The 69,703-nt window shown below is 50.3% G+C and overlaps 3 protein-coding genes and 1 long non-coding RNA gene across 13 annotated transcripts in view; 1 reads left to right on the plus strand and 3 right to left on the minus strand.

The window, feature by feature from the left end:
• Positions 1-3,247: 3,247 nt before the first annotated feature.
• Tyk2 (tyrosine kinase 2) lies at positions 3,248-27,831 on the minus strand. 8 transcript variants are annotated; one of them, XM_027411487.2, is made up of 25 exons: positions 27,677-27,827; positions 25,388-25,494; positions 24,976-25,186; positions 22,459-22,582; positions 22,025-22,172; positions 21,529-21,692; positions 19,268-19,634; positions 18,103-18,303; positions 17,862-18,019; positions 14,693-14,801; positions 14,411-14,606; positions 14,218-14,321; positions 13,954-14,130; positions 13,768-13,855; positions 12,594-12,721; positions 10,027-10,162; positions 9,789-9,943; positions 9,198-9,348; positions 8,887-8,984; positions 8,301-8,493; positions 7,879-7,997; positions 7,155-7,327; positions 6,806-6,923; positions 4,442-4,552; positions 3,248-4,363 (listed from the first exon to the last, which is right to left on the minus strand). In XM_027411487.2, exons 3-25 carry the CDS (start codon positions 25,181-25,183, stop codon positions 4,229-4,231), a joined length of 3,561 nt encoding a protein of 1,186 aa, XP_027267288.1. In that variant the 5' UTR covers positions 25,184-25,186; positions 25,388-25,494; positions 27,677-27,827; the 3' UTR covers positions 3,248-4,228. The 8 variants fall into 8 exon arrangements, 7 of the variants coding, with proteins under 7 accessions (XP_027267288.1, XP_027267287.1, XP_027267291.1 ...); XM_027411486.2 differs by having other exon boundaries at positions 24,976-25,189; XM_027411490.2 differs by having other exon boundaries at positions 25,388-25,489; positions 27,677-27,815.
• An 11,059-nt stretch (positions 27,832-38,890) lies between these two features.
• Cdc37 (cell division cycle 37, HSP90 cochaperone) lies at positions 38,891-51,516 on the minus strand. 2 transcript variants are annotated; one of them, XM_035443502.1, is made up of 8 exons: positions 51,303-51,516; positions 43,984-44,262; positions 43,449-43,704; positions 43,250-43,365; positions 43,050-43,172; positions 42,064-42,246; positions 41,888-41,959; positions 38,891-39,470 (listed from the first exon to the last, which is right to left on the minus strand). In XM_035443502.1, the coding sequence occupies exons 1-8, from the start codon at positions 51,402-51,404 to the stop codon at positions 39,315-39,317; spliced, it is 1,287 nt and encodes a 428-aa protein (XP_035299393.1). In that variant the 5' UTR covers positions 51,405-51,516; the 3' UTR covers positions 38,891-39,314. The 2 variants fall into 2 exon arrangements, with proteins under 2 accessions (XP_035299393.1, XP_027267298.1); XM_027411497.2 differs by having other exon boundaries at positions 39,315-39,470; positions 43,449-43,557; positions 51,303-51,514.
• Positions 51,517-51,598: 82 nt separating this feature from the next.
• Pde4a (phosphodiesterase 4A) overlaps positions 51,599-69,703 on the plus strand; it is a 64,125-nt gene continuing 46,020 nt past the window's right edge. The window contains exons 1-2 of one of the 2 annotated variants that reach the window (XM_035443501.1): positions 51,599-51,695; positions 53,690-53,838. Coding sequence is in view for 1 of the 2 variants with exons in the window: in XM_027411494.2 (XP_027267295.1) it covers positions 68,580-68,884 (305 nt within the window). In the remaining variant the exon portion in view is untranslated. Of the gene's footprint in view, positions 51,696-53,689; positions 53,839-68,409; positions 68,885-69,703 lie in introns of those variants that run through there. The other variant, XM_027411494.2, reaches the window with a different exon arrangement.
• LOC113835260 lies at positions 67,256-68,363 on the minus strand. The gene is made up of 2 exons (XR_003484635.2): positions 67,918-68,363; positions 67,256-67,481 (listed from the first exon to the last, which is right to left on the minus strand). It is a non-coding gene; the product is annotated as an uncharacterized LOC113835260 (long non-coding RNA).

Here is a 69,703-nt window from a genome sequence, read left to right on the forward strand (position 1 = left end):
CAGGTCAGACAGCTCCCCGAAGCTCCCACAACCAGGACTGAGGTGGCTGATAGCAGAGCTTGTGAGTTCAAGCTTTATAGACCAGGCTGGCCTCGATCTCACCGAGATCCACCCGCCTCTGTTTCCTGAGTGCTGGGATTACAGGCGTGCGCCACCAATGCCCAGATGCAAAAATTATTTTTATTTTATATGGATTGGTGGTTTACTGCATGTATGTCTGTGTATGTGCCAGAACCCCCATAAATGGAGTTACAGACAGTTGTGAGCTGTCATGTGGGTTCTGGAAAGTGAACCTGGGTCCTCTGGAAGGGCAGCCAGTGCTCTCAACCACTGAGCCACCTCTCCAAGCCCCAGTACAAAATTTTTAAAAAAGAAAATTCAAATCCAAATCATACCCTAGCTGGATGGAGGGCTCACCCTTGTATTGCAGCATTTGGGAGGTAGCAGTGTTGAAAGTTCAAGGTCAGCACCAGGTATGGTAGCACACACCTTTAGTTTCAGTACTTTGGGAGGCAGAAGCAGGGGGATCTCTATGAGTTCAAGGCCAGCATGTACTACATAGTGAATCCCAGGCTAGCCAGGGCTTCACAGTGAGACTCTGTGAATTTAATTTTCATAAAAAGAAAATTAAGATCATCAGTCATAGATTTCCAAGCTATCCTGGGCTACATGAGACCTGTTGTGCAAAACAAAAACAAAGAGAAAACCCTGAGTCCTAGGAGGCTGCAGAAGTAGCTCAGCAGTAGAGCCTTCCCTGTCCTGTGAGGCACTCCACACAAGGGGACCCCGCTTCCCTGAGGGACCTGGACCTGCCCCTATCACTAGCAAAATCCACGAGCCAGGAGTGGTGTATACATGCAATTCCAGAATTTGGAGGGCTGAGTCTGTGAACTATAGGCTAGCCCTGGCTACAAAGAGAAAACCTGCCTCAAAAAAGAAAAGAAGAAAAAGAAAAAAAGGAAAGAAAACGAGAAATAACAGAACAAAAGAAATGTCCGGCCAGCAGGATGGCCTATCAGGTAAAGCTATTCATTTGCTTCAGAGCCTGACGGCCCGAGTTCCATCCCCAGGACCCATCTGAAGGCTGAAGGAGAGAACCTACTCCTGAAAATTATCTTCTGGAGCTGGGCATTGGTGTCCCATGCCTTTAATCCCAGCACTCTGCAAGAGCTAGTTCCAGGACAGCCTCCAAAGCCACAGAGAAACCCTGCTTCAAAAAACAAAATAAATAAATAAACAAACAAATAAATAAAAAGGAACTCTGTCCCCGGCCTCCAACAAGGCAAAAGGTTAGGTGTCCCGACCTGCAGGACATCAACCTGGGGCAAGAGAGTCAGGGATAGGGAATGGGGACAAGAGGCACAGAAAGAACAACCACAAGTCAGGATTCTGATCAAGTGGCAAACTTTACTTTTCTCAGGCTAGCTTATAGAGTCAGGATATGGGGAGGGGCAGAATGGGCTGTTTGTGTGCCAGGTGTTAGTATAGGCAGGATATTAGGAAGCCACAAAGAGGATGTTTGGCAGGGTAAGGAAGGGATTGCCTAGGAGACTGAGCCTGTGGGTGGAGGACTGGGTCAGGTTTCTTTTCTTGAGCTGAGGGTCTAAGGAGCTGCTATGAAAAGGTTAACTATGTGGCCTGCCAACCATGGCCTAGGATCTTATGCCAAGCCCTGAGATTTGGCTCCCAACAGTTAGGACTATCCAACATTGTCACTGAAGCACCGCAGCACATGCATGCACACAGCACACGGCAGCGCATATACACATCACACACACGGCACACATGCACACAGCACACATGCACACAGCACACATGCACACATCAGCGCATACACACATCACACAGCACACAGCACACGGCAGCGCATATACACATCACACATGCACACAGCACACAGGCACACAGCACACATGCACACAGCACACATGCACACAGCACACGGCAGCGCATATACACATCCAGATTAAAGAACAACCATAGAGGGCTGTAGAGCTGGCTCTGAGGTGAACAGCTCGGGCTGTTCTTCCTGAGGATGGGGTTAGAGTCTGTAACTCCATTTCCAGGGCATCTGATGCCCTCTTCTGGCCTCATCAGGAACAAGGTATTTGTGTGGTGCACTTACAATATATGCAAGCAAAACTGTCATGATAAAAATAAACAAACATGTAAAAACCTCATGGAGGTACTGTGGAAGGAAGCCTGAGCAGAAAGAAGCAAGTCAGACACATGAACGTTCCGTCACGGTTGGTGGGCAGAAGAATGAAGTTTAGCTGATGCGAAGTTGGTCTACAGTATACCTGCCACACACCCTAGTTCCAACAACATATATGTTGCAATGGGAAAAAAGAAACTCATGTAACCAAGAAACAGAAAGACTTTGAGATGGTGAAAGGGGTGGCCTGGCTCAGTGGTTCATGGCATGAGCATGTCCTAGGCCTGTGGCAACCATTCTCCATGCCCCAAACTATAGCAGATAAGTAAACTGTCTTTGAGGAAATTGCCTTGCATTGTCCAACAGTGAATTTTATTAGACAAGATCTCTCTCTCTAGTCCTGGCTGACCTGTTTTACAGATCTACCTGCCTTTGCCTTCTGAGTGCTGGGATTAAAGGTGTGTGCCACCATACCCAGCTCTCAAATTTTTAAAACAAGACGGTGTATGACTGGGCTTGGCGGCGTGAACTTGTCTTGGAGACTGGGGCACTGCGGTAGCAGGGCAGCGAGTTCAATATATTTGATAGAATCTGTACCGACACACTCGGCACAACCCCCTTCCATGGTATCAACACCCCTAAAGTCCATTAAACAAGCATTGGCATGCACCCCTGATAGCTCCAGGGTGCGTGTGCTTCCCTGCTTAGCAAGCTAAGTCACCCCTATGGCTGTATGTGGCTTAAGAACTCACCTCTGGGACTGGAGAGATGGCTCAGCAGTTAAGAGCATTGGCTGTTCTTCCAGAGGTCCTGAATTCAATTCCCAGCAACCACATGGTGGCTCACAACCACCTTGAATGAGATCTGGTGGCCTGTGCTGCCATGCAGGCACAAGACTGTATAGACTGTATACATAATAAATAAGTAAATAAATAAATAAAATCTTAAAAAAAAAAGAACTCACTTCTGATACTTTAATTCACTTGTGGGCCTTGTGCCCTTCTTACAGAAGCACTTATTTCCCTGCCTTTCACAAAGGCGTCTGATCCTACAACCCATCTGTATCTCACTTCTTCATCGAAAACACCAGAATAGTAATAAACATAAACATTTATTAAACACTTATGTGTGTCTCTCTCCTAAGCAATTTAAACACAACTCATCAGCACTCTATCTGTCCTTTGAGGTAGAAAGCCTGACCATCCCCAGAGTTGAGACATGAGACCCAGAGAAGTCAAGACATTTACCTGAGGTCACACAGGAAGAAAAGGGTAAAATTGGCAGAATCCTACCTATGTGACAAATGGCCCTCCTGTGTGTGTATGCAAATGTAAGTACAGGTGTGTGTGCAGGTGTTTGTTCAGGGGTCAGAGGATAACTTTGGGTACACTTCCTGATGTACTGTCCCACCATTTTGTTTGGAGGCAGAGACTCTCACTGGTTTGCTCACTGAATGGAGTAGCTGGACAGCGAGTCCCAGGGAGCTGCCTGTCTCCACCTCCCCAGTGACGGGATAACAAGCATGAAGCTAACATGGGTTCTGGGAATTGAACTCACATCCTCATGCTTACAAGGCAAGCACTTTTGTAAGGACTTCACTGGCTGAGCAATCTCCCTAGCATCCAACAAGCAGTTAATGAGTGCCTTCTGTATACCAGGAACTGATCTAGCTGGTCACTTAGGTTGTTAGGGAAGGAATCCAGGCTTTGCCAGTCATATCCCAGCTTGGCTGTGGCTGAGGGGTAATCAGAAGTGTTCTAGCTCCTTCTGAAGTCTCATGCTATCCGCACACTTTGTCATGCTAGCCCTCTGGCCTCCAGCAAAGCAAACAGTTTCTTCCCAGCTAGTGAAGATGATGGGTCTCCACTGTGAAAAGATGGATGGACCCCAAATGAAAGATTCAAGGATCCACTTAGCCCTTTTGTGCATCCAGGGTTCGTTCAGGTCACAGTCAGGCTCATGGTCAAGGAATGAATGTTGTTAGTTCACAGAAAGGGGTTTCTGGACAAGAGTAAGGCATAGAGCATGCAGGTGGGGGCTTCTCCGTGAGGCCCATTCCCTTGCCCTTGAACGTCAGCACACACTGAACACTGATGGCACCTGGCCTTGGTACTTCTCCTGGGCTGTCTTGAGGATGGGCACAAGATTCTGGAAGGTGGGCCGGAAGGAGGCCTCTGACTCCCAGCAGTTCTTCATGAGGAGATAGATCTGGAGGAGAAATGGGGCTGTGGGACCATTCCCCCGTGTCATGAGGGTGGGACAAGCAACAGCTGTAGGTGGACTCACCTCACAGGGACATCTGTCAGGCCTCGGCAGCCTCTCTCCACGTTCCAGCAACTCTGTGAGCCTCAACACAGTCATCTGGCCCTGGGTGACTCCGATGAGCTCAATGAATTTCTAAGGCACAATTGACAACCATTTGCACAGACCGTGAGCCAATGGCCCATGCTTCTGAGTTGTGCACCTATGAGTGTGTTCGAGTACATGTACATGGAGTGCTCACAGGCAAGAGCAGGCCAGACGACAACAAAGGTGCCCCAGTCTATCCCTGTCTTAGACTTTGAGACGGGGTTTCCCTCTGAATTTGAAGTTAGTCCAGTGTCCAGCAAGCCCGAGAACTCTGTCTCTGCCTTCTATGGCCTTGGGGTTATACGTTACATACTCAAACAGCCATGCCCAGATCTCTATTTTATGTGGGTGCATTCATATCTGCATGTGTGTGACACATGTGGGTGAGGTATGTGCCCTAGCATATACGTTAATATGGAGACAGGAGGTTGAAGTCAGGGGTCATCATGATGGAACCTATCTTCCACCTTAGCCACTGAGGCAGGGTCTCTAAACAAACCTAGAGCTCCCTGATATGACTAGCCTGACTACACACTGTGCTCTAGGGATCCCATCTCTGCCTTCCCAGGCTGGGTTTAAAGCCGGGCCACCATGCCCACCTGACATTCAAGTGAGTGCTGGGGACCCAAACTTCTGTCCTCATACTTGCAAGGCAAGTGCTTAACTACTGAGCCTTGTCCCCAGCTCCTATACTCTTTCAAGACAGGGTCTTAGGTATCCCAGGCTAGTCCTGAACTCTTGATCTTCCTAGTTCCACGTCCCGTGTGGGATGGCAGGCATGCCTCACCATGCCCATTTTATGCTGGCCTAGGGGAACCCAGGGCTTCACACATGCCAGCCCAGTGCTCCAACAACTGGGTCACAGATCCAGCCCCTTAAAATCTATTCCTTGTGACAATGATCTTGCTATGTTGTACAGGCTGGTCTTCACCTCTGCCCTGACCTGAGTAGCTGAGGAGAAATGCTATCTTTGGGGCTAATCTGATATTCTCTTGGCTTCTCCCCCTAGCCAATTGGGTCCACAGTGGACCCAATCACTGTGGTCCACAGCTCTTCAGTGATTATACAGACACATGAACAAGTTGGGCCCATCAGAAAAAGTCACAGGAATTTAGAGCAGAAAGAGAAGATCCCTTGGTCTGAGTGGCTGATGGGTGTCAAGTGACAGCAGGACAAGGGTCACTATGTACAGAGCAGAGAGCCTGAGGCACCACCACAGCGAGCACGGGACGAAGCTGGAGACACCAGCTTCTGACAACACTTGAGGCCTCATTCATGTAGAGTCTGCAAATAACACAATAAATACCAGGACTCTGCCTATGTGCATTTTGAGTATTTCAGTTTAAAACTCCCCTGCAAGGGGAGATGGCTCAGTGGTTAAGAACATTTGTTGCTCTTGCAGAGAACCGGAGTTTAATTCCTAGCACCCACATGGCAGCTCACAACAGGCTGGAACTGCAGTTCCAGATGATCTGATGCCCTTTTCTGGCCTCCCTGGCATTGCATAGACTTAAAAGTATGCAAAACACCCCTGCACATAAAATAAAAAGAACCAATTCTCCTGCAGGACCAGCACTGAGGCTGGGGCCCGAAGGTTGAGAGTTCTAGGGCAGTCTGAATTCCATAAGGTGCCCCTGTGTAAAGAAGACAGCTCAGTGGGTGAAGGGAGTTTCCACCAGGCCTGCTGACCCGAGTTCCACATGACAGGATTTAGCAAGAGCCACCTACAAGCCGTCCTTTGACCTCCACACACGTGGTGAAACACAGTGTGCTCCTCCCCTATAAGTAAGTAAAACGTGATTTATGAAGTCTTTAAAACAAGGGAAAAAAAATCAGTGAATCTTTGTGGCAATAAATAATAGTCCCTGTTTGCTGGGTTGTGGTGGCGCACACCTTTAATCCCAGCATTCAGGAGGCAGAGGCAGGCGGATCTCTGTGAGTTTGAGGCCAACCTGGTCTACAGAGTGAGTTCCAGAAGAGGCTCCAGAAAAACCCTGTCTGGGGGGGAGGGGAGACACGACTCAGGACAGAGGGCCATGGTGTCTACCAGCATACCAAAATGCATGCTGTCTTCCAGGCTTTCTGGGGGCTTGGGGGGTGGGGTGGCACATGCCACAACACACAATAAATAGATGGGAAAGAACCATTCAAACTCTGCGCAAACAAAACAGCTCCTCCACACTGCAAGGCAACACCTTTGCAGATCAGTAGTGAAGAGCCTGCCAGTGTTGAAGGGCTGAACTTTAAAGGCCTGCTTTTCTGGAAAAGGCAAACACAGGGTAGAGTGGAATAGTCGCTCACCGTCGGGGGACTCTGACCAGAGTCACAGTACGTCAACAGCTCATACAAGGTCACCCCGAAGGACCAGACATCTGATGCATAGTAAAATTTGCACTCCTTCAGGCATTCCGGAGCATACCTGGAGACAGAGGCGGTTTAGCACTTGGCTGGACTTGGACTTGCAGTTCACATCCAGTCCAAGGACCCCCGAGATTCCAGTTGGGACCTCATCCTTCAGGGCACAGCCTGAGGGGTTTCAGATTTACTAAACCAGACCAAACTGGACTATGGGTATTTAATCCTGCCCGTAGGCCCCTAGGCCCCTCCCAGCTTCCCTGTGCCTCCCCAGGCTGTGTCCACTCCTGGTCACCAGAACACTGGGCTGTCCCCGTCCTCGCGCACGCGGTAGTACTCGTGGCCTTCAGGCACTGCCTTGGCCAGGCCAAAGTCTCCAATCTTGACCAGTCTGTCGTTGTCCAGAAACACGTTGCGCGCGGCGAGGTCTCGGTGGATGTAGCGCTGCCCGTGCAGGTAGGCCATGCCCTGGGGAAGGGCAGGGTGCCTCAGGCTCAGCCCAGGCATGAGCAAGCAAGAGGAGGAGCCAGAACTAGGCGTGGGCCAGGCCAGCAAAGCTAGGCAGAAGGGTGCTGTGAGGGGCGGGGCCAAGCAAAAGTGGGTGGGTCTAGGAATGAACCAACCTCTGCAAGGAGTGGGGTCTTCAGGGGGCAAACTAGGCTGGAGGGCGACTAAAAAAAGGCGGCCAAGTGGCCTGGCCGGTCTAGGAATATTCAAAGCTCTACCGGGTTTGGGATAGGAAATGCAACACTAGGTCAAGCAAGGTAGACTAAGTAGGGGAGGGGTGAGCTGTGGGGAGGGAGGCGGGGTTGGTGGGTGGAGCCAAGGACAGGTGGGTGGGTCCAGCCATAAGAAATTAGGGATTGGGGTTGAGGCTTATGGGAGTGTGGCCAGGTGACCTGGACGCAACAAAGGAAAGGAGTCGGTCCAAGGACAAGAGCATGGGCAGGGACAGACCCCTTCAGGATCGGCAGAAGCAGAGGCGTTCAGCTCTGGAAGGAGGGGCGAGGCCGTCACACCTCGCAGATCTGCTGGGCGAATAACAGGAGCTGCGCCAGCCCAACGCTGTGCCGCGGCAGGTAGTCCCGGAGGCTGCCGAGGGGAACGTACTCCATGACCAGCTGTACAGACTTCTCTCCTGTAAGGAAGAGACCATGGGGGACAGGCGGTGAAGGAGAGTTGGAGTCCCTGTATCCTGGAGCTCTGAGAACTGCACAGAGCGATTCCAGGGAGGAGAGAAGACCAAGGCCCGTGTACACTAAGACAGGTCATGGACGAGATGGACCCATGTAGAACCCTGGAAAAGCTACCGTTCATCCTGGCCCCAGTAGGCAATAACCCCTACTGAGAAGGCTGCCCAGCCACACCCCCACGGAGGCTATTCTAATTAGTCAGGCCAGAAGGGTTAGGCCCCGAACCCACACACAACGGTCTGGCTCACCTTGGTCCTCACAGCAGCCTTTGTACTTGACAATGTGTTCATGGTACAGGGTCCGTAGGATTTCGATCTCCCGCTGCCAGCCTGAGCGGAGCTGGGGACCACATCCCTCCTTAAGGGCTTTCACAGCCACCATCTCGCCAGTGCCATCATTGGTTGGATCATAGCAGTACAGGCTGACCTTGCCAAAGTGACCCTGGCAGAAGTGGGCAGGAGAGTCAGAACTAGGCAGAAGACGCCCTTCTCCCTAAGCTGAGGAATCTCCCCATCTCATCTCTCAAAACTATACGTGTGTGTGTGTGTGTGTGTGTGTGTGTGTGTGTGTTTTAAAAGAATCACACTATGGAGCACAGGATGTTCTGGAACTTGATATACAGACCAGGCTGGCCTCAAACTCAGAGATCTCTGCCTCCTGACAGTATTAAAGACGTGCCTATCATGACTCACCCTCAAAACTATTCATAAACAAGACTTCCTCAAATGCCTCCCAGCCCTCCAGGCTCCATCCCAAATCTCCAAACTCCACCCCTGCATCTCTAACCTACACCAGCCATCCACTCCCACCTCAGCTCTTCAGTCAAGCCCTCACCTCGCCCAATTCCCGGATCTTTTTCAAATAACGCTTGTGGAAAACAGTGGGATCTGATGCTGTAGAGTCTGTGTTCACAGCTGAGATACCCACTAGATCTGGAAGAGCAGAGGTCTTTGGTTAGATGACTGGTCTTTTCCCAAACAGTATCACATGACTGGTCCCTGCTCCCAGCATCCCTCTCATCTGAACATCCTTAGGTGAATCAGAAACTACCATGTACCAGGCCCCAGTGCAGAGACTTTAGATGTACATTGCCTGCATTGGCAGGAACCCCGGCTATGTCCCCAACCCCCAGGGCCCTGGCTCACTCTGTGGCTGCAGCCTAGTGAGGTCCCGCAAAATGGTGCGGAATGATGGCCGCTGTGCTGGTTCGTAGGTCAGGCACTGGCGGGTGAGTGTGGCCAGCTCCGGGCATGAGGGCTGAGGCAGCTGGTGCTGCTTTGTGTAGAATCGTTCTTTCTGTGGGGGTGATGACTCCAGAGAGTGAGCCCCCATTCTACCCACATCTTCCCCAAAAGGCACAGTCAAGGAGCATGGCTGGCTCAGACCAATACCTGGTCTTTTTATGCCCATTTTACAGAGAAGGTAGCTGAAGCCCGGTAAAGACTAGAGAGTAGGGGTTTAGAACCAAGTTCAGCAGGCTCTGCAAAATTGGAGCAGATCTACCAAGCCGTTCCCAGTACCCTGGCTGTCTTCTGTTGCCCTTTCCTCCCTGCCCTTAGCTCAGTTTCTTCAATGCTCCTGGGCCTTTGCAAAAGCTGTGTTTGGAATCCAGGCTGCTTTTCTAGCCTGGCTCATGAGCAAAACTTCATTTAATTAAACATTCTTTAGGAAACCCTTTTGGCCGCTCAGATGGACCAGTGAACCCTTCAGAGTCCCTAGAAATCCTTAGGACATACCTCAGAGGGTCGACGACCTTGCAGGGGTGCCTCCCCATCAAAGCAGATCTCAAGGAGGGTGGCACCGAAGCCCCACATGTCCGTAGCAGTACCCATGCTACTGGCCTCTCCAGACAGGCACTCAGGAGCTGTCCAAGGGATGCGCTCCACCCGCTCTGGGGAGAGCAGGTCACAGATCAGCGAGGGTGGAAAGGGCAGGGGAAGGCCATCCTGTGCCCAGGCCCACTGCAGAACTCACCTTCCCTGGACAGGGCACTTTGGCCCACACCAGGATCACTTAGCTTGATGAAGGGGCTGGTACCCTCCTCTAGCCCCAGCCGGGCCAGCAGGATGTTCCGGCCACATACGTTCCCATGAACCAGATTCTTATCTTCCTGGGTGGCAGAGGAGGAAAAAGTCCATGACTCCTAGAGGTGGCCCAGTTCCACCCACCACCCAGTCCCAGGAGGCTCCTCCCCAAAGTGATAACGTGAAAATAATAACTGTCAAACTACGGGAGAATAACACCATGTTATCAGGACCAGGGTAACACTGGGAGTTGAGTAGGCAGCCAAGGTTCTTGGCCAGGAACAAAAAGATAGAAAGACACCACTGAGTCCCCAAACACCCTGCCCCAAGGCCTTCGCACAGACTGTCCCCCCCACATACACACACCCAAAAACAATCTCCCCAAGATTTCCTCACAGCAGTTTTCCTCTCCTCTGTCAGATGAGGCCAGCCCCAGTCCATCTGTTTCCAATTCTGCCTTATCCCCAAGTTCTAACTGTGCCTTACCTCCACCTCACCTCATCTGGCCCTCAACTCTTTCTGTATTGTATGTGTGCTATGTACTCCTGTGGACACAAGCCTGTGGAGGTCAGAGACAGATGCCAGGTGACATCTTCAATTGCCCCTCACCTTATTCTTTGAGACAGGGTCTCACCAAATCTGGAGCTCACAGATTGGATAACCCAGCAGGCAGTGAGATCTAGGGACTCTCCTGTCTTTGCCTCCTCAGTGCTAGGGTTAGACATCGGGCTTTTTATGTGGGTGCTAGTCTTCATGGCTATACAACAAGCATTTACCACTATCTCCCCAGAGTCCCCTGCTCAGTTCTCACTGCCCCCTAATATATTATGTTACTAGTTTAAGTACAGTTAGTCTCTCTAAACACAGGTCATCTTCAGACTTAGCCATGATCAAAACTGAAGTTATTGGCCAGGTGGTGATGGTATACAACTTTAATCCCAGAACTCTGGAGGCAGAGGCAAGTGGGTCTCTGTGAGTTGGGAGGCCAGCCTCTACAGAGAGAGTTTCAGGAAGGCAGGACTACACAGAGAAACTCTATCTTGAAAAAAAAAAAAAAATGAAGTTGTATGTCAGGTACTGTAATGTAAGCCTGTCACCTCAAGAGGCGGAAGATTGGAGTTCAAAGCCAGTCTTGGGCCTGGCCATGGTGGTATACAACTTTAATCCCCGCACTGGGGAGGCAGAGGCAGGCAGATCTCCGTGAGTTCCAGACCAGTCTAGTCTACAAGAGCTAGTCCCAGGACAGCCTCCAAAGCCACAGAGAAACCCTGTCTCAAAACACCACCCCCCAAAAAAAAAAAACCAAAAACAAAGCCAGTCTTGGTTACACAATGCATTTGAGACCAAACTGTGCTCCCTGAGACCAACTTGGCAGCCTGTGTTTGGAATCACGGTGCTGTAGAGGTGGAGACAGGAGCACACTGGGGCTCACTGACTAGACAGTCTAGTTCTATGGGCAAGTTCTGGGTTTGGTGAGAGTCCCTGCCTCAAGAAATAAGGACAGCAACTGGGAAGATATCTTGGCTCTGGCCCAGGCACGCGCGAGCATGAGCGTGTCCACCTACCCCCCCCCCACTTATTCCTTAGCAGGGATGGTCCTGACTCCAGGTCTGCCTGTCTCCACCTCCCCAGTGCTGAGACTGCACACATATATCACACCCTGTTTCTACAGAGCTAGGTCTGGAACCCAGGGCTTTGTCCATGTCAGACAAGTGCTCTACCAACAGAGCTACAGCCTCAGCCCCCTTTTTCTTTTTCTTACTATTTATTCTTACTTTATGTACATTGGTATTTTGCCTGCATGTTTGTCTGATCTTGGAGTTACAGATAGTTGTGAGCTGTCATGTGAGTGCTGGGAATTGAACCTTGGTCCTCTGGAAGAACAATCAGTGCTTTTAACCACTGAGCTATCTCTCCAACCCTTTTTCTTTTCTTTTCTTTTTTCTTTTTCTTTTTTTTTTTTTTTTTTTTTTAGACAGGGTTTCTCTGTGTAGCTTTGGAGCCTCTCCTGGCACTGGCTCTGTAGGCCAGGCTGGCCTTGAACTCATAGAGATCTGCCTGCCTCTGCCTCCCAAGTGCTGGGATTAAGGTATGTGCCACCACTGCCCAGCCCAGCCCCCTTTTCAATGCTTCCGACAGGGTGTTGTATAGCCCAGGGGAGCCTTAAACTCAAGCTATAGCTGACAATAACTACTTTCCAGATCCTCCTGCCTCAGCTCCTGCATGCTATGATGGCAGGTGTGCGTGGCCATTCCTGGCTTCACTGTATCCCATTTTCTACTGGAGACTTGACACCCACAGATACGGGATCTTGACTGATCTTTCAAGGTACCAAGGCAATGATTAAACAAATGATGGAGCAGACCTTCTGAAAATGGTATGATCAGAATAGCAATGGCTGGGGCTATCCGAGGCCAAGCATGTAGACAATGCTCCAGGAATCACAGTTCAGAGCTACAGCTCAGTGTGGCCTCCCACTCTGATGCCCACGCTGCACACCCTTAGGTGTGCACATACCAGGTAGCTGAGAGCGCTGGCTAGCTGCTGAGCCACAACCATCTTCCAGGTCATGGACACTCGCCCCCTCTGTCTCCGTAACCACACATCCAGGGGACCGTGTTCTACGAACTCTGTCACAATGATATCTGCAAAAATATAGCTGCTAGAGGGGCAGTCACCTGCCTCTGCCTCCAGGGACGGGGACAGATGGCAGGGCTGAGTGGAGTTTGGATGCGGGTAGTACCTTAAGGACAGAGAAGCGAGCAGGGGCAGAGGTAGAATGGGAAACTGGGTATGGGGCAAGCGTGCAAGCAAGCAGAGGACAAGATGGAGTGCAGGAGGTGGGGGGGACGACTAGCTGAGAAGTGCCACAGAGGTGACATCAAAATAGGGCAGTGGGCCAGGCACAAGCTGGAAAGCAGAATCAGGGACACACAGGAGCACCATAGAGTCACCACGGGGGACACATACAGGAGCACTGCAGAGTCACCACAGGGACACACACACAGGAGCATCGCAGAGTCACCACAGGGACACACACACAGGAGCACCGCAGAGTCACCACGGGGGACACACAGGAGCACCACACAGTCACTAAGCGGGGGGGGGGGGGGGGTTCAGCCTGTACAAGAAGCTTGGAGGCACAGGCAGGGAAGGAACAGAGGTGTCTAAGCAGGGCAGAAACACAGGGTAACTGAGGTCACAACAGGGCTGGCATCTGCCTGGGGCCACTGTGCTGAAGGGCTTTGAGTATGTATGATGGCTGCAATAGGGATTATGGGAAGAATGAGACAGAGCCAGACATCAGAGTCTGGGTCAAAGAGACAGGTCAGAGCAGGCATAGCAAAGGGTCACGGGAGGGGGGAGGGTCAAAGTACAGTACAACATTCAGGGGGCTGCTATGTGCTGAGCAGTGGGCACGTGCCAAAGGCACTGTGTGATCTCAGGACTACAGGAGAGATCCATGGGCAAGTGGTTTGGGTTCTGAGGCAGAGCCCCTGCCTAGAATCCCCCATTGAAGACCTGGAGGTATGCCTCAACGATAGAGGCCCTGCCCAGAATACTATAGTGAGGGGCTGGGGGCGTCACTCAGGGGTAGCGTTAACCCACATGCTGGCAGTCAGGACACACACCAGGGAGAGGGTACACAAGGGCGGCATGCAAACCCCGGTGGGTGTTGGGGTGAACTCACTCTCTGAGCCGCGCACGCAGACACCATGCAGGAAAGCCAGGTGCATGTGTGACACCTGGCTCATGAGGCTAGCTGTTTCATAGAAGGCCTGTGGGGGTGGGGACAGGGCAGGTCAGGCTCCTGCAAAACCCACCCAGTCCCTCCTAGTCCTCTCCAGACACCCCGGTGCCAGCCTTGCGCACTTACCAAGGCGATGTCATGGTGACTGGGGTCCAGGATTTTAAGCACCACTCGAAGCTGCTGCCCAGTGCCCCCACCAGGTTCAGGGGGACATCCACTGTCCACTCTGCCTTCGTCAGGGCCTCCCACTCTTAGAAGGCCCTCATACACATTGGTCCTTGTGCCTTGACCCAAGTGGGACAGCTGTAAGGAGTGGTACTGAATGCAGCAATGCTGGCTGCCAGGTGCCACCCCTCCCCTGATCCACGTGCCTTGCCACAGAATACCCACCTGTGTGATTTCATCCTGGTGAACCCTGTGGAAGCTGAGCTGGCTGAGGTTAGGAGGCCGGGTGTGGGCACTAGACCCCCTCATGATCACGAGGTTGGAGATTTCTAGGCACAGTAGTAGATATTGCCCTCGTGGGCTGGCTTCAGGGCACATGGTGCCTTCCCTACCTAGTGCTTCTCACTATTCTACTCACCTCTTGGCCGGGGCAGGCAACAGTGGTGCAAGGAGAAACAGTCTTCCCCAGCCCGTAGTGAGCAGCCCTGCAAGGCGACCCGAAGGTCCCCCACACTGTCAAAGGAGCGACCCCAGCCTTCCAGCACAAAGGATCCAGGTTGCTGGGTGATGGGGAACTTTCGGAGGCGCAGGCCCTTAGGGCCACTGGTGGGAGCCTGGGGAGGTGGAAGGAGAGGTAAAAGCAGGGGTTGGGCTATGAAGGGTGCACCTCCTTACCCACCCACCCTGGCTCCAGACCCACTGGTTTTCGATGAGCCACAGTGAGGATCAGGCGGTAAAGGTGGCTGGTGCTCCACTGAATCAGGTAGAGGCCGTCCTCCGGCCACAGCTTGGCTTGCACAAATGGATCCCTGGGAGAGAAGAGAATGGGGGAACACCATCAGCCTCCTGTAGTCACTGTGGGATCCATGCCAGGCAATGACCACAGGAGACCTGCCCAGAGATACACATACCAACCAGACACAAGTCAGAAAAAGGAGGTGTGGTGGTAGTATACACCTATAATTCCAGTTCTCAGAGGCTGAGGTCACAGGATCCCTGAAAGTCCAAGTCCAGCCTGGGCTACATAGTATGACTATGTCGCAAGAAAAAGTAGAAGGAATGGGAACCTTAGAATACCAGGGTGCAGATCTCTAGTACCCATGTGGGAATCTGGGAGTGGTAGCATGCACCTACCTAGTGGTAATCCTAGCCCTGAGGCTATAGCTCAGCTACTCTGGCCAATCAGTGAACTCCAGTCTCAGTGAGAGACCCTGACTCAAAAAATAAGGTGGAGGGGCTATAGAGATGGCTCAGAAGTGGTAAACAGTGCTTGCTGTTCCTGTAGAGGTCAATTCTTAGTCCCCATACCTCACACCACCTATAACTCCACCTCCAGGGAGTACCATGCTTCATCTGGACTCCATGGGCGCCCACATACATGTGGCATACACTCACATAGACACATACATACATATGAAAAGTAAAAAAAAAAAAAAAAAAAACCATGGAGAGCAAGTGAGGAAGACACTCAAGGTGAACCTCTGGCTGCCTTGCGTGCACGTACATGCATATAAAACCTTCAGAGAGAGCTGGGCATTGGTGGTGCACACCTTTATTCCCAGCACTTGTGAGACAGAGACAGGTGGATTTCTGTGAATTGGAGGCCAGCCTGATCTACAGAGTGAGTTCCAGGACAAGCTACAGAGAAACCCTGTTATCAAAAAACAAAACAAAACAAAACAAAACAAACAAAAAAACCTTCAGAGAGCCTGTAAGACAGCTCAGTGGATAAAGGAACTTGCTATAAGTCTGATGACCTGAGTTCAACATCCAGGACCACATGGTTAAAGGAGAGAACTGACTCCGGCAGGCTGCCCTCTGACCTCCCTACATACACTATGGCACATCCTCCCTGCAAATAAATGAATGTGTAAAAAATCTCAGAACTACTTACAATATGTCCACATAAACATATGACAACTGACAGAGATACATGTAACAATAGTCACAAGTGCCTAACATCAAACAGTCACTGACAAAGCAACAGATGCTGAGGCAGGGAAACAGCTGTCTTATGTCACATGGGTCACACCCACAAAGGGGCAGAATTACTTCAAGTAGAGAGACATGCCCCCGAAACACAGACCATGGATGCAGTTCATCACCCTGAGTCACAGGGCCATGTGTGGACACCATTTCCCTGTGTTCTGTCCCCTACGAGGCATCAGACATGACGGGCTGGAAAGATTGCTCAGAGTACCTGCTGCTCTTGCAGAGGACCCAGGTTCGATTCCCAGCACCCAGAAGGGGCTCACAACCATTCTATAACTCCCAGCCATCGTGGGCACCAGATATGCATGTGGTGCCGACATACATGCAGGCAGAAAAACAAACCAAACAAACAAAAAACATACACAGAAAATTAAATTAAAAAAAACCTTTTTTTTTAAAAAAAAGGTAGACATAAACAAGTGTGGCAACACATGCCTCTAGATCAGCACTAGGAGGTAGAGGCAGGAAGATAGGGAGTTCAAGGTCACCCTCAGCTACACAGATTTCAAACCTAGTCTGCACTAACTGAAAACAATCTCAAAAAACAAAGCAAAGGGCCAGCGAGATGACTTGGGGTACAGGCGCTAGCTGCCCGGTCTGATAAACTGAATTTGATCCCCAACACCAAGATGGCAGGAGAGAACTGACTTTGTTGTTCTGTGCCCACTACCCATGCGCAGGAGTACTGGTGAGCACCACCACACCCAGTTCAAGCAGTGCTGGGGACTGAGCCGAGGGCTTCACACACTAGCAAGTATCACAGCTTGCTGCAGCTGAGCTATGGCCACAGACTAGATTTTTTTTTTTTTTTTTTTTACTGTGTCTGTGTCTGTGCATGTGTGAGTATGGCTGTGCTTGCCACTGAACGCATGTCAGAGGACATCAGTCCCCTGCTTCTGCCTTGTCAGATGCAGGGATCTGATGCTGGCCACATGTATGCCAGGCAGCATGAATCTTCAGAGACGCCATCTCTTCCTACCATGTCACTGTAGCAATGCTGGGACTCCACACACAAGCTACTGCACCTCGAGTCTTCTAGGGCACAAGCTCAGATCCTCACAACAGAAGGCAGACACTTTATCCATTGAGTCATTTCCCCAGTCCCCTAAACATTTTTTTAACAATTTAATTTTGAAGGCTGGAGAGATGGCTCAGATGTTAAAGGGGCTTGCAGCTCTTCAGGAGGATCCAAGTTCAGTTCTCAGCACCCACATGGGTGGCTCACAACCATCTGTAATACCAGCTCTGGGAGAATCCAATGCCCCTAGTCTCTGGGGGCATCTGCACTCAAGGACACAGACATACACACACACACATAATTTAAAATAATAAAAAAATAAATCTTTAAGCCAGGTGGTGGTGGCACATGCCTTTACTCTCAGCACTTGGGAGGCAGAGGCAGGCAGATCTCTGTGAGTTTGAGGCCAGCCTGGTCTACAGAGCGAGTTCCAGGACAGCCAGGGCTGTTGCACAGAGAGAAACCCTGTCTCAAACAACAAAGAAACAAACACATCAACAAATAATATTTAATGTTGAGATAGGGTCTCACTATGTAGCCTAAGATGACCTGCTTTGATTAAGTTGTGCATCACCCCAGCTAACCTCTTCTTAAGTATCCAGACTAAGGTATTTCGTTATAGTAATAAAAAGTGAACTAGTATAAAGGCCTTGACATCCTAGAAGTGGAAACAGCAACAACAAAAAACGAGGACTAAAAGGAGTCATACACAGAGGCCAGACAGTTAGACACGGTGGCACACTGATACAGCCCACAGCTAACTGAGCTGGGGGCAGCAGCACCCAGGTGTAACGGTAGGTGCGTGAACTGAGCTTCCGGCAACGCCAGCCCCTGCCACCCTCCGGCCTCCATCACTCACATCAGGGGCCCGTGGATGCCGTTCTGGATGCTGGTCAACAGCCTCGGGGGTGCCACCTCATGGCACAGGTAGTGGCTGGAGTCAGCAGTCAGGCGGAAATAGCCATCCACCAGGGCCACAAAGGACAGGGCCTCAGCGCGGGAACAGAGGCGCAGCAGCTGTGGGTGAGGGGAGCGTGGTCAGGGAGGCTGGCAGGACAGGCCCACGCCTCCTCTGCCAGCCCCCTGCACGGGGGCCCCACCAAGCACTTGTTGTCCTGGAGGTGGATGCGCACACAGCGTTCCTCTAGCACCACGTGGGAAATGTCCTGGAAGTCACAGAAGTAGGTCCAGGGTGGCTCCCCAGGGCTCTTTGCCAGCTGCTCTCCAGTCTCAGGGGCCTTCACTGTCTTCCCAGACCGGTTGCCTTGGAGATTCCCTCTGCTGCTACCTCTCTCAGATTCCTAAAACCCAAGCCAAGGGATGAGGTTGGGGGGCAGGGGGTGGCGCAGGACAAGGATGGTTTCATGTTCCCCCAAAGGACAGAAGGAAACCGGGCTCAAGCTTCTAACTCCAAAAGTCAGAAAACTGGAGGAAGATCAACATGAGTTCAAGTCCAGCCTGGGCTACACGGTTGCATTCTGGTCAGCTGGGATTACAGTACAGAATAAGATCCTAACTCAAAAATAAAAATAAGCTGAGCAGTGGTGGCACACACCTTTACTTCCAGCTCGCAGGAGGTAGAGGCAGGCCAATTTCTATGAGTTTGAGGCCAGCCTGGTCTACAGAGTTAGTTCTAGGACAGCCAGGGCTACACAGAGAAACCCTGTCTCAAAAAACCCAAATAAATAAAAATAAAAAACCGTCAGCCAGGTGGTGGTGGCCCATCTTTAATCCCAGCACTTGGAAGGCAGAGGCAGGCAGATCTCTGTGAATTTGAGGTCAGCCTGGTCTACAGAGTGAGTTCCAGGACAGCCAGTATTACACAGAGAACCTTCTCCCCAAAACAAAACACACACACACACACCAAAAACCGTCAAGGGCCAGGAGATGGCTCAGCAGGTAAAGGTATCTGAAACACACACACACACACACACACACACACACACACACACACACACACACACACACACACACACACGTACGTCAAGGGCCAGGAGATGGCTCAGCAGGTAAAGGTATCTGTATTTGCCTCCAAAGTCCGACAAGCTGATACCCAGAGACCTCAAGGAGGAAGGAGAGAAACCAGCTTCCCAAGTTGTTGTCTGACATCAACATGCATACCATAGCACACTCCTGCCCATCCCCCCAAACAAATGGAGGGGAAACAAAACAAAGGAAGGACAGATGGACAAGCCTCCAAAGCCAGGGGAGGACAGGGCTCACTTGAGCCACCCTGAGGAGCTCACAGCTAAGGTGAGTGCTCACCTGGATCTCAAGTGGATGCCACTGGATACCTCCGGTGCCTGTCACCAGTACCTCGTGGGTGGGAACCCTGCTGGCCAGCTCTGGGTCCGGGTCCCCAGTAGTCTGCCCACTGTTCTGGACATAGCAGGGATCTCCCTCAGGCTGGTCCAGTACCTCCAGATGACACACTGGTATATGCTCTGAGCCAAATCGAGGAGCCAGCCGCTCCAGTGTAGCCAAGTACTTAACCATCACAACCTGCTGGGAGAGGTGACCAGGCTGAAAGGCCCGCAAGAATCGCCGGAAGACTCTGCGGAGACGCAGGCGCGTGAGCGCATTGTGCTGGCGGATGTGCTGGCGGAATGAACGAGGGATGCATTTCTTAAAGCTGTAAAAGACACAGGGGACATGTCAGAGCCTGTGTAAGCCAGACAGACTAGGTGACATAGGGTTAGTGGCTTAACCTCTCTCCTGCCTGATGTAGATAAGACCTATGTCATGAACTCAGAAATAAAGAACTCAATCCAGGATGACCTCCAAAGCCACAAAAAACCCTGTCTCGAACCCCCCTCCCCCCAAAAAAAGAACCCAATCCATAGTACTGTGGCTTCTGGCCTTAATCCTAGCACAATACAGTGAAATTCTGTCTCTAAAAAATGTTTTATTTCATTTTTATTCTCATGTGTGTGTCTGTATGTGTGTCTGTGTGTGCGTGTGTGTTCCCACAATGGTCAGAAGAGGGTGTCAGATCCCTTGGAACTAGAGTTACAGTGGGTGCTGGGAACTGAAGTCAAGTCCTGTAAGAGCAGCCAGTGCTCATGAGCACTCTGCCATCTTTCCAACCTCATACCTTAGTTTTTCTGTTACATAATTTATCCCAGGTTGACCTCACACTTGAAGTAACCTTCCTGGATCTACCTCCTGGTAGATGTGGCCCTGATTTTTTGTCTTATGTTTTGGGGCAGGGTCTCATGTAGCCCAGACTTGCCTTGAACTCTATGTAGCTGACACTGACCTTGAACTCCTAATCTCCCTGCCTCTACCTCCCATGTGTTCGTCAGGCCAGACCAACTACTATTAGCTAATTTGTATTAGCTAATTACACTGTAGCCGAGGCTAGCCCAGAACTTGTAATTCTCCTATCTTGTAACACTGGTTGCTGTGACTACAGATCTGGCCAGAGACAGAGCCTTCTGAGCTTCTGGAAACTGGCAAAGACTCAATATTTGAGCCCCATAGAGCCTTCCAGAAGTCTGTATCCTGTACTCACAGGGAACCTCACTTCTGTAGGCTGGGCTTTTATAGGATTCCTTCTTTTTGAGACAAGAGTCTCTACATAGCCCTGGCTATTGTAGAACTCATTTTGTAGACTGGCCTCAAACTCACAGAGATCCCCTGGCTCTGCTTCCAAATGTGTGCGCCACTACACTCAGCTTGAAATAATGTTTTTAAAAAGCAGAGTAGCCAGTCATTGGTGATGCATGCCTTTAATCCCAGCACTTGGGAGGCAGAGACAGGTGGATCTCTGTGAGTTCAAGATCAGCCTGGTCTGTAGCTCAAGTTCCAGGACAGGCTCCAAAGCAATACAGAGAAACCCTGTCTGGAAACCCACCTATCCCCCAATAAAAAACAAAAACAAACAAAAACAGAGTAGGCTGGGCAGTAGTGGCACCATGCTATGCAGAGAAACCCGGTCTCAGGGGAAAAAAGTAAATAAACAAGCAAATAATTAATTAATGTAAGCTCTGACTTTATCTTTCCTACTACATTTCACGTTTGTGTTCTTTTTTTTTTTTTTTTTTTTTTTTTTTTTTTGTAGACCAGGCTGGTCTCGAACTCACAGAGATCCACCTGCTTCTGCCTCCTGAGAGCTGGGATTAAAGGCGTGTACCACTGCCGCCAAGCTCTATATTATTTTTTTATGCGCATATTGTGTGTGGGTGTGTGACAGTGAAAGCCAAAAAGGGTTTTGGAGTCCTTTGGGCTGGAGTTATGGACAGTTGTGAGTTGCCCAACAGAAGTGCTGACAACTGAACTCAGGTTCTCTGCAGAGTGGTGGCAGCCCCAGTGTTTGCATTTCCTTTATACCTCATCTGCTTTACAAGATGTCAGCTCCCAGAGGTGGTATTGTCTTTCCAACACTTAGAGCTAGTGTGAGTACACAGTAGGCGATCAATGAGTGTTTGCTGATGGATGAAGGCAACATGAAAGGCTCACCCTGGTACCCTGGGTATGGGGAATTTTACCCACTTACTCCTGGTTCCCACTCCATTTCCAGTCACCTGATCTCTCTGGCCATCTCCTCCAGGGGGACACCACGGCAGAGAGCAAGGTGGCAGAGGTGCAGAAAGGCCATGCCTAAGCTCTCATTCTTAAAGTGGTGGATCTCTTCCTCACTAGACAGGTCCCGAAGAGACACCACATCATTCATGAACTCATATTTTCCCTGAGGGGTAGAGGGATGGATAGAAAAGTGTGTGGGAGGTTTTTGCTTTATTGCCAACAAATTGTAATCCCCTACTTCTAAGTACCTTATGGGCAAGGGAGAGATAAGTATTTTCCCAGAAAGACTAAATACACATCACACACACTACCTCCTCATGATCTTGAGACCATGGCAGACATTACTAATCAAACATAACACTCATTCACCCCAACTTCTTTTGGCAAGACAGCTAAAAAATCCCAGGTAGTGTGAGCTGAGCTGAACTGAAAGGGAGTCTGTAACTGTCCCTATGTTCCCCCCAAATAATCTAGACTCTCAATCCCTGACCATACCTGCTCAAAGAGGTATTCAAATGAAGCAGAGTCCAAGAGATGCACACCCTGCTCTGACCGTTCTGAGGACGTCTCTGTCCCTGGGGAACCATATCGGTATACAGCTGGCTCCTGGGGATTCATGCCGTGCCAGTTCCGGAAGTAAAACCTGCAAGAAGGGGGAGGAGAAGCAGAGCCAGAGAGGACGCTCAGTGGGTGAAGGTGCTTGCCAAGCCCAAGGACCTGTGTTTGATCTGGGAGACCATGGCATAGTGCATATACTGAATTTCCCTCCACACCTGTGCCGTGGCACATGGATACATAGGCGCTGATGGACACACACACACACACACACACACACACACACACACGTATACACACACATACACACACACACACACACACATACATGCATACACACATACTCATACTCCTTCCAAGAGGCCTTCACTTACCTCATTCGGAAATACAGCCTTAGGTTCACATCTCGGGATGTGTCAAGGATGTGGTTTGGGGGCAGCCAGACCTTGGCCTGTGCATCATAGAGGGCAAAGAGATTCAAGCAGGGTGGAGTGATACCTGGAACACGGGAGGGATGAAGTCAGAAGCCGTATCATCTACAGACCTTAGCTAGGAGGACCCTGCAACCCCTGACTGCTTTCACATACCCTTCCCAGAGCACCTCCCCACCCGTCCATGGGTTGTCAAATACCAATAAACACACACAGCACTGCAGTATTTTCACCATGCCAAGGTGTCCCAGAACTATATTTCCCAGATTCCTTTGCAGCTAAGACAGGGACATTTAACTAAGTGGTGTCTGATCCCAGAACTCTTGAGGCTAAGGCAGAACAAGGTCATTATCTGCTACATATAAATTGGAGGCCAGCTTGAGTTACATGAAACCCTGTCTCAAAAACAAAACAAAAGAAAACAGGCATGATGGCACATCCCAGCACTTGGGAGGCAGAGGCAGGTGGATCTCTGTGAGTTCTAGACCAGCCTGGTCTACAGAGGGAGGTCCAGGACAGCCAGGGATACATAGAGAGACGCTGTCTCAACATATAAAAAATAAACAAGAACAAAGGTTTCAACCTGTCAGATAAACACAAATTGCTCTTCAAAGTTATAAGTAACTTCACTACAGGCTTGATAAACAGCTATTTTTATTTTTTTTATCTATTTATTTTGGTTTTTAGAGACAGTGTTTCTCTGTGTAGCTTTGGAGGCTGTCCTGGAACTCACTCTGTAGACCAGGCTGGTCTCGAACTCACAGAGATCTGCCGGCCTCTGCCTCCCGAGTGCTGGGATTAAAGTGTGCACCACCACAGCCTCGCTGTGGAACGGCTTTCTAATACGCCAACTGCTTTACTCTCTAGCTTAAGCCTTCCATGGCTCCCTATTATTGTCCATGAGAAATGCTAAAGCCTTGGGTACTGAGTCACCAGTTCCTCGCTTCTGTCTCTGATGTTTGATTTTAATTCCTCTGACTGGAGGCAGGCCTCACAGAGCCCAAGCTGGTCTTAAAGACCGTATGTAGCTGAGGTTTACCTTGTATTTCTCTCTGTGCTTTCCCTTCCAGAGTGCTGTGACCACAGATCTGCACCACTGAGCCTGCCTCAGTGTGCTGGGGACGGAAGCTGGGTTCTGTATGTGCTGGGTAAGCATTCTACCAGCTGAGTGACAGCCTCAGCCAGCTGCATTCAATGTTTACTTCCTTTTCCCAGTTCTGTTTTTTTTTTTTTTTTTTTTGAGACAGGTTTTCTCTGTGTAACAGCACTGGTTGTCCTAGAACTCACTCTGTAGACCAGGCTGGCCTGAACTCACAGAGATCTTCCTGCTTCTGCCTCCCGAGTGCTGAGATTAAAGGCACGCACCACCACCTGGCTCCTTTTCCCAGTTCTTAGAATCTGTACCCCAGTCAGCCTGCAAATCTTTTGGTTCCTCAAACAGGGCAACACCCTGGACCTGTATGGAGGCCATTTTCTCTATAGGGTTATGGTCTTACTGTTCTGTTTGCATCAACACAACAGAAAGTAAGGTAGTGAGAGACGCCCCAGGCTGACCACCAGCACACACCCCATGATGGTTTGAATATCTCTAACATTGAACATGTCCTAACATTCGCAAGTTGAAATCTTCACCACCAAAGTCACATGCTAATGGAATTTAAGGCAGGCCTTTTGACACGGGATTAGGACTAAAAGAGGTTATGGGGGGCAATGATGGCATTAATGACTTTATTTTGGGGGTACAGAGGATGGACATTAGAACTCTGCACAAACTTGGCAGGTTCCACTGATATACACCCTAACGTCTCACTGGGGGATTCTGGGAAGGGGCTGTAACACTGGGTCACATGCCAGTCCCTCTCCGGGGATTCTTTTTTTTGGGGGGGGGGTTGAGACAGGGTTTCTCTGTGGCTTTGGCGCCTATCCTGGCACTCGCTCTGGAGACCACGCTGGTCTCAAACTCACAAAGATCCCCCTGCCTCTGCCTCCCGAGTGCTGGGATTAAAGGCGTGCACCACCAACGCCTGGCTAGATTTATTTACTTTTATGCAGGTGTTTTGCCTGCATATATGTCTGTGTGAGGGTGTCAGATCCCCTGGAACTGGGGCTACAGACAGTGTGAACTGCCACATGGGTGGTGGGATTTGAACCCAGGTTCTCCAGGAGAGCAGTTAATGCTCTTAACCACTGAGCTGGGGATTTCTAGGCAAGAGCTCTCCTACTGAGCCTCAGATTTATTTTATGAGACAGAGTCTTCTTTTGTAGTTAGTTTGGCCTGGAACTTGAGATCCTCCTGCATCAGCTTCCCAAGTCCTGGGATCACAGATACCCTGGCTCAGCAGGGATCCCTTCCCTGCCCCTCTAAAATGATAGCCCCCATTGGCCCCAACTTGAGCTACCTTTGTCCAGTGACTTTACAACACACCACCAGCCACTCCCACCCGGGGGCTCTCCGCTTACCAACTTTGTGTGCAATGTGGATGCAGATGTCCTCCGCAGTCAGAGATGCCTGGCTAAAGGTGACCCAGGGCTCCCCGCCCTCTGGCCCAGCCCAGTGCAGCAGCACCATCAATCTTTCTGTGGGCACCAGGGGCTGAGCTTCTGTGCCATGGGCCCTGCTGTCTCCCGAGATGGCTCTCCGCCGACACAGAGGCATGTTGGTCACCATTCACTGCTGGTTAAGGACAGGCTGTCAGCTCCAGACCACAACCCAGAGTCCTCTTAGCTCCTCAGCCTTCCACTCACCCAGACATGGGTCTTGCCTTCCCTCAACCTCAGTTTATATACTGTTTGACAGTTGCTTGCCCTCCTGAGACCTCTGTTTTTAGTGATAGTAAAGCACTGGCTCTGGAGACCAGGAAATGCACTTAACCTCTGTGGTCCTCCATTTCCCTGGGTGAATCAGCGACACAGAAACCGTTGCTATGGAAAGATGTTCCAACCTTGTTCTGCATGGTACTGGGTCAACAGGAACCTGAACTAGGCAGGAAAAACAACAACAACCAAATGTGTCCCAAAGAGAATCCACTGTGGCGGGGGAGTTGAGAGCAGAGCAGTCCTGTGTGCCCCGGGCTTCCTCCTCAGGACCACCACAGCAGTACTTCACTATGGGGCCAGTGAGATGGCTCCGCAGGTAAAGGTATCTGTGGCCAAACTTGACAACCTAGGTCCAATCCCTTTACCTCACACAGTGGAAGAAAAGAATCAACTGCTCTGAGTTGTCCTCTGATCTCCAATTGTGCTCCATGGCATATATGCACACACAGGCACAAATAAAGACGAGTGACTTAACTAAATCATAATGAGCTTCACCATCAGGGTTTTTCTTTCTGTGCCCTAGATCCACCCTAATAGGTGACAGAGCTGCTTTGACTCCCCTGGAAGGGATGCTCACCTGGGTTGCTACATTTCAGGGAGGTGGTGGTGGTGGTGGTGGTGTTGGTGTACACCTTTGATCCCAGCACTTAGGAGACAAAGGCAGGCAGATCTCTATAAGTTCAAGACCAGCCTGGTCTACAGAGTGAGTTCCAGGACAGCCAGAGCTGTTACACAGAGAAACCCTGTCTCGGGGAAAAAAAAAACAAAAAATTCCGGGAGCATGGTGCATATGTGTGCATGTGTGTACAGGCATATATGTACATTTTATGTGTGGTGTATACATGGGCGTGTGACAGTGTGTAAGGCACATGCATGTACATATATACGCCTGTATGTACATGAATTGTTAAGTGTGCACTGATAGCACATGGGTACATGCAGGTATATGAGAGTGTGTAGGCATGTATGTGCATGGTATATGCATGTAAGTGCACCTAAGTGTGAAAGTCTGCTCCCTGTGTGCACATATGAAGGCTAGATGTGTACATCAGGTCCCTCCTCCATTCAGTTCCACCTTATTTTTTTTAATGCATGTGAACGGTTTGCATGTATGTCTGTGCAGTACCTCATATGTGCCTGGCACTGATGGAGGCCAGAAGAGGGTGTCAGATCCCCTGGAACAGGAGTTACATAAATGGTTGTGAGCTGCCATGTGGGTTCTGGGAACAAGATCTGGGTTTTCTGGAAGATCAGCCGGTGCCCTTAACCTGAGCCATCTCTCTCACCTTTTCACCTTGTTTTTTGAGACAGGGTCTTACTAAACCTAGGGTCACTGTTTTGGCTGGGCTTCCTTGGGAGACCCTAGGACAGTCCTGTCTCCATCCCTTAGTACTGGGATGGCAGGTGACTACTGCCACACTCCACTTTATGTGAGTGCTGGGATTCAAACTCGGGTCCTTACGCTTTAGGATCTTTACCAACTGAGGGACGTCCACTCATCCTTTATTTTATTTTATATTGGTTTAACTGTTGTAGCCCAGGCTATCTTGGAACTCACACTGCACTGTCCTCCAACTCATGGTGGTCCTTCTGCCTCAGTCACCTAAATACTGGGATGCTGCACTGTAGTCAACAACAGATGTGTGTGAGCATATATATGCATATACATATACATATACATATACATATACATATATATATATATACACACACATATATGTATTATATACACATAGTTTTTCTTTTGAGGCAGCAGTTTACTATATAGCCTAGGGTAGCCTAGAGCTCACAGAAATCCCCCTGCCTCTGCCTTCCTAAACCGGTATTGGGGCCACTAGTCTCAATGATTTATGTTACTGTAAGAGCACTGAAAGTCAGATCTGCTGACACTTGTGTATCCTCTCTGGGCCAGTCTTTTCATGTAGTAAGTGAGCAGGTACCGGTGGCCACTTCAAAGGCTCAATGGGAAAGTGTCCCGCACGCAATAAGCCTTTAATAGATGTTGACCATAAACTATTCATGTTCAAGACGCCATCCTGGGGGCATGGGGCCTTTAGGAGAACTCACTTCCTCCTTCCCAGTTCCCAAAGATCCTTAGCTAGCTTTGAAGACGAAATCTGTGGTCCGTACTTGCAGAAGTTACATCTCTCCCCACTCAGCCACCCACCCACCCACCGACCCACCGCCCAAAACCCTGCCGACCCATCTGGCCCGGGCAATAACTGCACTGTGCACTCTGCAAGCGACCGACCAGTCCGGCGGGAGCTCCCGGTCCGGGGAAGTGCCGCTGCTGGCAAGTCCCCGCCTCCTGCTGCCGGCGTCCCGGGGGGCCCCTGGCACTCACCGCTCGCTCGCTCGCTGGGTATTCGGGCTCGGACCCTGGAGCCCTCCCCAGTGCCGGGGGAGCAGCGGCAAGGCCTCCGGGAACGCGCCGCGGGCGGGCCATTGGCCGCCTAAATGCGCTTGCCCTGGGCCGAAGTCCGCTCCGCCCCGCCCCGCCCGGCCTACGGCCCTCCGTTCCCATTGGTGACCTTACAAGAAGGGCGCCACTCTGGGTGGCCGTGGTGGCGGTGGAGGAGGGACCTCTCAGCCAGGACTCGTTGGAGAGCAAGCGGAGCCCGCCGAGGCCTCTGCGATTGGACGGGCGAGATGAGGGCGGAAGCGCGGAGCAGGGCTGAAGAGCCGGGCGGAAGAGTGAGGTCTGCGGGCGGGCGCAGGGCCTGGGGCCGGCCTTGCCCAAGCTTCTGCAGGCACCCGGCTGGGCTTGGAGGCTGCATTCGCCAGACTTGAGGCGCCCGGTATTGTCCCTTCCTGTCCAACCTCTCCCACCACCTTCCGTTTTTAAACACTACTTGGTCTCCAGTAGCCCAAGCAACCACCCACCCAGGCCCTTTCTTGAATGGTACTTGGTGGCAAGACTTAGGCTGTAGCTCAGTTGGTGAGTGTTTGCCAGCGAAGTTCTGGGCTCCATCCCCACCTTCAGGTCTCAGCATTGGAGTGGTAGAGGAAGGCTCAGAAATCTAAAATCATGTTGGGGGTGGGGGTGTGTGTAGGTTGAGAACAATTGAGGCAATAAGAAACCCAGTTTTGTTTTGTCGGGCAGGGTTTCTCTATGTAGCCCTGGCTGTCCTCGAACTCAGGTTTGCCTGCCTCTGCCTCTGGAATGCTGGTATTAAAGGCCAGTGCCACCACCACCATCCAACCCAAGACCCAGTTTTAAAATAAAAGTGACAAAAGTTAGTCCTCAGCACACTTCTCCATGAGACCCCCAACTTTGACGCTGTTCCTGTCCTTGGTCTGTCCAGCCCCATATTAGCCAAGAGTTCTACTAAATCACATCCCAACCCTTGACCTCTGAACAAGTCCCCTCATATCTAAGGTATGTCTTTGTCCTTCCCTCTAGCAAGAAGGTCTGGAAAGATGGCTCAGCAGCTAAGAGAACTTGTGGCTTTTCCAGGTGGCATATGTTCAGCATTCACCATCCTCATAACAGCTCTCAACCATCCATAATTCCAGTTCCATAGGATCTGACACCCTCTTCTGACCTCTGCAGGCACCAAGAACACAAGCAGTGCACAGAGATATATGCAGAAAACACACATGCACATAACATTTATTTACAAAAACAACACCAAAAACTGGCATGGTAGGTAGCTCATGCCTTTAATCCTAGCACCTGGGAAGCAGAAATATGTGGGTTTCTTTGAGTTCAAGGCCAGTTTGGGCTACCAAGTGAGACCCTGTCTTGAAAGAAAGAAAGCAAGGGGGTGAGGAGGGAGGGAGAGAGGGAGGGAGGGAGGGAGGGAGGGAGAGAGACAGAAACAGAGACAGACACAGAGACAGAGACAGAGAGAGAGAGCTCTTTCTCTGTAGCAGGTAAAGGCATTTGCTGCCAAGCCTGAAGACCTGAGTTAAAGCCCCAGGTTTCACATGGGGGAAGGAGAGAACTGACTGGCTCTTGCAAGTTGTCAACTAATACCACTTTCTGCCTTCACACTCACACACACACACACACACACACACACACACACACACACACACGTGTGCACACACATAAAGTACATAAATAAATAAGAGAGAATATCCAGGACATCCAGGAATATCATGTAGACCAGACTACATGAGACTTTTTTTTTTAAATGGCCGAGTGTTTTTTATCTGCATGTATTTAAATGCACTGTGTGACCTCAGAGGCTAGAAGAAGACTTCCGATCTTTTGGAACTGGAGTAACAGATGGTTGTGATCCACTGTCTTAGGGTTTCTATAGTTGTGAAAGGACACCATGACCATGGCAACTCTTGTATAAAGAAAAACATTTAATTGGGGTGGCTTACATTTTTAAAGGTTTAGTCCATTGTCATCATGGAGGGACCTGGAGGCAGGCAGACGTGGTGCTGGAGAAGGAGCTGAGAGTTCTGCATCTTGACCAGTAGGCAACAGAAAGTAAACTGTGTCCCACATGGGGCATAGCCTGAGCATAAAAGACCTCAAAGCCCACTCCCACAGTGACACACTTCCTGCGACAAGGCCACACCTAGTCCAACAAGGTCATACCTCCTAAGAGTGCCACTGCCTATGGGCATTCAAACACATGAGTCTGTGGGATCCTTACCCATTCAAACCACCTCAATCACCATGTGGGTGCTGGGAATCTAACCCTGGTCCTCTCTGAGAGCAGCCAGTGCTGTTAATTACTGGGCCATCACTACAGCCTATTTCTTTCTCTTTCTTCCTTCCTATTTTCTTTTTCTTTCTTTCTTTTTTGTTTTTGTTTTTGAGACAGGATTGCTCTGTGTAGTCCTGGTTGTTCTGGAACTCACTCTGTAGACCAGGGTAGTATCAAAACCAGAGATCCACCCCAAGTGCTGGGACTAAAAAGGTAAATGTTGCCACCACCTAAATGAGATGTATATCTTTCTTTTCTTTTTTGTTTTTTTGAGACAGGGTTTCTCTGTGGCTTTGGAGGCTGTCCTGGAACTAGCTCTTGTAGACCAGGCTGGTCTCGAACTCACAGAGATCTGCCTGCCTCTGCCTCCAGAGTGCTGGGATTAAAGGTGCGTGCCACCACTGCCTAGCTTAAGGATGCTTCTTTTTAAAAAAAAAAAAAAAGATTTTATTTATTTATTATGTATACAACATTCTGTTTCCATGTTTATCTGCACACCAGAAGAGGGCACCAGATCTCATAATGGATGGGTGTGAGCCACCATGTGGTTGCTGGGAATTGAACTCAGGACCTGTGGAAGAACAGGTGCTCTTAGCTTCTGAGCCATCTCTCCAGCCCAAGGATGCTTCTTATCCTGCTAAAAACATCTCTCTTCAATCTATACAATCCATAGCTTTTGCTCTTATTCAAAGGCATGATTATATTGCAGCTATTTTACAGATACCTGTTGGCTGCTTTTTCTAAAATATAGATTTCAATACATATTATAAGCAATAATATAAGCTTCAGAGAGTCAAAAAAGTCTTAGGACTCGGATCCACCTCTCACAGAGCAAATGGACTCCAGATAAATACTCCTGTCAATCAACAGCCTAAGCTTCCATGTCTATTGTCTATTCCTGAAGGGAAGTTCTACATGTAAGTTTCTTTTAAGTTCTTTAGCTTTTGTCCCTAGTCTGCATCTGTCTTGGCAGTGTGCCACTTGGCTGGTTGACACCATCCAGAAATTAGCTGCAGACTGCAGACTGCAAACTGCTCCAGAGATGAGCCCTGGACTTGCTGAAAGTTGATGTGAACTGGACCAGCCAATGTGACTGATCCCTGTCTCTTCAACTGGGTCAGCAAACCAGATGGTTCTGATGAATGCCCTATTGCCCTAATCCCTTTCTGCTTTTGGCTAACATTCCAGCCTTTCTAGATACTAATTTCAGCAGGAAGTAGTAGTTACAGAGGAGAGGAGAGTACATCATCCCTTCTCAACAAAGGGCTGGGATGTTAGATCCAAAGAAAAATCTCTGGTAACAGGTACAAAATGGCTACCTATAATTGGCATGCCAACATTACATGGCCTTAAAAAATTGCTCTGTTTATAAATGGTCCATGCATCTTTTGATGCATTAGAAATTTTGTCACCCCTCCAAGACTGCTAAGACCCTATCAAAGATTTGGTGGGGACACATAAGACAAGGGGGGAATGATGAACCAGTCTGCCTCCATCTTAATAAAGCCATCTTATAGTAAAGGCAAACTAGGTTCATTCCTGCTTATGATTAAACCTCTGTTTTTCACAGATTGGGCTATGCCCCACCTGTAGCCTTAACTACAAATGGTTCCATACTGCCTGTTCCAGGAATGGAAATCATGTATTTCTTGCAAAAAGTTATAACCATCTTGGGACCCTACCTTTGTTTCAAAAGGTTGTTATGACTACCTTGTAATGACGACCTGTTGCTAAGATGTTTCAGGAGGTCATTACACTAACTTGTCATGTTTATGTTCTGCTCCTGTAATCCCACCTATTTTGCCTGCCAGATCCTCCATTTGGAAACACCTTACCCCTAGCTAAAGCCTTGTCCCCATTATGTCCAAGGCTGACCTGTCAAGCTCTGCCTTAGAAGGAGGCAGCCCATGTACACGAATAAAAAACTTGGTTTAGCTGGCGTTGGTGGTGCACGCCTTTAATCCCAGCACTTGGGAGGCAGAGGCAGGCGGATCTCTGTGAGTTCGAGACCAGCCTGGTCTATAAGAGCTAGTTCCAGGACAGCCTCCAAAGCCACAGAGAAACCCTGTCTCAAAAACAAACAAACAAACAAAAACAACAACAAAAAAAAAAACACTTGGTTTAATTAATTGCTTGCTTTAATTAATTTGGCAATGATGATTTGGGCCAATAGTTTTTCTTCTCTTGTCTTTTGGATTAACATTTTTAGTCACTTTATTTTGGTCTGTCTTTCTCTCTCTCTCTCTCTCTCTCTCTCTCTCTCTCTCTCTCTCTCTCTCTCTCTGAGACAGGGTTTCTCTGTGTAGCCCCAGCTGTCCTGGAACTCAATCTGTAAACCAGCCTGGCCTTGAACTCAAGAGATCTGCCTGTCTTTGCCTCCCAGGTGCTGGGATTAAACACACCCTACTTTAGTGACTTTCCCATTGCTGTGATGAACACCACAACTGAGGCAGCTTATAGAAGGAAAGGGTGATTTGGGACTTAGGGTTTCAGAGGGTTAAGAATTCATCACCATGAAGGTATGTTGGCCAGAAGAGCTGAGAGTAGCATCTCCAATCACAAGCAGGAAACAGCAAACCAGGATGGCACAATTTTTTTTATTGAATTTTTTGTTTAGTTTTATGAGACAGGGTTTCTCTGTATTGCTTTGGAGCCAGTCCTGGAAGTTGCTCTGTAGACCAGGCTGGCCTCAAACTCACAGAGATCTGTCTGCCTCAGTCTCCTGAGTACTGGGATTAAAGGCGTGCACCATAAATGCCTGGCTGGGATCTGAACTCTCTTGCTCCCTTTTTTTTTTTTTTGCTTTTGTTTTTCAAGACAGGGTTTCTCTGTGTAATAGCCCTGGCCATCCTGGAACTCACTCTGTAGACCAGGCTGGCCTCGAACTCCCAGAGATCTGCCTGCCTCTGGCTCTAGTGCTAGTATTAAAGGTGAGCACCACCAATGCCCAGCTGGAATCTGAACTCTTAAACTCCACCCTTAGTGATGTAATTCTTCCAGCAAGGCCACACCTCCTAAGCCTCCCTGAACAGCTATACCAACTGGGGACCGAGTATTCAAATGCTCAAGGTTGTAGGAGACTTATCATTCAAAAACCCATACATGACAACCAGACTTCAGACAAGACATACATACTTAGAGCTTTCTGTCAGCTTGGGGTTGGAACCTTGTTTTTTTTTCTACTGAGCGAGCCCTTATCATAAAGGAAAGGAGGCTTCTTCCTCTGGTGATACTAGACAGTGAACCTTGAACCCAGAGCCTTGGACTTGCCAACCATGTGTCTAGTGTATACTGACATAATAAGCTCACTGGAATTTTCTCTTACCTCCTCTTTCCCCCTCTTCTCTTTATTTTCTTGCCTTTTTTTTTTTTTAAACCACACATACAGTGTGACCCTGGGAGGAGCTTTGGAATATTTATTTATTTATTTATTTATTTATTTATTTATTTATTTATCTATTATGTATACAGTCTTGTGCCTGCATGCCTGCAGAGGGCACCATATCTCACTGAAGGTGGTTGTGAGCCACCATGTGGTTGCTGGGAATTGAACTCAGGACCTCTGGAAGAACAGTCAGTGTGCTCTTAACCACTGAGACATCTCCCTAGCCCCATTTTCTTGCTTTTGAAATTTTTCTTTTTCTTTCTTTCTTTTTTCTTTCTTTTTTTTTTTTTTTAGATTTATGTGTGTGGTTATTTTGCCTGCTGTGTATCTGTACAACCACATGTATGCCTGGTGCCTATGAAGGCCAGGAGAAGGCAACTGATGCCCTGAAACTAGAGTTATGGATGGTTTTATACCATGTATATGCTGAGAACCAAATCCAGGTCCACTGCAAGAGCAGTCAGTATTCCTAATGGCTAAACCATCTCTCCTGCCCCATAGTTACCTCTTCTTTTCCAACATTGTCCTATACAATTCAGTTTGGCCACAAAGTCCCTATGTAGTTGAGGATGGCTTTGAACTCCTTATCTTCCTGCCTCCACTCCTGCTGAAATGATAAGTGTGTGTGTGTGTGTGTGTGTGTGTGTGTGTGTGTGTGTACATGTGTGAGGATGGGAGTTGACAAGTGGACAGTGGTGACACCAGGTTCATAAGAGCTGGGGATGGAACCTGGAGTTTTGTATACAATAAGTAGGTGCTTCACACATTGAGCTATGGCCACCACAAGTTTCTTTGAGTACCTGTACTAATATCCCTTTCATATTCTGGAATATCAGACCGCCAGGGAGGGCACGCGCCAAGTGGGCAGACACTGAGTAGTTTGAGCTGGAAGCCCAGGCTGCTGTCCTTTCCTGCTTCTGCAGGCCTGGATGTCTTCTCCTTTTGTGACCCTCTGTGATGGTTTGAATGAGAATGCCCCCCATAGACTCATATATTTGAATCTTGGTCCCCAGTTGCTGAATCTGTTTGGGAAGGATTAGGAGATGAGGCCTTGTTGGAAGAGGTCAAGAGGGTGGGCTTCAAGATTTCCAAAGGCCATGCCATTCCCAGTTAACTCTTCACTGCCTCATGCTTGTATGTCAGGGTGTGGTTCTCAGCTATGCTCAGCAGCATCCTATTGCCATGTGCCCCCCGCCCCGTGATAGCCATGGAGGACTGTAGCCCTTTGGAACTATGACCCCTCATATAAATTGCCCAGGTCATGGTGTCTCTTCACAGCAATAAAAAAAAGTAACTAAGACAATCTCTTCTGCCACTGCCCAGGCCATTAAGAGCTCAGTAGCAGGAAGCAGTGTGCCAAATTGAAGAGCCTGTTCGGACGGGCATAGCCCCCTCTGGAGTTCTGAAGCTGAACTAAGGCGCCTGGGATCTTGTATCCCACCCTTCAGATTGAGTGGCTCATACAATAATGGTCACAACAAGCACTGTAATAAATAATAGCTCATGCCTTCCCAGGGGATGCTGAGTCGTGGGCCAGGGTTTGGCACTCTCCAGTGGTCCTGAGGTTTGTCTTCTCTGTTGGTATTTGTATGAGTTCCTGTGCATTTTTGTGTGGTATTCATGTGTGTATGTACTTGAGGAGGGCAAGGGAAACCTCAACTGTCATTCCCTAATTGCCATCCATCTTGTTTTTCTGAGACAAGGTCTCATTGCCCTGGAACGTCCCAGTTTGGGTAGGAAAGCTGGCCAACATGCTCTAATGGCCAGTCTGTGTCTACCCCGCCCCCAACACTGGGAACTGAGCATGAAGCATGCCACCTGGCTCTCTGTGTGTGTTCTGAACTTCCTTCACAGTTCATTTTGTAGACTGAGCTGCCTTTGGGCTAAGTGACTTGTTTCCTTCCTTCCTTCCTGCTCCTGTTTGTTTTGTTTTTGAGGGCACAGGGTCTCGAGTTCACTTTCATAAGCTGACAGACCTCAGACTTAGCCCCCCTGCTGTCTCAGCTTCCCAAATGGGAGTGCCAGCCCAAGTCTGAAGTTCATTCAAAGAAGGACAAACACCCACTGAACAGTGGGGAAAAGAAGGTACCCTCGGCTACTAGAATGACCTGTTTGTTCCTTAGGCCCAGAGCTCTTGTAGAACTTCTGCACTATAAACCTGGCCAAAGCCAGGGATGCCCAAGGGGTTTCCCCAACAGGGACTTTCCATACTATTAGGGACAAACCCAGGTCAGTTAGACAGTTTTCAGAAATGGGGGGTTCCCCTGACCAGGGCAGGCTTTCAGGGAGGGGCTTCCCTAAAGTTACCACCAAGCCTGGGAAAAGCCAAGTTTTAAGAAATTTAAAACAAAGCCCTTTGTCTTCTGAATAGGAGAGGTCAGGGAACACCCAGGCCTCTCTCATGGGAGCTGTAAGGTGATTTTCTGGGAGACTTTCAAAGATGGTTCTATGTTGGACATGTGTGTGAAACCACTCTCTCCAGAAATTGCATAGCAGGCACAACAGAGAAAAGGACAAGCTACAGGCAGCAGGACCTGCAACAGACAGCTCAAGTTCAAGACACCATTCTGCTGCTGTGTGATCCCTACAGTGTCTTGACCTTGCTGTGTTTTACTTTAAGTTTTTGCAAACTCAGATATGTGTAGAGCCTCAACTAAGTTAGTAAAAAATGAAAACCCTGGGATTGGGGGAGATGGCTTTGTCAGAAAAGGGCCTGCTTTGCCCTGCAATCGAAGAGATCCAGTTCAATCCCAGCATTATGCAAAGAGCCAACTGTAGCAACACGTCTACAACCTCAGTGCTAGGGAGGCAGGGACAGGAGGCCAGCGGAGGCTTGCTGAGAAGCCAAAGTAACTGATGGGTGGGCCTCTATTAAGTGGTATTGAGATGGCTCAGCAGGTAAAAGCACTTGCTACCAATACTGACATCCGAGTCCTTGTTCCAGTTCCCACGTGGTGGAAGCAGAGAAACAACTCCACACATGTGCTATGGTGTGCCCCTCACAGGCACACACGAATAAGTCAATAAAAAAAATAGGCCTATTTGTGGAACTCTTGTTGTGAAAAAAATAAATGGTCGAGGAGATACCTAGCCCAGGCTGGCCTTGAACTCTTTTCCACATTCTTTCCTCAGCCTCCCAAGTGCTGGGATTATAGGTATGACCCCCTTCACCAGTTATTATGGGATAGCTCAAACTCCTAGGATGGTGACACAATAAAACACCACCCAACCTTGTCAAAGTAACTCACAGTCCATACTCATCACCCACCGCATTTGGGAGAATGAGACAGGATGACTGTCACAAGTTTGAGACTAGCCTGTGCTACTATGAGTTAGTCTCAAAAAAAAAAAGCCACAAGAGCTTGAGGGAGTGCTCAGTGTCTCAGAGCACTGATTGCTCTTATCCTGGTTTAATTCCCAGCACCAACATGATGGCTTAGTCTTTTACTTTTAATTATCTATAAAATTACAAACACGTTTTAATTATCTATATAATTAGAAACACACGCTCGCGCACACACAACACACTCTATTGTCTGCATGTGTCTCTACATGTGTTTGGATCCCCTGCAACTGCAGTTTGAAAACACTGGGGCTGCAGTGCTTTGTGGCTCACTGCTACCCCCTGGTGGATATTCACTTGAACAACAGCATTCCAGGCTCTGCGCTGTGGGTATCACTGGGGAGGAAAGACTAAGCGCTAGTTGCCTATAGTCCACAGGACACAATGCCCCGTTGGTGAGGCAGTCTGTGTGGCTACGTGTTGACAGGCTCACAGAGGTCCCAACATTTCTGGAAGGTGGTGGCACTGAGCTGCAGCCAAATCTAAATGTTTAGGATTTTTATTTATTTTTGAGACTGGCTGGCCTGTAACTCACTATGTAGACCAGGTTCACCTCAAACCCAGACATCAGCCAGCTGCTGACACCCCAGTGCTGGGATTTAAGGTGTATGCTGCTGCCTGGTGCTAAACTGGGTTCTGAGTATCAAGCAGCCCAGAGGACAGCTTTTTTTCCCCGTTTTTCGAGACAGGGTTTCTCTGTGTAGCTTTAGAGCCTATCCTGGCACTTGCTCGGTGGACCAGGCTGGCCTCGAACTCACAGAGATCCGCCTGCTTCTGCCTCCCGAGTGCTGGGACTAAAGGCGAGTGCCACCAACGCCCGGCCCAGAGGGCAACTTAAGAGAGCTGGTTCTTTCTTAGCACCGTGTAAGCTTTGGGAAGTGGAATTGTGCTGAGCTCGGTGGCAAGTGCCTTTAGTGGCCAACCCATCCTACCAGCTCATAATAATTTCCCAATTCACTTTCTCGTACACCTATGTATTTTCAGAGTCCAAAGGATGCTGAATGTTCTGCTCTATCATGCTCCATTTTAGCCCCTTAGACAGGGTCTCTCACTAAATCCCAGGTGACACTAGTAGCCAGCAAGCCCTGTCTCAATTCCCAACAGCACTAAGGCTACATAGGTGTGCATGGTCCTGTTCAGCCATTGCCAGGGGTGCTAGTATTTGAACTCAGGTCCTCTCAGGCCTCGAAGCAAGAGATTTCACCAAGAGTCACTGACCCAGCTGGCTACCTCAGGTTCTGGGAGTACAGGTATGTGCTACCACACCCAGTTTATGCAAGCTGAGGCTGGAAGCCAGAGCTTCCCGAATGCAAGGCTAGCACTCTACCAACTAGGCCAGTTTCAAATCACTTAATTCTGAGACAGGGTCTCACTGGTCAACCCAGCCTGGCCTTGAACTCATGATCCTTCTGTTTCTTTCTTCTACCTGTTGGATAACAGGTGTGCAGTGTTTGTTTTTATTTTTTCACAATGCTAGCATGGAAACCACATGTGAAAACAAGCTCTGCCACAGAACTCCAGCCTGAGCCCCATTATGCTCTTTCCAATAGCAGCAACGCTTCCCAGATCCTTTAAGATGCTCCTTCTGTGGATAGGCAGAAGGTCTGGGGTGCAGAGGACATGACACTGGTTCCACTGCAGGAAGCCATGTGGTGGGCTTCCAACCACTTGTAATTGCAGTTCCAGGAGACACTACATGCGCACACACAAAACACTCACACGCATAAAACAAAATATCAAAATTTAAGCTGGGAGTGTCTTGTGCTTTTGACCCTACTACTTGGGATGCAGAGGCAGGCAAATCTCTGAGTTTCAGTCCACCCTGGTCTGTATCCTGGATAACCAAAGATACACAGAAACCCTGTCTCAAACACACACACACACTCATTAAAATTTAGGTTAAGATACTCCCCTAGCAGAGGCAAAGGCCAGTGTGAAATGTATTTCTCATGTAGCCCAGGCTGCCTTAAACTTGTGTCCTTTTGCTTGCTAGGCAAAGAGGGGAGGGAGAGAGAGGGGAAAAGAGGAAGGACAGGCTGAGAAAGACAACGATTTTGAGAGACACTGTAGGCTTAGGACTTTTAACAGTGAGGTCAAAGCATGGCTGTCGGGACTCTGGTTCTCCCTCACCTAGGTTCACTCTCTGCCTCAAACAGCATTGAGTCATTGTCTTCCAGCACCTGGAACTGTTTATTAGACATTGTTGCCAGTTGCAGGACAGAAAGCTAGACAGAAGAAAAACAGTGATCACAGACCCATAGGGACAGGCCCTGCCCATTTGGGAACATGTGTATCCCCAACCCAGTGGACCAACCTGGCAACTGCTGCCCCTCCCCAGACCCCCAGGACTTTGGCATAATGCTGATTGGGGGCCAGGGGCTGCAGACAGCAGAGCCCCTCAACCCGAAGCAGAAAGTCTGAGTGCTAGGGACAGGCTGGAAGAGAGGGGACACGGGGCAAGCCATGGGCTGGGACGTGAGGGCAGCAGAAGTGAAGGAGTCAGGAGCTAGGAACATGGTGTCTAGGTTTCCTTTTCTGGAGAAGGGCCCACAGAAGCCTGCAGGCTGGTGGCAGTGGCTGGGGCAGGTCACGCACTGACGTCTTTCTCGTTGCCCGCTTTGGGGACGGCTTCCAGCAATGGGTCCCCGGGGCCCGCCTCCTCCCCCTCCTTGGCCTCACCAGACTTGGAGTTGGGGACCCAGAGCCCAGAATCGATGCAACGCTGCATGTGAAACTTGGCATCCTGTGGAGGGAGAGAACACAAGCACAGGAGGCGGTGTCAGCACAGCACCGCGGGCCGCTGTCGCCACACTGTCTTCAAAGCCGCTCGCACCTACTCTACCCACAACTGTCCAGAAGAACAAAGGAAAAGCCTAGTACTGTGGCTCAGCTGGTAAAGAGCACTTGACTGGTGTTCATGAGGCTCTGGGTTCCATTCCAGCACCACACGAAACCAGGTATGATGGTAAATACTGAGATCCCACCACTTAGAAAGTAGAGGCAGGAAGATCAGGGGATCAAGGTCATCCAGCTACACAGCATATTTGAGGTCAGCTTGGGCTATACCAGATCCTGTTTCAAAAAATAAACACACAGACCCACACAGACATACACAAAGGAGTGAGGTGGTGATAGACATGGCTCAGCAGTTAAAGAGTGCCCCCCACCCTGCTCCCAGCTGGGCAGTGGTGGTACACACCTCTAATCCTAGCACTTGGGAGGCAGAGTCAGGTGGATCTCTGTCAGTTCGAGGCCATTCAAGACCAGCCTGGTCTACAAAACTAGTTCCAGGACAGGCTCCAAAGCTACACATAGAAACCCTGCCTTGAAAAACCAAAAGAGTGCTTTCCCCCAAATCAGTAGAACTAGAGATCAGATCCCAGCACCAAAGTAACAAGCAAGGTATCCTGAGCACACAGAAAACAGAGGCAGAAAGATCTGTTGAGTTCAAGGCTAGCCTGGTCTACATAGTGAGACTCTCCCACACCTAAAAACAAACAAACAAATAAATGAGCAGGCAAACAAGGCCTCCCCCTTTTTTTTTCACTAAACGTGACAAATTAGGGTGGGCTGAAATCTTACGGGCAGCACCACCAAACTGCCTTTTAAGTGCAGACTCCCTAAGCTGACCAATGCTACAACCCATTTGCCACGAAGAGTGACTGCAAACAGAAAGGCATCCAGAAGCTGAGAATAGGCAAGATGGCATCAAGTCTAGAGTAAAGCTCAGCAGACGTTTGTCTGTCTGTGGTGCTGGGCGTGGAGCCCAGGGCTGCACAGAATCTCAGTAAGTATCTACCACTGAGCCACAGCCACAAACTTGTCAAAAAATTACTTTTATGTTTACTTGTCTGTGCATGCACGTGGGATCAGAGACAGCGTGCGGGAGCCAGTTCTCTCCTCCCACACAGGTCCCAAGGACAGGATGCAGGCTGGTCATGCTGGGGGTAGCACCTACTACCGGGCATCTTATGACCTTTTTGAGGCAGGGACTCAGAATGGAGCCCACATTGGTCTCAGCTCACAAGCTTCCTTCCGAAGCTTTAAGAGTATGCCAGAACATCTATTTTCTTTTTTTTTTTTTTGAGATAGGGTTTCTCTGTGTAGCCCTGGCTGATCTGATCTGGAACTCACTCAGTAGATCAGGATGGCATTAAAGGTGTGTGCTGCCGCCACCACCACCACCCAGGGACCACCCGTTTTCTAATGAACTATGCTTTTCTCCCTAACATTTTTTATTTTTTTTTTAACATGCATGGGTGTTTTGCCTACATATGTCTGTCTATGTACCAGCTGTGTGTCTGGTGCCCAAAGAGGACCAGAAGAGGGCACAGGATGCCCTGGGACTGGAGATACAGATTGTTATGAGCTACCATGCGGGTGCTGGGAATTGAACCTGGCTCTTCTAGAAGAGCAGCCAATACTCTTAGCTACTGAGCCATCTCTGTAGCCTCTCCTTTGGTCTTAAAGACTGGCCCTAATGTATCCCAGCTCACTAAGTTAGCAGACAATGACCATGACCTCATTCCTGATGCTCCTCCTGAGTGTGGTGACTGTAGGTATGTACCTGCCACTACTGGCTTTATGAGTGCTAGGGCTTGAACCAAGGGCATCCTGAATGCCAGGCAAATGTTTTTGTAGCCCCAGTCCTGACCAGCAAACTTTTTTTTTTTTTTTTTTTTTTTTTTTTAGACAGGGTTTCTCTGTGTAACAACCTTGGCTGTCCTGGAACTCACTTTGAAGACCAGATATCCACCTGCTTCTGCCTCCTCAGTGCTGGGATCAAAGCTGTGGGCCACCACCGCCTGGCACACCTCTCCTTTCTTAGAGAAGCCCAAGAGGGACACTAGTTTTGTTTTGTTATTTTGTGCTGCTGGGATGGAACCAGAGTCCCACACATACCAGGCAAGGACTCAACCACTGAGCTACACCCCATCTTCTTATTGCTATTTTGAGACAGGGTTTCACTGAGCTGCTCTGGCTCATCTTGAACTCATCCTGTCTAAGCTTGGCCTTGAACTTACAACACACTGCTCTTAGCCTCTTGAGATGACAGGTTAGCACCACCAGGCCCACCCAGAGGCCATTCCTTCCCGTCTGTTGCAGAACCTTGGGGACCATGTCTAGACACAGGCACCAGGGCCACATATGGGAACTCACAGTGGGATCCATCTTGCTGATGGCATCTTGCAGCATTTGCACGTCCTTCACATCAAAGCACTTCTGCAGTTCCTGGGGTACAGAGGGGTAGGGTGAGGACCTGGGCTAGTGGGTGTGGGGAGGTTGACAACATTCACAGATCACCCTCCTCCCTCCTGGGCTCTGGGGAGTCACACCTCAGGCAGGGACTCATAGACCTCCACGGGGTCCAGGCCACCAGGGCCCAGCCTCTTCTTGCGCTCCTCCTCCTCGTACTCCTTCATGGCCTTCTCTATGCGCAGCTTGGCACGGCCCCGCACACGCTCCTTAAAGGCCTCCAGTTCGTATTTGAAGCCCTCCATGTACTGTTGGTCGGCGGTCTGCAGAAGACGGTGGGCGCTATTCACTGGGCAGTTGACACCCAGGTCTTTAGGTGGTAAGGTCCCTGTCTGCAGCTTTTGGAAGCCTTCTGGGGCTCCCCAAGGCTTTTCCTGAACTTCCCACAGGCACCTCAAGGCTTGGCCTTGCTCTCTGTACTCAGTGCCCCTTGCTACTGTCTTGTGGGCCCATCTACTAATGGCCAACTGCCAGGCCCAGCTAAACAGCACAGGCCTGGTACTACACCTTCAGGTGTCTTCCAGCAAGGCCTTACAGGCACCTCAGTTCTGGATTGTTCCTGCCTGCCCCACTCTCAGGATCCCCGGCCTTTCAGAGGATCATATACCAGGAGCTCCAGCTCCAGGGATCTAACAGCCTCTTCTAGCCTCTGGAGACACTTGCTTGCACACAGACTCAGGCACACACACACCAACAATAAATAAATATGTAAAGTAAATTAAAAAAAAATCTTAAATAGTGTCAGCAAGGTGGTTCAGTGAGTGAAGTGTTTGCCACGCAAGGCCAACAGCATGTTTGATCACTAGAGCCCACACAAAGGTGGAAGGAGAGAATCAATTCCAAAGTTGTCCCCTGACCATGAGTCCACATACACACAAACCATACAAACATATATAACATACATACATGCATGCACACAATTTTAAAGATTAAAAAGAAATAAATAAGGCCATATTTGGCCACTGTAATCTCCGCACCACTCTGCGCCCTCCCAATAAAAGATCTAACCACAGGCCCCTAGTCTGTGTGTACACTGTGAGCTTTCTGGTGGTACAGGAGTCCATACCTTGATCTTGGTGAAGAACTGCCTGAAGCAGGCACGGGGATCGACCTTCAGACTCTTGGCCAGCTCCAGAATGAACTGCATCACCATGGTCTGGTGAGCTACCTGCTCCATCAGTGCACATTTCTGCCAGGACAAAGGTGGGGTGTCACCGAGAGGCAGTGTCTGGGAGTCTTTCTGAAGCTGGGCCAGGCTATACTCACCTCCTCCACTTCCAGGTCAATGCACCAGATAACCAGGTAGTTGGCGGTCTCCTCGCACACCAGGTGGACATTGTCTGACAGGTACTTCTGGCTGTCATCCCAGCGGTGGAGCATGCCTGCAGGGAAGGGTGTTGCAGAGGCTGTGGGAAGCCCTTTCCTGGCCTTGACTCCCAACTGCAGGCCCCGTGCAGGCACTTACCGAAATGCTTGATCTGTTTCTCGTACTTTTCAACGAAGGTCTTGTGTTTCTGCTCTCTTGCCTCCTCTGAGTCTTCCTCTGCCTTCTCAGGCTTGATATTGACTATGCTCTGTGACAGGGCGAGAGGGCAAGTGGGCTGGGGCAAGGCAGGGTTGCGCCTGGGGTGCGGGGGCCTTGGCCGCCGCGCCCATCCTGTCCACATCGGAGGCGGAGGCGTCGCTAAGTGCATCAAGGTGGCAGAGGCGTGGCCGCGGGCCTTCGGGCAGATCAGAGGGTATGGGTGGGCTTCATTGGTCTCTACCGGCCAATCCCACGATCAACCTGTCCCCCCCATAACTCTGCCGGCCTCTCCTTGTCAGAATGAGGAGACAGGTATGGACCCAGGGCCTTCATAGTTCACCGTCAGGTCCAGCCTCCACCACCAAAGCATGCGCATCCCACATCTGACCCTGCTCTGCAGCGCTCTCACCCACCCGCACCCCTGCAGTGCTCTGCTCTGCTCTGCTCTGCAGTGCTCCCGCCCGCCTGCGCCCACCTTGCTGAAGCCGTCCTTGCTGAGGGTGTCCACGTTCCAGGGCATGCTCTTCTCCTTCTTGCGCATGTCCTCCAGCTTCTGCTCCCAGCTTCGCTCCTCCTTGCGCAGCTGCTGTGCCTCAGCTCGCAGCCGCTCAAGCTCCACCTGGCCACCGCCTTCAGCCACTTCCAGCTCCCTCAGCTTGCGTTGGCATTCGGCTACCTTTCGCTTGCATTCACGGCAGCCCCGGTCCAGTTCGTCCTTCTCCTTCTGAAACTGCTCCATGCGCTCCACTCGGGCCTGTGGGCAAGGACAGCCAGCAGCTGGTCACTTGGTCCCTTGGGAGCCCGGCATGGTGGCACTCCCCTTTAGTCTCAGCACTTGGGAGGCACAGGCAGGTGGATCTTTGAGTTTGAGGCCAACCTGGTCTACAAAGAGTTCCAGGGTAGCCTAGGCTACACAGAGAAACCCCATCTCAAAATAAATAACAACAACAAAAGAAACAAGCCAGGCAGTGGTGGCGCACGCCTTTAGTCCCAGCACTGGGAGGCAGAGGCAGGCGGATCTCTGTGAGTTTGAGACCAGCCTGGTCTACAAGAGTTAGTTCCAGGACAGCCTCTAAAGCCACAGAGAAACCCTGTCTCGAAAAACAAAAACAACAAAAAACAAACAAACAAACAAACAAAAGAACAACTTAGTTCCTTGATCCCTGCCCAGCCACAGCCTTGGGGTTTCAATCCCTGCAACGGACATGACCCCAAGAGATGTGTACACCAAAGTCTAAGTCCTGCCCTCCCAACTTCCACCCTGCCTACCATGGAGGACTAGACATACTCTGGTTGGACAAACCCTGGGTCCTTGCTACAGTCCACATAGCTACGAGCTACTTGTTGGTGCCCCAATGCCACATTTTTACAGTTTTTCGTCTTACTAGCAACTGCTTCTCTGTGTAGCTGAGAACGAACCTGGGCCCCTGGTCCTCTACCTCCCCAGGACAGGAGCAAGGTAGAGCAACAGCAACTGGCCATGTGAGGGGAGTAGCTCAGCAGCAGTGGCCTTGTTCAGAATTTTAATTTTGAAAAAATAGGTTTAATCAATTTATTTATTTTTGTGTATATGCATGCTCACATGTATCGCAACAACACACAAAGAGGAAATGTGGGAGCCCACTGTGTGGGTGCCAGGGATGGAACTCAAGTTGTCGGGCTTGGTGGCAAGTGCCTTTACCCACTGAGCCACCTTGCTAGCCCTTGCTTACCATCTGAAGACATCTTAGGTTGCACCAGCACCATTAACAGAACCAAAGAAAAACCCAAATGCCCATGGTGGAGCACTCTTGTGACCAAGCACTCAGGGAGGTTGAGGCAGAAGACTGAGTATATACCAGGCTAGCCTAGGCAACTCAGCAAGTCCTGTCTTGAAATAAAATTTACAGCCAGGCATGGTAGCAAATGCCTTTAATCCCGTCAATGGGCAGACGGAGGCAGGTAGATCTCTATGAGCTCAAGTAAATACAATAAATTTTAGGGCCAGTGAGATGGTTCAGAGAGTAAAAATGCTTGCTGCCAAGTCTGATGATCCAAGTTCCAGCCCTGAGACTCACATGGTGGAAAGAGCAGGGATTCCCAAGTTGTTCTCTGACTTCCCCACATAGCACTAGTGCATATTCCTAGACACACACACACACACACACACACACACACACACACACACACACTCACACACACCACACTCACATGCATGCACACAGTCACACACACACTCACACACACCACACTCACATGCATGCATACAGTCACACACACACACACACTCACATTAAACAGATAAACAGATTAAATGCGCCAAAGATTCTTCACTTACCAAGAATTTGACCCGTAGAAAGCCATTTATTTATTTAGGTTTTTTGAGACAGGGTTTCTCTGTATAGCCCTGACTGTCCTGGAACTCACTCTGTAGACCAGGATGGCCTTAAACTCAAAAGATACACCTGCCTTTGCCACCTGCTGAGATTAAAGGTGTGCACAACCGAGCCCAACCCAACCCAACCCAACCCAACCCATTACAAAGTTGTCATAAAAGTGTGGATATGGGCTGGAGAGATGGCTCAGAGGTTAAGAACACTGACTGTTCTTCCAGAGGTCCTGAGTTCAATTCCTAGCAACCACATGGTGGCTCACAACCATCCATTATGAGATCTGGTGCCCTCTTCTGGTGTGCAGATATACATAGAAGCAGAATAATGTATACACAATAAATAAATAAAGTCTAAAAAAAAAATTGTGGATATAGTCGGGCATTGGTGGCTCACACCTTTAATTCCAGCACTCGGGAGGCAGAGGCAGGCGGATCTATGTGAGTTTGAGGCCAGCCTGGTCTCCGGAGCTAGTGTCAGGATAGGCTCCAAAGCTATACAGAGAAACCCTGTCTCGAAAAAGCAAAAAAAAAAAAAAAAAAAAAACCCAAAAAAGTGTGGCTATATAGATGTGTGTGAGTGCAGTACTAGAGGCTGAACTTAGGGTCAAGTACACATCCCCAGCCATTTTATTAACGTTTTGAGAGACAGGTTTTCTCTGCATAGCCTCCGGAGTGCTGGGATTAAAGGCGTGTGCCACTATAACCCAGCTTAATTTATTTTGTTTTGAGAGTGTTTCTATGTGACCTTGAATCTGTGGTAAGACTCCTGCTTCTTTGTCCCTAGGGCTAGAGTGACAGGTGTGCGGCACCATGGCTGGCTTTTCACTTTCAGACACACAGAAAGAGAGACAGAAACACAGAGAGCCGGGCAGCACTCAGGAGGCAGAGGCAGAGGCAGGAGGATCTCAGTGAGTTTGAGGCCAGTCTGGTCTATAGAGTGACTTTCAGGACAGCCAGGACCATCCCACAGAGAAACCCTGTCCAGAAAAAAACAAAACAAAACATACACAGACAAGAAAATACAGACACACCCAAAGCACTAAAGTAAGGACCATAGGAGGTTGGAGACTGTATAGGTGACTACAGTGAGATAGCTCCCAGGGAAGAGCACTGTGCAAGGATAAGCCGAGTTCATATCCCCAGTATTCAACAAAGAATTGTGCTGCCTGCAACCCCAGCACTGTAGGGATCAGACAGGAGGAAGGCTGGGGCTTATTGGCCCCAGCCTAGCTCCAGGTTCAGTGAGACCTGTCAAGGGAACAGGGCAGAGAGAGATGAAGCAGGACCCGACATTCTTCTCTGTCCTCTGCATATGAATCCACACTCATGTGCACACATGACAACAAAAGTCCCCTTCTATGGCAGCCCTGGCCTGTGTCATGTTCTCCCAAGGGCTCTAAGGTCAGCACCTTGCTGGCCCCAGACAGCGACAGGAAGTTGACAGGCTGCTGGCATTCTGGAGGATGGCCACCATCTGAGCAGCTGCCAGGAAGGCTGAAGCTAACAAAAGAAAGGGGGGGGGGCATGGTGCTGAAGATAGATAGTGGCCACCTGCCCGGCCTGGCTTACACCTTTCACATGGAAGGGGCAGCAGCAGGCTGACCCAGGCACAAGTAACAGGACGGTGTAGGGGTTCCTTACAGAAGGGACCCTGAGGTTCTCAGAATTTTGACATTGGAAGGAGCCAGAAGAAATCCCACATAGCACATGTCTGGCCACAGAGCCTAGGAGATAGGGGACTGAGCTTAGTGCCCCACATCTGCTCCACAAGTGGCCTGCTACTGAGCTGCACGGTGTCTCCTTACATTACTGAGGCCACCCTGACCTCACCTACACTGTCTAGGCTGGCCCTGACCTCACCTACACTGTCTAGGCTGGCCCTGACCTCACCTACACTGTCTAGGCTGGCCCTGACCTCACCTACACTGTCTAGGCTGGCCCTGGCCTCACTATAGTGTCTAAGCTGGCCCTGACCTCACTCTACATTGTTGAGAATGGCTCTGAATTTGTGATCTCCTGCCTCAGCTTCCCCAGTAGCTGGAAAAATAGGCCTGCACACTGGGCCAAATTGGGATTTGTGCCACAGTGTGTGTGTGTGTGAGGTGTGGAGGTCACAGAACAACTTGTGTCAGTTTTCTCTGTCATGTGAATAACAGGGATTAAACTTCGGTCATCAGGCTTGGTGACCAGTGCCTTTACCAGCTGAGCTACCTTATAGGGCCCTTGCTGTTTATTTCTAGACAGGGGCTCAAGTAGCTCAGGCTGGCCTCCATTTGCTATGTGGCCAAGGATAGCCTTGAATGACAGCCATGCACTATGGCATCTGGCTTTGAATTTGTTTGGAAACCACAGGCACACTTATAAAGCACTGACAGGAAGTATTACCCCAAGGGAATCAGTTATTAAATATCAGGAAACTTGTACCAACCCTATGGGTCACAGAGATCCTACTCATTCTCAGGAAGACTGAGGCACAGAGCAGCCAACCAGAGCCCTGCAAGCCATAGCACATCAGGGAATGTGACCTATCAATCAGGCCTCTCTGTTCAGAGCTTATGAGTCCAGCCCAATCACAGATGGATGCACAAGAGGCAAGGTTGGAATGTCCACCAGAGCCTGCCTATCCTCCCACATGCTGGGGCAGAAGGCCCCACTTCCCTCCTCAGTATTACAGCCACAGCAGCAAGACAGGAAGCAGGCTCTGTACTAGTAGAGGGGAGGCCTTCCTCCCACCCAGCAGGCCCCAACTGTTTTCCACAAAGTAGGAAGATGAACCTCTTCATAAAACTATTCCTGAGAAGAGTTCACCAACCACAAGGGGGTCTTCAGTGCTGGCAGCTTGCCTGGCAGGCAGTCATCCTAGGAAACTGGAAGGAATGGGTGTGTGAATTGGGTGGAGGACAGACACTAATTTGGGGGAGACAGGGAGGACCTTCTAGGAGCTTCCAGATAAATGAGCAGGAGCTGCCCTCAGGAAGATGGGGTGCAAAATTCCTAACCAGAAAGTACCTGCCCTAAGCTTGAGAGTATAACAAACTCAGGGTCCAATGAGAGGGCTCGGTGGGTAAAGGTCTGCCACCAAGCCTGAAAACCTGAGTTTGATCCCCAGAACCCACATGGCAGGAGAAAACAGATTCCACCAAGTTATCCTCCGTGGACTACACATGTACATTTACACATACAGGAGTGTATACACAAATGAATAAAATACAATTTAAGCACAGGGTATAGCACACAGGTAGGTGGATATAGATGCTGTGATTTGGGAGAGCAGGTTAGACCCTTGTCTCTTTACTGTTGTGCTATGGATGGAGCCCAGGACCTCCTGCATGCCACACAAGAGCTCTATCACTAAACCACATCTCCAGACCACCCTTAGATCTTGGTAGTACACTACTGTCCCGTGGTCAATGCCGGGCAGAAGAGGGGTGGAAAACCATGGCTCAAACACACGGGATTCTAAGGTCTGAATCTGGGGGACTCTGTTCTGGACAGATGTAAAAAAATGTGTAGGATTTTATTTTATTTGCTTGGGTGTTGACAGGATCCCATGTGGTCCATGCCAGCCTCAAGCTTACTATGTGGCTGAAGGCTTTGAACTTCTGACTTTCCTGTTCCCATCTCCACAGTGCTGGGACTACAGGCCTGTCCCACCATGGCTAGCTTTTAAGCACTGCTGGAGACACAGTGCAAGGCAATGACACACAACTGAGCACCAGCCTATTTGGTTTTTGAGACAGTGTTTCATGTAGTTCAAGCTGGCCTAGAATTTAACATGTAGCAAGGATTGACTGAATTTCTCATCCTCCTACTTCTACCTCCCAAGACCTGAGTTTAAAGGTATGTGGCATCATGCTCAGGAAGTAAGGTGATGTTGGGATAAGATCCAGGAGATTCCCCCAGTTAAGTAGGATGATTTGAACACTGCAGAGAAGCCAAGGAGGCTGCAGGGGAAAGGGTGGGAAGGATAGAATAGGTTTGGGGTTCTGAGCTCAGGTTTGGTGAGTTTCTTTCTTTCTGTTTTTTGTTTGTTTGTTTTTCAAGTCAGGGTTTCTCTGTGTAGTCCTGGCTGTCCTGGAATTCTCTCTGTAAACAAGGCTGACCTGGAACTCACAGGCCTGCCTGTGCCTCCCTAGTGCTGGGATTAAAGGCGTGTACCACCACTGCCCGGCTCCTATTTTGGTGAGTATTCAATGATGGCCAAAGTTCATACAGGAGCCAGGGACAGGATGGGGGTCTACTTACTATAAAGGAGCAGGCAGAGGTTCTGGACGGAAGTTAAGTGGGTAGGGTTTCCTGGAATAAGGGGAAAAGCGTCTACAGGAGGCAAGAGTAAGGGAAGCCACAGGGCAGCAGTGGAGCTGGAGGCCACATGGAGAGAAGTCCTAGGTGGGACTGAAGTCCCCAGTGGGATTCTGGTCTGTACTCCAGGGAAAGGGACCCTGGGTTGTGGAATCCCAGCGGAAAGCTAAGATCGGGAAATTAAGTGTAAGACACAGTTCTCATTCAGTTTGGGAGTTGGGGGCAGGGTATCTCTGGGCCTTAATGTAAATTTGTGCTTAAGATCCTGGGAAGTAGATGCCCCAATCAAATCAAAAGTATCGTGGACCCAGACTCCAGGGGCTGAGAAGAGGCAGAAGGGAGGTGTTCAATCAGCAGTGGGCACATGGCTAGAACAAGGGAGAGCCTAACAGAATCTGAGTTCTGGACTCCGAGAAAGAATTCTGAGGAGAAAAAAAGGTTCCATACAGGATGATGGGGACCCCTACTCACAAGGGCCGGCGTTTGGAGAGTCTAGACTCTGATGAAAGTATTAGGAGTTGATAAGAAGATTCAGTGTGTATAGGAGGTGCTTGTGGCAAATTGGGGTGACCTAAGTTCCATGCCCAGTTCCAACGTGGTGAAAGGAGAGGCCTGACTTCTGTTAACTGTCCTTTAATCTACAGATACAAGCTGTGCCACGAGCACACAAGACACACCACTACAAGTAAACTAACAAACAAATGTACAAATAAAATAAAAGAGATAGCAGCGGGGAAAGCCCAGAGATGACCGTGGAGAGTTAGGAAGCCCAGTGATCCTGAAGTCCTGGGATGGAATTTAACAGTCCAGGCCACATGACGGTATACACCTTTAATCCCAGCACTGGGAAGGCAGAGGCAGGCGGATCTCTGTGAGTTAGTGGCCAGCCTGGTCTACATAGCAAGTTCCAGGCCAGGCAAGGCTATAGTGAGATCCTGGTTCGATTTTTTTTAAAAAATAAGAGAGACAGAAAGTTCAGATTGTGGAATAGGAGGCTCCCGATGTCAATAACTGAGTTTCCCCCGACCCGCCCGAACCAGGGCGGCCAGGGTAAGAGGTCAGAACTCTAGAGCGGGGGGTCCCGGGAGTGGGGGGAAGGGGATGCGCGCGCACAGCCCCACCTGGTGCCGCCAGCGGAAGAGGCTGGCCGTGTCGATGTTGGGGTGCGTCTCGTCCTCATCGTCCGACACCTCGATGTGATCCCAAACGCTGTAGTCCACCATCTTCGCCTAGGAGGCCCGGATTGGCTCCCGGCGCTCCACACGGCCGGGCGCTGAACAGGGACCCACAAGGGATAGAGAGTCCGCTCGCGGAGCCCCGCCCCTTCCGCTTCCGCTCACGGCGCCGCGCACGACGGCCCCGCCCCAGCATCCGCGCGTGACGTCACGTCCTTAGCAACGGGACTCGGCGGCACTGACGACCGGAGGTGATTCTTAAAGGGCCAGGCTCACGTTGTTCAGCCTTCTGGGAGTTCCCGCCGAAACCCAACCGAGCATCCCCTGGGGACAAAAAAGGTAGTTGCCTAGGGGTTGTCGGCCCACGGTAGTCCCAGCACTTGGAAAGCAAAGTCAGGCCACTCTCAGCGAGTTCTAGGCAGGCCTGATCGACACAGTTCCAGGCCAGCCAGGGCTCCGCAGTGAGATTCTGTCTCAAAAAAATCAAAATTGAGCCGGGCGTTGGTGGCGCACGCCTTTAATCCCAGCACTCGGGAGACAGAAGCAGGCGGATCTCTGTGAGTTTGAGGCCAGCCTGGTCTACAAGAGCGAGTGCCAGGACAGGCTCCAAAGCCACAGAGAAACTCTGTCTCGAAAAACCAAAAAGAAACGCCTTATATCCCAACACTCAGGAGGCAGAGGCAGGTCTATAAATCGAGTGCCAGGACTGTTACACAGAGAAACCCTGTATTGAAAAACAAAACAAACAGAAAAGAGTGAAATTTTGCGGTTTTTTTTAGGGGTGGGGTGGGAGTTGAGACAGGGTTTCAACAGCTGCAACAGCTCTGGCTGTTCTGTAACTAGCTCTGTAGTCCAGGCTGGCCTGGAATGAGTTGAGATCCACCTGCCTCTGCCCCCACCAGTACTGGGATTAAAGGCGAGCACCACCAGTGCCCGACAGATTTTTACTTTTCTTAAGATTTATTTACTTACTTATTGTGTTTACAACATTCTGCCTGCTTGTATGCCTGCACAGCAGAAGAGAGCACCAGATCTCATTACAGATGGTTGTGAGCCACCATGTGGTTGCTGGGAATTGAACTCAGGACCTCTGGAAGAGTAGTTAGTGTTCTTAACCTCTGAGCCATCTCTCCAGCCCCGATTTTTACTCTTAAAAAAAATTTTTTTTTTCAAGACAGGGTCTCACTATGTAGCCCTGGCTGTCCTCGAACTCACTATGTAGACTGAGCTGGCCTTGAACTCACAGATCTCCTTGCTTCTGCCTCCCAATGCTGGTATTGAAATCATGCTCCACTACACTGGGTCTGCCCTTAAAATTTATTTTTTTAAATTACATTTCAGGGGCTGAAGAGATGGCTTAGCAGTTAAGAGCATTGGCTGCTGTTCCAGATGACACAGGTTCAATTTCCAACACCCACATAGCAGTCCATAACTGTCTGTAACTCCAGCTCCAGATGTTTTATTTTATTTTTTGGTTTTTTGAGACAGGGTTTCTCTGTGGCTTTGGAGGCTGTCCTGGAACTAGCTCTTGTAGACCAGGCTGGTCTTGAACTCACAGAGATCTGCCTGCCTCTGCCTTCCTGAGTGCTGGGATTAAAGGGGTGCGCCACCAACGCCCGGCCATTTTTTTGAATAATCAGTTTTATGAAATTAATTGTGTGTGTGTGTGTGTGTGTGTGTGTGTGTGTGTGTGTGTGTGTACATGTGAATATCAGGACAACTTGCTGGAGTTAGTTCTCTTTTTCCACCACGTGGGTCCCCCGTATCAAATTTAGTGGCAAGCGCCTTTATCAACTGAGCTCTCTCTCTGACCCCAGTCCTTTAAAAAAAAAAAAAAAAAAGTGTGTGTGTGTGTGTGTGTGTGTGTGTGTATACCAGGCTGCACATGTGACAATCATAATTTGCTGTAATTGGTTGTCTCCTTTTACCTATGGGTCCTGGGATCAAACTTTGGTCATCCAGGTTTTGCGGCAAACATCTCAGCTCCAGTACTTAAAAAATATATATAATATTATATATTATATTTATTATAATATATATTAAATATATATTATATTAAAATATTATATTTGTATTTATTGGCCAGGCAGTAGTGGCTCACGCCTTTAATCCTAGCATTCAGGAGGCAGAGGCAGACAGATCTCTGTGAGTTTGAAGATAACCTAGTCTACCTAGTGAGTACCAGAACAGCCAGGGCTATGTAGACTGAATTTATCTCAAAATAAATAAACCAATATTACACTGGTTTATTTATGGGGCAGGCAGCGAGTGCTAGAATGCGCATGTTGAAGCCAGAAATCAACTTTTGTAACTCATTTGTCTTTTTCCATAAGGACGATCCTAGGGCTGAAACTCGTGTCTTCAGGCTTGGTGGCAAGTGTCTTTACCGCTGGAACGCCCGCCCGAAGGCTAAGGCTTGAAGACCTGCCCCTTGACTTAACCCTGCGGTGGGTTTGAAAGAACTTTTGCAGTCCGAGGGTTGGTAAGTGGCCAACGTTACAGCCCTGCCCAGGCTTGGGGATCAGAAAGGATGATAATTGACCCTGTCCGGGGACTTTCATCTCGCACCACTGGTAGGCAGGATCCTCAGCGCCTGCAGCCTTCTGGAATCATCCAGAATCCCCCATCTCAAGTGCCTCCTTGCACAGCCTCTGGGTGTCGCTGATGTCTAAACAACCCCAGCGTTCCCAGCCCTGTGCCCAGGGGAAATTAGAAGGCTCTAGAGAGGCTTCCCCAGCCATCTGGGGCTGCCCACAGCCTCTTCCAGCTCACCTGAGCCCCTGAATTTCGGCTGGGGCTTGGGGGAATCCATTTTTTTCTGAGCTTGAGATACCCAGGTGGTACATACCTCCCCAAGCTTTGATAGAGGATCTAGAAACTGGAGCTGCAGCCTGAGGCCAGGATTATCTCAGTTTAAGGGATGCGTCTTGCGGTGGGGTCAGGGGGAAAGAGGAGTTCTATCCATTTGGCTTGGGGCGGGTTCCTCTTCCCAGCTTTTCGGAAGCTGTTGGAGAAAGGGCTGTCTGGAGCGAATAAAGGTCTGCAAATTGGGGGTGGGGGTGGTGGGCATAAAAGCTCCTTCCCGCCATGGACCCTCCCCTTCTCGCTCACCCGAGGGTGGGCGGGCAGAGCAAGGGGTCTCTGTTCCCTTCCCCTCCTCCCCCAGCTTGGCAGTCCACCTCACCAGCCTCGGTCAACCCCAGCCCGGGCACGCGCACGACGGACCTTACCCGGAGGGGCTCCCTGTACACACCCACACACACCACCAAACAAAGGGTCTGGACACTTGTCCCCTTCCGCTGTCCCGACCCCAGGCCAGAGAGGGAGTGGCTCCTCTCTCCAGCCCCCTTTCCCAGCAAGGTAAATTTGGGGGTTGCGAGCTGTGTTGGGAAGGGAACCCGACTCCTGGGAGGCAGGGCCTTAAGATCATGGGGTTCCCCCAGCTCTCCCACCCTTGGCTTGGTACGTTCTTGTAGGGTCTCCACCCCACCACTCACTCACTCACTCTGTGTGTGTGTGTGTGTGTGTGTGTAACCCTGGCTGTTGAGAATTTTCTGGTAGGTGAGGAGATATTCCCCTCTAGGCTGCCTAATGGCAGAGAGCTGGGATTAGGGCTCCGGGAATCCCCATCATCACCAAGCATTTCCTAATCTTTTACCAGCTGTGTCTAGCCCCTGGGGACAGGGAGAGGCACCCAGGCCCCAAGTACTTACAGCTGTTTCTCTATCTTGCATCCCTGGTAGCCCACCTTCCCCCAGAGAACCCTACAGTAGTGTATCTTGCTTCTGTAGAGTGCAGGGGAGGGGGAATTGAGACTGCTCCGGGGCGGGGCTGAGGCTGGGGTGTTGCCAACACCACTTAACTGCATCCAGATCCCAGATATCCCCGCGGTTCCATTTCTGAGCCTCTGTCTTCATCTGCTTACAGCAGTAACTACAGGCAGAGACTAAGGCAAGCCAGGAGACCAACATGCCTTTATTCCGTGTTGTTTCATTCCTATTCTCCAACTCCATACTGTAAATGTCAGCCACGTTGGTGTTGGCTGGTGTTGCAGCAAAGGGGAGACACTTACAGTTCCCTGCTCCTAGTTGTCCAGGGAGCAAGATCCACATATAAATAAGTCTTTGCATGTAAACTTACCGTCACGATGGAAATTCTGCCAGGAATGGAGGTGTTGAATGCCTGACCTTGAAGCACTTGGCAGGTAGAGGCAGGAAGGTGGATCAAGGCTGACAGTGGCTACAAGGGGTTTGAAGACTGTCTAGGTTTCAAGAGATCCTGTCTCAGAAAACAAAAGTCTGTCCTGGAATGGTAACTCTCACCTTTAATCCCAGCACACTGGAGACAGAGGCAGAGGCAGAGTGATTGTTGTGAATTCCAAGTAAGCCTTAGCTACAGGATGAGTTCCAGGACAGCCAGGAACACACAGTGAGACCCTGAAAAAGAATCCTAAGTGAAGGAAACTAAAATTCAGCCTATATTCAGATAATTGGGCAACAGGAAAGAGTGCTGTCATGAACTAATTAGTCACTCTTCCCCCCCCCCCTTTTTTTTCTTTTTGAGACAGGGTTTCACACAGCCCAGGCTGGCCTTAGACCCCTGATCCTCCTGCCTTTAACCCCCAGCTGCTGAGATGATAGGTGCTAGCCATCCTGCCTTGCTCTCTTACCTAGGAGTTGAACATCATTTTTATAAAAATGAGGAAGGGGGGCTGGAGAGATGGTTCAGCAGGTAAGAGCACTGGTTGCTCTTCCAGGGGACTGCATTCAATTCCCAGCAACCACATGGTGGCTCACAACCATCTGTAATGAGATCTGGTGCCCTCTGGCCTGCAGGGATACATGGCATGCAGAACACTGTATACATAATAAATTTAAAAAAAAAAGTGAGGAAGGGGTCAACCAGATGGCTTAGTGAGTAAAGGGGCTTGCTATCAAGTTTGAAGATCTGAGTTCTGTCTCCAGGACCACATGGTGGAGAGAGAACTGACTCCTGTCTTTGAGCTCCACGTGTACACTGATGGCAAAGTGTTTACACATAGCCATCTTTCCCTTCCCCACATAAATAAAGAAATGCAATTTCTTTCTTTCTTCCTTTTTTTTTTTTTTTTTTTTTTTTTGAGACAAGGTTTCTTTGTGTAGCCTTGGCTGTCACAGAGATCCACCACCTGCCTCTGCCTCTGGGATTTAAAGGTGTGCACCACCAAAGACCAGTGTTCTCCACTTGAAAAAGTGGAGAAAAATAAAGTAGAAAAAAAAGTGAGGAAGGAGCCAGGCACAATGGTGCATGCCCAGTGCCTGTACTCTGGAGGTCATAACGAAAGGACTAGATTTACAGGCCAGTGTGGGCCAAGTAGTGAGAAGATCTCTGAAACAAACAAACGAATAACAAAGACCAAAGGAATGGTTTTGGACAGTTACTAAGGGGTCCTGTAGAGATCCAACTGAACACAGGACCTGGTGGACGGAGGGGACAGGAGGAGGATCCATGGTTCCAGGACATTGAGGGCTACATAGTGAGACCTGTCTAAAAACAACTCGCTCCATTAAAAAGCTGGTGCCATGAGCCGGGGGTTGGTGACGTACACCTTTTATCCCAGCACTCGGGAGGCAGAGACAGGCCTCTGTGAGTTCGAGGCCAGCCTGGTCTTCAAAGAATTCCAGGGCAGTCTCCAAACTTACAGAGAAATCCTGTCTTGGAAACAACAACAACAACAACAAAACAAAGCTGGTGTCTTGAGAGACAGATAGGTAGACGTTTCTATTTGGATACCCAGGGAGGAGAATTTCTCTGCTAACAAGTAGGCTGTCTAACCCAGGCAAAGCTAGTCACTACTGAACAGATATGTAGTAGAGACAGATTCTGATGTGGTCCCGGGTAATGAGAGACTAGAGACTACAGGGATTTGAACTCAGAACCTATTTAGCTTCTCTGCAGTTTTGAGACTGGAATCCAGGGCTTTGGGGATGCAAGTGCTCTGCCATTCAGCCCTGCCCCAACCCAGAACCTACATACTAATTATACATAATAGTATTTTTTTATACATGCACATAATGCATTTGATCAGTTACCCTTTCTTGATTTCCTGCTCCCACTGACCCCTTCTACTTTCTTTTTTTTTTTTTTTTTTTTTTTTTTTGGTTTTTTGAGACAGGGTTTCTCTGTGGCTTTGGAGGCTGTCCTGGAACTAGCTCTTGTAGACCAGACTTGTCTTGAACTCACAGAGATCCGCCTGCCTCTGCCTCCTGAGTGCTGGGATTAAAGGCGTGTGCCACTAACGCCCGGCAGACCCCTTCTACTTTCAAGTCTTGTTTTCCAATGAATTGTAGTTGCTTAAAGGAGTATGGGCACCTACTGGCAGTGACACCACTGAAAAAAATCTCTTCCTCTCCCATCAACCATTAACTGCTTATAGATCCTCAGGGAGAGAGGGATGCACAGGAGCCCCCCTCCTACTTTGAGACAAGGGGGGTGTCAGTAGGGTCGCCTAATTGTCCTGGATGGCCTTGAACTCATGATCCTCTTGCCTCTACCTCCCTGTTGCTGGACTACAGGTGTGCACCACCACACTGGGCTCTGAGTTTCCATGAAATTATTTTGTAACATATTTTCATGCTCTGTGTGTGTGTGTGTGTGTGTGTGTGTGTGTGTGTTCACACACTCACACAGGTACAACAGCCAATGGGTGGAAGTCTGAGGACAATATAAGGGAGTCGGTTCTCTCTTTCTATCATGTTGGTTCACAGGATTGAGCTCAAGCCATCAGCAAGCACCTCTACGTGTTAAGCCATTCTGCCCACAGCAAACTCGAATCTTTAAATAATTTATTATTTTTATTTTATTTGCATTGGTGTTTTTTGGACATGTATGCCTGTGTGAAGGTGTCAGACTTGTAGTTATAGACAGTTGTTAGCTGCCATGTGTTTGCTGGGTATTGAGCCTGGGTCCTCTGGAAGAGCAATCAATGCTCTTAACTGCTTAGCCGTCTCTTCAGCCCGCCAACTCCAATCTTTAACGACAGGGAAATACCGCTTCCTGCTGTATCCGCACATAGGAATCCCAAACAAGCACACAGCTGAGCCACTCAGCCATCCATCTAGCCTTAATGTCTGTCCACGGCAGTGCTCTTCTGTCCATTTTGTAGTTTGCATAGCGGTCCTGAAGCTGTGATGTGATCTCAACTGAGACTCACAGAACATCCATCCCAGGGTGCACTGCACACGTCTGGCTATCCAGGAAGCTGCACTCAAATGTAAACACAAGTACACATGCCCAAGTTCTTGAGAGGCCGTCACAGCCCTGCCTCAGCTCTGGAGGTGGAGCTGAGGTGACAGTAAATGCTCTGAGCTGTGTTGTGACTAGGGGCTCCAGATGGCCAGTGGATGAAAACGGACTGCAACACACACAAGAGAAGTGCAGGGGATTAAAATGGTTCCTCCTGGTGCCCTACAGTGCAGTGGTTGAGGGCAAACAATTCCTAACTGCCAATGGAGAACTGTGATCCCAGCTACTCAGCAAGCAGGACATACACACACACACACACACACACACACAGAGAGAGAGAGAGAGAGAGAGAGAGACTCAAAGCCGAAAGCAGCCTGCTGTACATCTGGACACCTCCGCATTCAGGGTACTGTCCAGAGAAGGAAGGCTTTGGGTTGTCTGTTTTTCTCTAGGCTTGTGGTTGCAAAGCTTTACATTTGAGTGGCCAGAGCTGGATATGATAGCTGACACCTTTAATCCCAGCGCTCAAGACTCAGGATGGCACCTGCAGATCAATGAGGGTAGGAGGTCAGTCTGGTCTACATACTGAGTTCCAGACCAGCCAGGGCTACAAAAATAGAGAGACCCTGTCTACAAAAAACACTGGCATTTACATGGACAACAGGAAGGGGCTGGTCTCAACCCCTCTCCACTCCTTTCTTTTTTGTATTCCATAAATACTGGGTTCTTTTGTTTGTTTGTTTTGAGACAGGGTCTAATGCTGGGATTATGTAAATCACCATGCCATGCCATTTTATATGGTACTAGGGTTGGAACCCAAGGTTTTTTTGTTTTTGTTTTTGTTTTAAAGATTTATTTATTTATTATGTATACAGTGTTCTGCCTACATGCCTGCTGGCCAGAAGAGGGCACCAGATCTCATAACGGATGGTTGTGAGCCACTATTGGTTGCTGGGAATTGAACTCAGGACCTCTGGAAGAGCAGTCAGTGCTCTTAATCTCTGAGCCATCTTTCCAGCCCCCGGAACCCAAGGTTTTGTGCATGAGAGGCAAGCACTCTACCAAGACACATCCCCAGGCCCATAAATTCTTAATATGTACCTTGGGCTGCTATAATCATTTGGGATAAAGATGGTAGTACAGCCTAATACATATACTACAGAGGATTTACATGCTCAAGATAGCCAAGTATTACAAGGGCTGGGGCGTGGCTCAACAGTAGAGCCCCTGCCTAGAATCCCACAGTGAGGCTCTGGGGTGTGGCTCAGTGGGAGAGCCTTTACCTTTGGTCTCATCTCCATTACTTCAAGATAAGGGTGGGGCTGGGCATGGTGACATACACCTTTAATCTCAACACTCAGGAGGCAAGGGCAGGTGGATCTCTGTGAGTTCAAGTCCTGGTGGGTCTACAGAATGAGTTCCAGGACAGCTAGGACTTCACAGAGAAACCCTGTCTCAAAAAACCAAAATAAATAAATAGCTAATTAATAAGCCCCATAATTTATTGCAATATTGTAAGTCTAAATTAAGGCAGACCAGATGGGACAACAGGTAAAGCTGCTTGTCACACAGACCAGAAGACCTGAGTGTGATCCTGGTATTCCTTGGTGGAAGCAGAAAATCAATTCCTGAAAGTTGTTCTGTGGCCTCCACATCTGGGCAGTGGCGTGTGTGTGTGTGTGTGTGTGTGTGTGTGTGTGTGTGTGTGTGTGTGTGTGTGTACACCCACACTCTTACGGTTCACACACACATACCCACACACACAAAAAAGTTAATACCAACAGCATAAAGGGATCCAGGATTAGAAAGAATACAGAATGTCCTGAGATTTTTTTTTTTTTTTTTTTCGAGACAGGGTTTCTCTGTGGCTTTGGAGGCTGTCCTGGAACTAGCTCTTGTAGACCAGGCTGGTCTTGAACTCACAGAGATCCTCCTGCCTCTCCAGTGCTGGGATTAAAGGCGTGAGCCACTACCGCCCGGCCCTGAGATACTTTCTAGGTGGCAAGAAGAGCATGTGCAAAGACCCTGAGGTCTGAGCACTTTCTCAGTGTGAGGAATGGGAGCCTAACAGGGCCAGCCTCTCTGAATGTCTTATAGTCTTCCAAGTATGTCTACAGCTCTGTGAAGCAAAATTACTATTTTTGTTGTTTCTCTGGCTGTCCTGGAGACCAGGCTGGCCTTGAACTCAGAGACCCACCTGTCTCTGCCTCCCAAGTGCTGCGCCACCACTGCCTGGCTAACTAAACAGTACTTTTATGCTACAGATGAGAAAACTGAAGACCAGGAAGGCTTGGTGATTTATCCAGGGTCTCACCAGGAAGTGGCAAAGGTAGGGTTTGACTGTAGCCATGCTGATATGACTATAGAACCTAGGTATCATACTACCAACTCTGTACTCTGTGGGACTAAGCATATTATTTAGCTGTGTACATAGAGAGAAAAGGTACCTTTCTTTCTCCTTTCCCCTCTTCCTTCTTTTCATAGCCTGCAAAACTAAACGCTATGCTACCAGACTCTCTTGTAGCTCTACTCCTTCTTCCTGAGCCTTCAAAATCCAGTGATTATCAGACTCATTCCCTTCCTCCCTTCTTTCTTTCCTTCTAGGGCCTTTAAAAGTTTAGGTGGCTGAAGAGATTGCTCAGCAGTTAAGAGCACTGGCTGCTCTTCCAGAGGACCCAGGTTCAATTCCCAGCACCCACACAGCAGCTCACAGCTGTCTGTAACTCCCTGTGACCCCACAGCATTTGGTGCACACACATGGTACACAGACCTACATACAGACAAAACATGGATTCACATAAAATGCAAATAATGAACCTGACTTCCATATGTGCCCCAGGTGAATGCACCTCCACAGGTTCACATACATGAACAACAGAATGAAAAATAGAACATCAGAGCCAGATGTGGTGCTGCACACCTTTAATCCCAGCACTCAGGAGGCAGAGACACGCAGATCTCTGAGTTCAAACCAGTCTGGTCTACATAGTGAGTTCTAGGATGGCTAGGGCTACATAGCAAGACCCTTTCTCAACACCCTTCCAAAACAAAACTATACTACCAGACTCTCTTGAAAGTTCTTCCCTCCCCCTTCCCCTTCCTCCCTCCTTCCTTTCTTTCCAGAGCCTTCACCACCCAAAACTGGACTATCAGAATCTCTTGCAATTACACCACTTGCTGCCTTTCCTCCTTCCTTATTTTAGCACTCTTTGAGTCTGTCTGTTGAAGCATAAGGAGTGGGTGCCATTCGACAAACAGAAGATTTTCACATTCACCTCTTCTAACAGTTCTTGCATCAAGGCCTCAGCCTTTGCAGCAAGACAAGAAAAAGGAACTAGGAAGAATTCATTTTGGTGTTCTGTAACATGGAGGGAAATGACAGTGTACAACTATGTCTTACAGGTACATGACTGTGGTCTTAGATACTTGGGAAACCGTGGCAGGTTTTTAGTGTAGTTTTGTTTTGTTTTAGGGACAGGGTTTTTTCGTATAATAGCCCAGGGTGTCCTGGAACTCTTGCTGTAGACTAGGCTGGCCTCGAACTCACAGAGATCTGCCTGCCTCTGCCTCTGGAGTGCTGGGACTAAATGTGAGTGATACCACCACCCAGCCTCAAAAAACCTTCTTGATCTAGGAGTTGGCAGCCAACTGGACAACACAGAATGATGAAATCTCAAAAAGTAGGAAGATTTGAGCTTGTTAGCTCACATCTATAATCTCAGCACTTGGCAGGCAGAGGCAGGAAGACTTTGAGTTTGAGGCTATCCTGGGCTACATATCAAGAGTCCTCTCTTTCTCACACCACATCACCCACACACACAAAAGCATGGAGGATCTCATACCTTAGTAGTAACATGCTTGCCTGGCATGCAGGAGACCCTGGCTTTAATCCTTAGCATTACACACACAACCCATTTTAATCATTTCCAATTGGAAATTATCTACATGAGTCCCAGCACACAGAAATAACTGGGTATAAGTGGGTATGGCAGCTGTAATCAAGCACATAAAAACCAGAGGTACACTGGGCCGTGGTGGCACACACCCACCACTCAGGAGGCAGAGGCAGGCAGGTCTCTGAGAACTAGTTTTAGGACAGCCAAGGCTAAGGCTACACAGAGAAACCCCTGTCTTGGGAACAAGCAAACTTGGAAACAGGAAGATCTGAAATTCAAATTCAGCCTGGGCTTCATAGCAAGTTTGAAGCCAGCCTGGGCTATGTGGAACCCTGTCTGGGGAAAAAAAAGAAAAAAGAAAAAATATTCTTGCCCTCCTGAAGCTGATGTTCTATTTTATTTTTTATTTTTCTTGAGTCAGGGTCTCAGTATTAGTACTCATTGGCTTGGAACTCACCATGTAGACCAGGCTGGCCTCAGACTCACCGAAATCAATCAGCCTGCCTCTGCCTCCCAAGTGGTAGAATTAAAAATGTGTCCCACTAAATCTGGTTCTGAGATTCCATTTTTCATTTTGGTGTTCATGTGTTTGCACCTGTGTGTGTGGGTGCACTCACATGTGGGGTGCATATGGCAGTCAGAGGTCAACAACAGATATGTCCCTCTATTGCTTCCTACCTTATTTTTATGTTAGAGACAGGGTCTCACTATGTAGCCCAGGCTGTTCTCGGATTCACAGATGAGACCCACCTGCATCTATCTCTGAGCGCTAGGATTAAAGAAAGGCTTGCACCACAACACCGGACATATGTTTTTAGACAAGGTCTCTCACTGAACGTGAAGGCCATTTCTCTAGACTGGCTGGTCATTGAGCCCCACGATCCCTATTGTTCACCTCCCATTTGAGCATGGAGAGTTACAGGTGCACCCCAGCCCACCACGATTCTACTAGGGTTCTAGGGATCTGAATTCAAGTCCAGGTGGGCTTGTAATTTTGCTTTGGGAGCCCTGAAGGGTGAGGAGCACTGGGTGGAGGGTGCCTTATACGAAGCAGAAACCTACCTGGCACATGCCTTTAATCCCAGAAATCAGGAGGCCGAGGCAAGTAGATCTCTGAGTTCGAGGCCAGCCTGGTCAATATGAGACCTTGTCTAAAAAGAATTCTGGATATGGCTCAGTTGATCGTGCGTTTACATAGCAATACTGTGTAGCCCTAAACTGGATCCCTTAAATGGGCTTGTTGTTGCAAGCCTGTAGTCCCGGCACAGAAGTGGAGGAAGAGGGATGAGACATTCAAGGTCATAGGGAGGAAGTCTGAGGCTAGCCTGGAAAGAAGAAAGGCTTAGAGAGGTTAAGTCAGAGATCCATGGCCACACAACCCTCATTTCAATGTCAGGGTGTGAAGGTGAAGTGAGCCAGCTTCTCCCTCCCCCATCACCGCAAGCTGCGCCTGTGTCCCTGTCTGTCTGTTTCTATTTCCACCAGTCCCTGTCTGTCTCCGCGCCTCTGCCTTGTGCGTCCCCCATCTGTGCCCAGAAGCCACCGCCGCCGTCTCTCTCTGCGCCGGCCCCCGCACACCGCAGCTATTTTGGGGGTTTTGGGTGTAGCAGAAAGCCCAACAGCTCGCAGGAGCGCTTCCTCCGGCCCCCGGCTCGGACCACGCTCAGCACATGGCCGGCTCCGTCGTGGGATTCCCGGGTGGGGAAGTCCCAGCGTGGGGCTGCGAAGAGCCGGCACGAGGACCACCGCGCCCCCAGCGGCCGACCGCCGCACCTACACCCTCCCGAGCGCGCGTGCGTCACCTGTCGTCACGGTAACGGGGGGGGGCGTCATCTCCCGCAAGCTTTGAGTCAGCTGCTTGCTGACGTCCACCGACGTCACACACCCCCTTGGGAGAGATGAGGGATAAGCGAAGGGGCTGGGACGGTTCCAGACCCAGAACCCGCGGGTTCTATGGGAAGGCGCCTCTCGTCTACTACGCAGGCAGGTGACCCTTGACCCGGGCTCACGGGAGGAGCTCAGGGAAACTGGATGGAAAGGAGCAGCAGGGTCGAGTCAGTGATCCCCACCAGGGCCTCGGGCGGGGGCGGGACCTGGGCTTGAGCAAAAGTCAGTGATCGTGGAAACAGCCCTCAAGCCACCGTAGCTGTTACCCGAGGGGGGGTTACTTATGCCTCAGTTTACCCCTTTGATTGCATTCACACACATACACACACACACACACACACACACACACACACACACACACACACACACACTTTCAGATTGACGAATTCTCAGCCCACAGGGAGCCTTGTGGCGTCTCAGGTAGGGAGACAGTTTGGCCAGCTGGTGAAGGAAGGTCGTCCAGAGTGAGGTCTTGTGGGTCTCAGATGTAAGGAAAACTAAGGCAGGAGGGGGAAACCCCTTAGGAAACACAAGCGGATCACTTAGAGAGGGTGAGACTACATGCAGAGACGTAGGCCTTTAATTTCAGCACTTGGGAGGAGAGGCAGGTGGTGATTTCAAGGCCAGCCTGTGCTACACAGCGAAACTCTAAAGAAGGAAAGAAAGAACTAGGGTGGAAAAGGATGATAAAATAGGGGCACGGTGGCACAGACCTGTAATGCCAGCATGTGGCCAGCATAGGAGGCCAGCCTAGGCTTCATAAATTCCCCCCACACTCCAAATTATATGGCTTAAAGAGGCTCTTTCGATCCTAAGTGTGGGAGGGCACCCTTCATGGGAGGTTCAGAAATAAGAGGCATGTATGTGCCCATTAGCTGCTCCCTGGGGTAGCTAAATAGTTGTGTTTCTGGGGGCAGCATTTAGACTCGCAAGACACACCCAATTACATCCATGTCCCCCCACAGGGCCCAGGGAGCCCACAGAGTCCTGCTGTGCCAACATGCTAGGGGTGGACCTGCGCCGCCCTCGCCACCATCTCCTGGTCAGGGCTGGGCTCAGCCTGAGCCCTCCGATCCTGGGGTCCCTCCGATGCCAAGGCGCGCCACGCTGGTAATCCGGCCTCCAATATTTACCTCCAGAGCGCAGGCCAACAGGTAGGCTGGAGGGGATCAAAGTGGGAAGCGAGCATGGAAGAACTAAGCCAACCAGGAGCCCTTCCCGAGCGTTTTGTAACCGTCGCGGATTCTGGCTGGGACAGCTCTCCTAGGAGGCGCCCTGGCAGCCTCAGCGAGCCTTTTTTTTTCCTAAGCCACCTGAGTCAGCAGGGGCCTTCATAGAGGAAAAGGGTTTGCACATCTCCAGAGCCTTCAGGACGCCCCCTAAATTCGCAGAGCTGAGGGGCTGGCTTTTAACCAGTGTGTGGTGCAGTTGCTTCCGTTTCCTGCTGGCAGCGGTCTAAATCTCTCGGCTTTAGCCAGGATGGTGGCATCTTGGAGTAGGTCCAGGGCTTGTGTTTTTCACTGGGATGGGGTGGGGGTGGGGGTATGAAAAGTCTAAGCCCTACCTTTTTAACAGTTTCTTTAACAGTTTTTATGGCATTGATTGATTGGTTGGTTGTGTGTACGTGTGTCTTGTTCAGAGGACACCTTTGAGGGTCAGTTCTCTCCTTTCACCATGTGGGTGGGTCCTGAGGACCTGACTCAAGTCGTTAGGCTTGGTTGACAGTGAGCACCTTTGCCTGCTGAGCCATGTGACCAGTCCTCTAGCTGTGCTTTCTAGTTACTTCTCATCTGGGTCTTCCCAGGGCAACCTAGCCCCTGCGCCCACTTCTTGGCTGGGAGCTCAGCTAGAGAGCCAAACAGCTGAGCTGGCTCTGTCAGCCCACCCCTGCCCAGACTTCACTCCCCTGGTCTCCCATCTTTGTAATGGCAGTCTCACCTACCCCCAAACCCCCACTCCTTTGGAGGGTCTCTGCTTAAGGATGATACTTTCTCCAGATGAAAGGAAAAAAAACCCCTCCCACCCTCCAGCCTGTATTTGTTCAAGTCCAGCTTGATTCACCGCAGGGCTTGAGACGTCAAATAATAATAGCCCTGGCCCACCAGCTTCCAGGCTTCCACCTGCAGCTCTTGCATACCCCTGACCCTCATCTAGAGTTGGGGCCAGGGCCACACCTCTCAGTCCCATCCCCAAAGACTTTGGTACATCTGGACACCCTCAACACTTGCAAATCCTGTTTAAGATGCCTGGGGGGAAGGTTTCCTGAGAAAAGTGGTGGGCGGGGACAGTTACAGTTCTGGCTTCGGGGAACACCTGGGGCTGTTGGTGGGGGACCAGTTCTTTTTCCGCGTTCTTTCGTTCCTTAGCCCACGCTTGGAGTCCCCTCAAGCTAGAGAAAAGTGGTTAAAGAAGTTGGAGACTGGGAAAGGTTTGTTGCTTTTATGTTAATGAGAACGAGGCGGGGTGGCAAGAATGCCAGACTTGTCCCCCTAGGCGATCTGGAGAGGGGATGTAAAGGGGCGAGGGCTTGGAGCTGGGAACACTGCAGCGTCCGAGCAAGGGTCCAGCCTGGGAGAGGGGCACGGGGGAGCACAAGAACAGCCCCCCCCACCCCCAGCTATCAGGGCTCAGCCAGAGCTGGGAGGAGGGATGGGGATGCGCTTGAATCCCCGCTCACTCTTTGCTGGTTCGCTCGGCACGGCGCTGAGGGAGGCGGGAGCGTGAGTCACGGCGACTCCGGATTTAGGTGCCGGAAGGGGGGTTCTGAGGGCGGGGGACAAGGGGAAGAGACTCCGTTTGTTTACTCGCCTAAAAACGACAGAGGTGGGGTGCACCCTCCAAGGCTCTCCTGTCCCAGCTAACCCCCTCATCTGACTCAGTTTACTTTCCGCAGAAGAGCTTTAAAGTTTTTAATAATCAAAAGAGGGGGCGGCGATCGGGCCGGCGAGATGGCTCAGGGGTAAAGGCATTTACTTCCAAGCTCGACTGAGTTCGATTCCGGGGCCCGCAAGGAGGAAGGAGAGACTTGACTCCCGCAGATTGTCCTCTGACCTCTCGTCTCCGAGGCGTCTAACGGGTATTTTCAAGGACTAATGGTACACAGCTGTGACAAATCTTGCTGCAGGAGTCGAGACATGTAGCATTTGGATGGTGAGGTGGGGACACGCATGCCCACACACATGCACACTAAAATAATGTCCAAAAGGACACACCCCCGACACAGACACAACTTGAGAGGCCGACCACACCAACACGCACCAGCACACACCCTCGGGAGTCACAGACAACAGAGGAGAAATCCCGTGGACAATTCGCACCAGCATCCTCCCATCACAATCACAACACAGCGCCCGAGCGCGTGGGAAGGTATGTGCAGCCCGGGGCCACCGGAACAGACCCCGTGGGGCGCTCCGCCCTCCCGACGGGCTGCACTCCTGCGCGCGCATCCTCACACCCCCGACAGCAGCAGCGGGAGCAGCCACCACGTGCGCGCACACACTGGCAGGCGACATCGAAAACACAGACAACCCTCGGAAGGGGCCACGTGCGCTCACATCCCGCCAGGCTGGGGAGGGGGGTTGCCACACGCCGTCACGGTCCTGCGCGCAACACTACCGGCTTGCAGACAGCGCATCTTGGAGGCACGGGGACCACTCCTCGAGAAGGGGGCCTGGGAGAAAGGGTGACTGAGGTTTTAGAGATGAGGAAACGACAGCCCCTGACTCCGCCCCAGCCTTGATGGATGAGGCTGAGTGACACCCCGCCAACCAGTCGGATGTCTCGGTCCGGATGCCATTAACCCTTTAACTCTTCGGTCCCTGCCGCTCTAAAGGGCTCTCGGAGACAGGCGCGCGGCGGCGCCCCCTCCCCGGCGGGATTGGACCGTGCGTGGGTGTGGAGGGACGCCACCCTCTTCTTGCTGGAGGAGGTTGGGGGTGGTGCTGTGACAGTCTCCGGGAGGGCGGGGGGGGCAGGGAGGGGCGGACCGGGGCGGGGAATCGCGGCTAGCGCCGGGTTCCGAGAGCTCAGCGGGCTCCAAGCGCCGGGAGGACTCCGGCGCCGCCGCCGTCCGCGCGCTCCGCCCTTGGGCGCCATGGCTCCACTGAGGCCAGGAGCCCCCGAGGGTCCCCAAGCGCCTCGGCCGTGGCGCCGCTGATCTCGGACAGGTCAGGGGACGCCTTGCCCCCCGGGCGCCCCGCGAGACAGAGCCGGAGCCATGGAGCCTCCGGCCGCCCCCTCGGAGAGGAGCCTGTCTCTGTCTCTTCCCGGGCCCCGGGAGGGCCAGGCCACCCTGAAGCCGCCCCCCCAGCACCTGTGGCGGCAACCGAGGACCCCGATCCGCATCCAGCAGCGCGGCTACTCGGACAGTGCGGAGCGCTCAGAGCCGGAGCGCTCGCCGCACCGGCCCATGGAGCGCGCCGACGCCGTGGACACCGGCGACCGGCCAGGCCTGCGGACTACCCGCATGTCCTGGCCCTCGTCCTTCCACGGCACCGTTACCAGCGGAGGAAGCAGCAGGCGGTGAGACTCCCCGGCGCGCAGAGCGCACAGGCGCGCGAGGGGCGCCACGCGCAAATCTGGCCAAAGGGGGGCGCTGTGGGGCGGGTGGGGTCAGCGTGACCCGCGTGGGTGGTGAGAGGGGGAACCACTGCACCAGAAACTCTTACTGTTGCGGGTTCCTGGGTGAAGTTGGGGATGGGGGTATTCATGCAGCTTCAGGGCTCTCTATACAAGCTTAGCCAGTAATGGTACAGAGCAGCTGGAGAGGGGGTACCATTTGGAGGGACTTACTGAGGGATGGGGTCGTTGTGGGATACCCTAGTGATCATTCTGTAGGGGGTGAACGCTGGACCACGGTGGTTACTTCAGGCGAGGTAGCACTCTAGGTGGGGTGGAGGAATGCAGGGGAACCTCAAAGTAGCTGGTGTTAAGCAACCCAGGAGGATCTTCTGGGGAGCACTGTCCAGTCCTGCATTAATATTTGGAACAAGCCCCCTTCCTGGCATTTAGGGCTCAATGGCACCCCAAGGTGCCTCATGGCACCAGTGCCAAGGGCATTTGAGGTCCCATCAAAGGGAGTTCCCACCTTTCTGAAATGACATGTGAAGGTGTGTAGTGCAGTTGGGGCTACTGCTGTTGGTAGTCTCAGAGGAAGCGTCCTTAGGTGTGTGACTGGCTTGGGCTGCCTGGACTCAGGGCTTTGCCTGACTCTACTTTGGGGGAGTGATTGTGACAGACAGTGTGCTTCTAAGCTGCTGTAACTGTCCCAGGGTAATTATGTCCTGTGTCTGTCGCTGAACAGTTAATGGCATGCCTGCATTTGCCTCCAGCAGAGTGCGG

Source organism: Cricetulus griseus, chromosome 4 (genome assembly GCF_003668045.3).
Source record: "Cricetulus griseus strain 17A/GY chromosome 4, alternate assembly CriGri-PICRH-1.0, whole genome shotgun sequence".
Taxonomy (NCBI): domain Eukaryota; kingdom Metazoa; phylum Chordata; class Mammalia; order Rodentia; family Cricetidae; genus Cricetulus; species Cricetulus griseus.

Coding starts and splice junctions, on each gene's coding strand:
- Tyk2 (XM_027411488.2), bottom strand. CDS start 25,183: ATGGTGACCAACATGCCTCTGTGTCGGCGGAGAGCCATCTCGGGAGAC. Junction 14,607..14,692: donor CTGTGGCTCATCGAAAACCA/GTGGGTCTGGAG, acceptor CCACCTCCCCAG/GCTCCCACCAGTGGCCCTAA. Junction 7,328..7,878: donor TCGCCCAGCAGATCTGCGAG/GTGTGACGGCCT, acceptor GCCCTTCCCCAG/GGCATGGCCTACCTGCACGG.
- Cdc37 (XM_035443502.1), bottom strand. CDS start 51,404: ATGGTGGACTACAGCGTTTGGGATCACATCGAGGTGTCGGACGATGAG. Junction 44,263..51,302: donor TCTTCCGCTGGCGGCACCAG/GTGGGGCTGTGC, acceptor CCTTGCCCACAG/GCCCGAGTGGAGCGCATGGA. Junction 42,247..43,049: donor AGTTCTTCACCAAGATCAAG/GTATGGACTCCT, acceptor CGTCTTCTGCAG/ACCGCCGACCAACAGTACAT.